The following is a 72,089-nucleotide window of genomic DNA, read 5'->3' as shown; positions in this document are numbered from 1 at the left end:
AATACGTAATGCATCAGCCTGTAAAAGAAATAATCAAAAACTAATTTGGAATGGATATGTTACGTATACATCCATTGTCAGTTATTAAAAAACATATAGTTCAAAGGATACCTGATCATAATAGTTTTTGAGAAAAGATAATCTTCTTAAATTTTCTAACATTTGATTTGAGAAATTATTCATAGTAGAAAAGTCTCCTTTATCATCAAATGATTTTCATGAAAAAGAATTACTTAAATATCCCGCAAATTTGACATGTAGCTCGACCAAAAAATATGCTTAGATGTAATATCATTATTGAACTTCAAACAGTTTAAAAAACTGAAAAATGGTCAACCCCACCCCTCCAATTTGACATGTTCATTATATTTATTTGTTTTGACCTAAACCCCTTATGACCCATTTTCCCACATTCAATTGGACAACATTTGGATAAAGACAACCACAAAAACAAATAGCTATATTACCCGACTATACCTAGTAACAGGAAGTGAATTCAACAAATATATGAACATTGGAATAATCACTATTATAAAAGGTGAACTATACTTACTGACTAACGAAATATAGGCACCACTATAAATTTTCATCTAACAATACTGAATCCCAAACCTTTCACGATATATATGAGGTTGTTAACTATTTTTAAATATATTCCGCTGAAAACTAATAACTCCTTGTATCTATAATCTGTACCAAAAAGATAAAAAAACCTATATTAAGTCGAAGCTTTATTTAAACAAAGATAATATACTCCTTGTGTCCGAATAACCGTGGAAGAGACCCCTAATCAATACATATATAAACAGAGGCAATACAAAACAGATGAGGCAAAACACCTCTCCATATCAATTAATTAAATTTGTTTAGAAAAAAAATGAGACTTACATCTGTAAAATAATTGGAACAACATGTTAAAACCGTAATGGCTGCAATAAGCATGCAGTCTTCTATTTTTCCTTGTTACTTGACAAGACACTGAGCCAAATGCTAATTGTTTGGGTACCCAAATAACTGAATAGCACCCAAAATTCTACCTTTGTTCCAGCTTAAACATGTATCCCTCATCAACAAGTTCATTTATAAGGAACCACCACTTTAGAGTCTCCAATGTTTTAATAACAGCTCTCGTTATCACACACACACACACACACACACACACACACACACACACACACACACACACACATATATATATATATATATATATATATATATATATATATATATATATATATATATATATATATATATTAGAATGCAGATCACAAACAATTAACGTGTATAGATAAAGAAATTGATCAAATAAAATACGAGTAGCCCATACCAGAGATAGGAACACCTTTTAACAATGGCTCGGTTTTTATGTTCCTCGAAAAAGATTCCCACCCATCTAACATCTTTGCAGTTAGCTATCAAAATAACAGCAGACATCAATGGTTACTTATTACCTAAACTACAATTCTATAAGTGATTATAACTACCATATAAAAAAAAGAAACTGTCAAAATAACAGCAAACCCGTTATTTTTTATTTTGCACAAGACCCAATAGGTTAAAGAAAAAATCATTTGACTCTTTTGACCCAAATTTGAGAGTATGAGTCTCAATTGCTAGGTAAACACACAAATATAATCAACAGCATGACTGCCACAAACAGAATCAACTGCAAACCAAGCAAAAGCACTTGTTGCCAATAATACAGGTGCAGTAAAAGAGAACATGTAAAGAAATATCTTAGTATGGGAAAGACTTACCAACATCCCCTATCTGTTGCATCTTCAGCAATAAAAGCATTTAACCTATAAAGTTAAGATAAACATGAATAGAATTCAATAACGATTTACACAAAACACCCTACAACACAACAACGGGCATCATGTGAAGAAAAGGAATGAAATATGAAAACCTATACGAAAGATAGCAGCGAACGTGAGCAAATCTTTCACTAAAGAGACACATGTTCATACCTAAAAAAATTAGATGATGGCTCGATACTATGAAATTGTGTCAGGTTCCAAACTAAATGAAACATCCTGCAACAAGAGGCCCATTGCAAAAAACTGTGGTTATTATCGCAGATGAGTAGATAACTTGTATGTTTAGGTACATCGCACTATCAAATTGCTTCCAATCGCCCAGAAATATACACCTGAATAAGTACAACAACACATCAAGTAGAGAAACATAATTTATCATTCAGTATAAAAGTTTTTTCCTTGAAATCTTTGTATTGGCGCAAAACTGAAAGAAAAGAAATACGCAAGGCAGCACACACATGATTGGATCAATAACAGTCATAACATAAGTAGCTTCATATCGAACAATTGTTGCCACTGCAAAAGTCAATATGTAATGTTAATTGCTATTATACGAAACTTAAAAGAATCTAGATAATATCCATATACCAGTTGTGAGACGAAATGCGCTTTTATGAACTTAAAGATCCGTGCAAAGCAGCTGGTAGAAAAAGAGAACATAGCAAATAGTACTTAAACATATGACTATTGAACCAACCAGGCCCAACCTGTTTAACCCAAGCTCGTTTGAGTATCGACCCAACCGGATCCATTTGCCAGGCATAATACTAATGTACATCATCATAAAGGAAAATATTTGAAGTATGGTATATAGTATCGGATGTTATGGATACAACATTAGTATGTATTTGAAAAGAACTTTTACAATAGCTGAATAATAACTGAACAATAAGCATGATTCAACCATAAAAGTCAGTTTAATACTAACCATTAAATGAATTCATCCAAAAACTATCTAGTTTGAGACCATGAAGATAATAGCGATTTTGGTTCATGTACGCAAGGCCGTGAAACAAATTGAAGCACATATCTCTAAATTGTGACACGTTGTCAATACCCATATGAAAAATTAGCAAAAATCAAGTAAGCAGATTGAAATACTTGAAGTTGAAACGACTCATCCACTATCAGAATAACCATTACATGAAAGGATGATTAAATAACTATGTATCAATCACAAAAGCTTCGTATATACAGGGCCTGCTTGTATTAAGTAATCAACATTCATTATCAGTTATCCAAAAAAATATGTAAAGAAAAACAGTTACACGACGTATGATTGATGATGTTATCGGTAAATTAATATAATAATTACCTCGTTAAACGAAAGTAATCTAACTAAAAAATAGACCCCGTTAAAAATATGATGGCTCTCATTCAAATGGTAAATAATTTGAGTATGTTAACTTGTGAATCATCTCACTTGGTATGCTACCATAAGTGACAGTTACTTATGGTTTTCAAACTTATCAACGACGGCATGAATAATTCTTTCTACATCTGATTTGTCGGGTGCCAGCTTCAAGACCTAAACCAATATAAAAGATAAAAAAGGAATTGAAAATTTAAATGTTTATGTAATATTGTTTTGTTAGTCATTAAATTGCCACATACACAAACACACCTGCTCGAAGGCATCTTAGCTGAATCACTGCATTTTTCCCTGATTGTCCAAATAAGTTGGTGTCGTTAATGTAGCGACAATCCAAAAGAAACGTAAAAAAATTAAAAAAAATATGTATATAGACTTAATACATAACCGAATTAATCAACAAAGCATAATTTCTGAAATCAAATCACAACATCAAATTTATAAATTTATGATTAAAGAAAATCAAGTACGCCGATACACCTAAAAATAATTTTCATATCAGTGGAATTCTAATTATATAATGAAAGTAATGAAATTTGAGACCAACCCAACGATGAAAATGTAAATACGAAAGATTTTGGCAACACGGTAATGGCTAACTGTCATCAATAGTCGGTGTCTACAAAAGAGTTAAAAAATCGCGATTAAAATCCATGGCACTTGTGTAAATCAATAAATCCAATCAAGAAAATATAGTGACTATAAGCAATTGTGTTTGCAAACTTACAATCTGATTACAGAACATTGTTAGAAAAGATCAACATCCTTATTAATCGGTTGAACGAAGTCGGAGCCTTCCATGATAACTTTGAAAATCAACAGTTTAATCACTCACCAATGATGATGATTACCTTTATTTATGAGTTTTTGTTTCGTATTGGACTGGGATTGAGAAGATTTGGAAAAATCAGAGTTGATTAGAAATTGTGAAAAAATTAATTATATACAAACCGTTTGATTGATTTTATTATTTGGAATAATAATTATCTTTTGACTTAATTAACGTATTTTTTGGATTAAGGATATTGATTGTTTCCTAATTTCTCGCTAATTTTCAATTAGTTACGTGTTTTACAAACTAACAATTAACAAACTAATTTAAAACAAACAGGTATAATTCCGTTAAGTGATGACATGCTTGCTGCACGTGACTACGTGATGGGTAATTTCATATTTTTATTTATCTCATTCATCTCTAACCAAATATATATACCCTAGTTTTGTAAACTTTAAATCTTTAAATAATGTCATAATCAAATATTATATCATGCACCTCAATACACGCATACCATCTAGGCCTTTATCATATCATTTCTTAGTTCTTAAAGTGCAACAAAATGATGTAGTTTTACGACGTTGGCAAATATCAAACTGCTAGCGTTGATATTTTGACAATAGTATAAAAATTTCCTACAATACATAAAGTTCCGACCTCATCAAAATTCCAATGATCACAGGTATTTCCATTTCACTTAATTTTTAATAAATTAACAAACTTTGATAGATTGTATAATTGTGTTATTGTTCACGATTACCTGCAACCTTTATTTATGAAAATAACAAATCAACATGTTGGAACGGTAAATCCTGTTGAGTCCCCTATATAATTAAAAATTTGGGATTGCAGTTGTACCAGAGTGGTAGTGGTCTGCCTCTTACATACTTGAGGTCAGGAGTTCGACTCCACTCCAGAGCAAAAATTAATGCAATTCTATCCTTGCCATGTAAGGATCCACCCATGGCACCGTTCCCACATTGTATTGGGGGGCGGGGGTAAAGGGGAGGGGGTTTTACTTGGCCGTGCCCTTGGATCGGTTCAAGGTTTCCTCTCGGGCAGCGATAGGGGGCGGGTTAATATCACTGCATCGGCATAGTCGAAACAGGAGATGATCATAACGTGTGGTTAAGTTCCCCTCGGTTGATCCCAAATTCGCTGTTCTAAAAAAATAAAAATTTAATTATGACAAAATATGATTATAAACACTAGTTGCAATGTGCAAGTCAATATAAGTTTATTTATGTATAATATCAATGAATGTTGTGTCTGAGTGAGTTGGTGTGTTGCCTTCACTATTAGCACAAGATGGTTCAAGATTTAAGGTTCTTCACAACCAACATAGGATGTATGCTAAAACAGCAAGAAGATGACATGAAAAATTAGAGCAACACACAACACTTAGAAAAATTATGCTCCATATATTACAAGCATAATAGTTTTTATACTTTTCTGGGAGCTTTACCGCTCCAAAGTTTGGAGTTTTTCTTGTGACATGAGTCTTATCTTGGCTTGCTTGTTTCGACCCCGTAACCTCAGGACCCTAAGAACGAGATGACTGATTGCTACCAGACTTTCCAATTGTAACCTTTACACAAGAACAACCACAAAAATAATGGAAGCTTTATAGTTAATCGTTCGTAACATATAAAACTTTTTACGTAATTCTAGTTATGGTCCCACAGACGGCGCCATTTAATCGAACATAAATCTGCTCAAATAGCGTTGAGTGCATGAGGGAGTGTTTAAGAATGTTTATAGCTTTGTTCTCTGATCCAGTTTACCGTGAATTACCCTTATTGAGATGATGATATACAAAAGGGTGATCAAAGCTACATCCACCATTGATGGCAGTTGCCGCAACAATGGCCACTAAAGGTGGTTGCATAGGGTTTATGTTAATAGAACATACCTGTTACTGTAAGAATGTTTTCTGGATGCAATCGTATATTCGAATATTATAGAAAACATTGTTATTGAATGAAGGAGGTTAGGGTCATATTTATAATAAAAACCTAACCCTAGATTGTCTCATAATTAAGTTCAAGATCTTTCCAAATAATAACCATAAATAACGGGTTTATATTTGGAAAAGGATCACGTTTAATTATGGATAAGATTAAATCTGATTGCTTTCGTGTGCGCTAAGAAATACACGCGTGCACACCTCCTAATCAAATGTTCTAGCAATACTCAGGATGTGCACGCCGCACGTGATACGCACGAGCACTATGCACATAGGTACGCGTATCATTACACAGCCGCCAACTCTAAATCATGAGTGGGGTAGCATTTCTCGTGACACTTCAAATGACGAGAGGCATAGACTATGACTTTCCTTCTTTGCATAAGCACACACCACAAACCCTTCTTAGACGCATCACAATATACCGTCATATCACCGTTCCCATCCAGCAAAACTAAAACCCGAGCTTGAACTAGCTTCTTCTTTAAGAGTTGAAAAGCTTGATCTTGCTTGTCCTTCCCATTCCCATACAACTTCCTTTCGCATAAACTTAGTAAGTGGAGTAGCAATCTTGGAAAAATCCTATATGAGTCATCGATAATATCCCGTCAACCCAAGAGAACTCCTACCTTATGTAGGATTCTTAAGTGGTTCCCATTCCATTACGGCTTTCACCTTAATCAGATCAACATGAATTCCTTGGTTATTCACAACATGTCCCAAGAATTGGACTTCTTGAAGCCAAAATTCACAGTTCAAAATTTTAGCATATAACTTTTCTTGTATCAAAGTCTTCAACACGTGTCGAAAATGCATACCATGTTCTGCTTCATTCTTTGAGTAAAATAGTATGTTATCAATAAAAACTGTTGCAAACTTATCGAGCATTGGGCGACACACCAGATTCATTCCATAAATGTGACCAACACATTCGTTAAGCCAGATGGAATAACCATAAGTTCATAGTAACCATACCTCGTGCGAAAAGCCTTCTTCGGGATATCCTCTTCTCTCACCTTCAATTGATGGTATCCCGATCTCATGTCAATCTTTGAAAAGAAACATGTGCCTTGAAATTGATCAAATAAATCATCAATTCTTGGCAATGGGTACCTATTCTTGATTGTGACTTTGGTCAATTCTCGATAATCAATGCATATTCTCAATGTGTCATCCTTTTTCTTCACAAATAGAACCGGAGCTCCCCATGGAGAACTACTAGGGCGAATAAAACCCTTATCTAGTAGCTCTTGCAATTGCATCATCATCTCTTTCATTTCCGATGGAGCCAACCAGTATGGAATCTTTGTAATAGGAGTAGTTCCCAGGATTAGATCAACCCGAAACTCTAGTTCCCTTTCGGGAGGAACACCAGGAAACACATCAGGAAAAACATCAAAAAATTCTTTAACTACCAGAACATTGCATGTTGCAGGGACGGTCTTAGATTTGTCAATCACGTGTGCCAAAAAGGCTCGACACTCATGTGATAAGAATCGCTTAGCCTTAGCATACGTGCATATCAGGATTGCACGCCTAGACCGTTCCCCATGAACTTGAATGATCCTCCCATCATGAATTTGCACTTGGATTATCTTCTTTCGGCACACGATTACCCCTTCATTGTCTCCTAGAAAATCCATACCTACAATCACATGAAACTCCCCCATTTTCATGGGGATTAAATCTATAGAAAACGTCTCATCATCATGTACAATACTACATCCTTTAATTACATTAGTGACCAACACAGTCTTATCATTAGCTATCTCAACATTTAGAGGGTGTTCCAACTTGCTCACATATACATCAAAGTTCATACAAAAATTCAACGAGACAAATGACCTTGACGCACCAGAATAAAAAAAATAGCAGGTATAGACTTAACATTAAAGGTACCTTACACAATATCATGTGATTCCTTTGGTTCTTCTGTGGTGACTAGATAAATACGGGTCCCTTTAGTTTATAATCACCCGTACCCGATTCCTTCTTGATTACCTTCCTTTCAACACCCTCTGTTTCATCTTTCTTGTACTCAGGACATTCGGCCATCACGTGCCCTTCCTTTGAGCAATAGAAACACTTTACTTTTCCTCAACACTCGGCCGCCTTGTATCCCATTCTCCGACATTTATAACATGCTTTCAATCTCACCCTACACTCTCCGGGACGGTGCTTGCCACATTTAACACACGTCTTCCTCTCCTTGGCACCACCCTTACCCAACTTTAAAGGTTGTTTCATTTGTTTGTGGTGATCTGGAATCATACTTGGCCTTTTTCGGCCTAAGATTTTGTGACCCCATCTATTGGTCAAGTTGCCTTTTCAATGCCGCCTTTTTATTTATATCGGTTTGACGTTTCTAGGCTTTATCCATCGTAGCCGCAAGGTCTACACAAGTTTTCAAATCGATGAACTCACTTATTTCTGGATTTAACTTTTCACGATTATATTCCTTTAATAATTTGAGGTTTGCCAAATATTCAGGGTAAAACCGAGACATATCACAAAACACACCATTAAATTCCATCACAGACATATCTCCTTGCGAGATGTTAAGAAGTTCTTGTTTCAACTTTGCCACCTTTTTTGGTGGGGAAAATTGTTCTATGAACCTCTTTCGGAAGTCGACCCATAAAATCTTAGATGCTTCTTCCCTTCCATGAGACTTTGATAGGGCATCCCACCACTCATGTCCCCGACCTTTCATTTTATGAGCCGTGTAAATCACCCTTAATGCTCGGGACACAAGCACAACATATACGTCTCTTCAATCTAGTCTATCCACCTTTAACTAATCAATTGGTCTGATTCTTTTTCTCTTTGGGAATTTCAGTTCCTCCACACGTGTGCTACTAGCACCATCTCTTCTGAGGACCGGATACTTCTAGACAAATGCCTCAAGCTTATAGTCTAACATTTTCTCCATTTTTTTCTCCATTTGATCTAGGAGAACCAACCCGTATTGAAGAAAGGCATCCTTTATTTACTTAACTAGACCGCCATTACCAATAGTATTATCATTTCCCTCATCATATTCATCTCCTGATGTCATATAAACATGCTCATCTTCACTTTCTTCGATGTAGTTGGGTGCTTGGGTTCACATTACTTCTTGCTGAAAATCTAGAATCAAAAATTTAAATCTCATAAATTCTAATTCTCAAAACATGAATAGAAATCACCTATATGCTGAAAATCTAGAATCAAAAATTTAAATCTCATAAATTCTAATTATCAAAACATGAATAGCAATCACCTACATTCTACCCTAGTGTATCATCCCATCGTTCGTGTTCATAGTGTACTTTTATGTGTCTCATGATGGCATAAATACATTGGCCAAGTATCTTCATACTACCATAATTCACATTAGGTTCACCGACAACACACTCACTTTCGGAAGGAGACTTAATCGTTCACACATACATAACAATCATACAAGCATCACATTGTTATCCTATGGAGCATGACATTCAAAACAATGTAATCACATGCAAGTCCTAACTGCTTGTTCATTTTAAGGTTTAGTTTAAGCCTAGATATCCCTATAGTGGATTATCTAAGTCTCTTAAACCACAGCTCGAATACTAACTTGTGATGCCCTCAAACCCGTAAGCAGAAAAAGACGTACTTTTCAAGGGTTCAGATGCGGCGCACCATATTTTAGGTGTGAATCACCTCAGCGCTGGTGCGGCGCACCAAGGGTAAATTGCGGTGCACCTTAAGACTTGTTTTCGACACCTCAAAGGTCAGTAGCAAAACCAGCTATATGGTGCGGTGCATTCTGTAGCGACCCGACAAAATCGTCATTGACGACGCCGTCTACTTAGGTCCCGTTACGTGGTCATAAGTCTTTAAAACAACGTTTGACCAAAAGATATGTCGCATTCATTTCAAATGTAAAGATTGTTCAAAGTTTACTAGAATAGTTCCACCACAAGTTACGTTACAAAGTTATAAGTACAAATGAAACTTATGCGACACAATTTAAAAGTAGCCAAAAGACGCTCCATGTATGCATATATACTCGACATCCAATGCAAGTATCAAAATAAAGAGCGGAAGCACGTATCATGTATCGTTCAAGGACCTGAGAAAAACATAGAAATCTGTCAACGAAAACGTTGGTGAAATCATAGGTTTAAGTAAGTAAGTACAAGTGAACCACAAGATTTGCAACAATGATATAATAGTAATACATTCCAAAAGTTTGTTTCACGAGCACCCAATTATCAATGCTTAACATTCCTTCCATAGAACCCCATCACAATAGTGTTAGAACATACACTGTTTCTCGAAAATACATTTCATTCGTAAACGGTAGCGAACCGTTTGAATGAGGGTTTGTCAAACCCATATGGCCATATAACATAAGTTCTCGCTTACACCCGGCAAGTGTAACTAATGATAATCGAATTGGGGATTTTTGTTCAAACTCGTATGTAGAATGTTTGTTTTCCTGTACTTGTGTTCACTTAGTAAAAAGAAACGTTTATGTTTTTCTCATCCCAAATGTAAGTGCAAAAGAGTAAAAGTGGGACTATGATCTCACCTTGAGTGTACGAGTAGTAAAGTACTTCAACAAGTAAACGTGTGCAAAGAACAATGCTAGTCTTGACCTAAACAAATAGGTTGTATCAATAACGATAGTCACTATTGGTCAAAGATGTTCAATTAGTCCTATGGCTCGTTAAGACTCGATCATAATAGCATGTGAATCAAATTGTCATGTTTCATGCAAGGTACAAGTATAAAAGCATGTTAGAACGATTGCACAAACATTTGGTTAAGTTTGATTAAAAGTCAACTTGGTCGGGTCAAAGTCAACGAAAAAGTCAACACGTTCGGGTCGGGTTCCGAACTATTTTTCTGAGGTTTTTAATCATATATGAGCATGTTAGAACAAGTTACATGTGAATCAGAGGTTCATAGCATAGCAAACATTTTTCGTAAAACGACCAACGAAGACAGAAGCTGCCAGTGTATCTGGACGGCGTCCAGATTTTCTGGACGGCGTCCAGCTTTGAAGGATGGGACGGCGTCCAAAGATCTGGACGGCGTCCAGCTTTGTAATCTGGGACGGCATCCAGGGATCTGGATGGCGTCCAGATTGGTATTCCAGTCTGATGCAGTAAGTTTCTAAGTACACGAACCAAAAACCAAATAAACACAATTTATGATCCGCAAACAATCAAGTCAAGTATTTTATACCGTTGGGAAGGTAATTTGACGAAGAAAACGACTAGACACATTTCAACAAGTAATTTAACACCTACAACAACCCAAAACCGCATTAAACTTTCATAATCAAAGGTTCAAGTTCTAAAAACGCATTTCATGATTCAGATAACCAATTTACATGTATGATATGCCGTTTCGAAGGTAATCAAACACACGTTGCAACAAAACACTTATCAACAATATTTCATAGCATTTGATACATCAAAAGTTCATATAAAGCTTATCAAACCCTAACCAAAATCTCAAAACCAATAATCATGTTAATGTAAGGTTTTCATGTCAATCAACACACCAAAACGAAGTTAATGAAGTAACTAACACTTTGAACACACAACCATTAACATCTAAACACATTTTATCATTCAAAATCAAAGGTTAAACTAACCCATTTCAAGTGTTCATGTTAGTTACACCAAATAACAAGATCGAGCCTACAAATTACATACACGACATCACAATGAGCCATAGACACTAACTAACACCATTTCAAGTCAAAAACACGAATTTAGAGAAATCTAGAGTTTTAGAAATGTTACCCAAACGAGATAAAGTTGGTACCAAAATGAAGAGGATGAAGAGAGGATTACGAATATGTAATTTATTTTGTTGTAAGCCTCCTAGATCGAATTTAGATAATGATTGAATGAATTTGGAAATTGTGTGTGTGTTCTTGCTAGAGAGAAAGAGAGAGAGATGGAGATGGTTGAATGGTGGTGATTGGGGTGGACTAGGTGACCTAGTCAACTAGTTTGCCCCGTGTCAATTTTAGTCCCTCGAGTTTGTAGTCGGGTGCGAAAATTACCTAAACGGAATATTTTAAAACGCGTATTAACGGGAGATGTTATAAACATATAACGGAGTTTAAATTAGTATAACAGAAAAGTAAATGGAAAAAGGCGGGATGTTACATTACCTACTCCTTAAAAGAAATTTCGTCCCGAAATTTAAGTAGGCGTAGTAGTCGTTGTTTCTTCCTCGAGATCTTGCGTTTCCGAATTCACGAATAGATGAGGATACTTCCTTTGCATTTGATCTTGTCTTTCCCAAGTAAACTCGGGTCCCCTTTTGGCATTCCAATGGACTTTAACAATCGGAATTCGGCTTTGTTTCAATGTCTTGACGGAGGTGTCCACAATTTCAACCGGTTCCTCCACAAAATGAAGTTTGTCATCAATAGTAAGTTCCTCGAGAGGGATGAAGATATCGGGTTCGGCAAGACACTTTTTCAAGTTAGATACATGGAAGGTAGGATGAACGGAGCTCAATTGAGGTGGAAGATCTAAACGATAAGCAACGGTCCCAATACGCTCCAAGATTTCGAAAGGACCAATATACCTTGGATTCAACTTCCCGTGTTTCCCAAAACGGATTACACCTTTCCAAGGCGCGACTTTTAACATTACTCGGTCACCGACTTGAAATTCAAGATCTTTGCGTCGTTTGTCGGTATAGCTCTTTTGACGACTTCGGGCCGTCCTAAGCCTATCTCGGATTTGAACGATTTTCTCGGTGGTTTCGTGAATGAGTTCGGGTCCGGTGATTTGCACGTCGCCTACCTCGGCCCAACAAAGAGGTGAACGACATTTTCGGCCATATAGCGCTTCAAAAGGTGCGGCTTTAATACTCGCGTGATAACTATTGTTGTAAGAGAACTCGGCGAGAGGTAAGTGCTTGTCCCAAGCTTTTCCGAAATCAACCACGCAAGCTCGTAACATGTCCTCTAAGGTTTGAATTGTACGTTCGCTTTGTCCATCGGTTTGAGGATGATATGCGGTGCTCATGTCTAAACGCGTTCCCAACGCTTCTTGTAAAGTACGCCAAAATCTAGAAACGAAACGGCCATCTCGGTCGGAGATAATCGATAAAGGTACACCGTGTCGGGCTACGATCTCCTTAATGTAAAGTTGTGCAAGTTTCTCCATTTTGTCCGTTTCTTTCATGGCAAGGAAGTGTGCGGATTTGGTGAGACGGTCAACAATAACCCAAATGGTATCATAACCGCCCGTCGTTTTTGGTAGTTTGGTGATAAAATCCATCGTTATTCTTTCCCACTTCCATTGCGGGATCTCGGGTTATTGAAGTAGTCCGAAAGGTCTTTGGTGTTCGGCTTTGACTTTGGAACATGTCAAACACTTGGAAACATAAGTAGCTATGTCCCTTTTGATGTTCGGCCACCAATATTGTTGTTTAAGGTCGTGGTACATCTTATTGGCACCGGGGTGAATCGAGTATCGTGACTTATGGGCTTCATCTAAAATAAGGCTTCGTAGGTCCCCATAACTAGGCACCCAAATCCTCTCGGCGTAATATCGGAGTCCGGTCTCCCTAATTTCGAATCGAGAGACGAGAATGTTCAAGAGCTCGTGTGAAAGGTTTTCATCCTTGAGAGCCTCATCTTGGGCTACCCGAATTTGGCTATTAAGGTTTGTGTAGATGGTGATGTTTAAGGCTCGGACACGAAGAGGCACCGTTCTTTCTTTTCGACTTAAGGCATCGGCTACTACATTTGCCTTCCCGGGATGGTAACGAAGCTCGCAATCGTAATCGTTCAAAGTTTCAATCCACCGTCGTTGTCTCATGTTTAGTTGCTTTTGATCGAAGATGTGTTGAAGGCTTTTGTGATCGGTGAAGATAGTACTCTTGGTTCCATAAAGATAGTGTCTCCACATTTAAAGTGCAAAGACAACGGCTCCGAGTTCGAGATCATGAGTCGTGTAAATCCGTTCATGAATTTTTAGTTGTCGAGAGGCATAAGCAATGACTTTCTTCCGTTGCATCAATACACACCCAAAACCATGTTTCGAGGCATCGCAATATACAACAAAATCATCATTGCCTTCGGGAAGTGAAAAGATAGGAGCGGTGGTTAGCTTTGTCTTCAAGATTTGAAACGCGGATTCTTGCTCGATCGCCCAAATGAATTTCTTTCCCTTGTGAGTTAATGCGGTTAGAGGACGTGCAACCAAAGAGAAGTTTTCGATGAATCTACGATAGTACCCGGCGAGACCCAAGAATTGACGAATGTGAGTAGGAGTAGTAGGAGTCTCCCATTTACTAATGGCTTCGATTTTCGTTGGATCGACTTTAATACCTTGGTCACTTACAACATGACCAAGAAATTGAACTTCCTTCAACCAAAATTCACACTTGGAGAATTTGGCATAAAGTCATTCTTGTCTCAAGAGTTCAAGCACAAGTCGGAGATGTTGTTCGTGCTCTTCTTCATTTTTAGAATAGATCAATATGTCATCGATGAACACAATAACGAATTTATCGAGATACGGTTTGCACACGCGGTTCATAAGATCCATGAACACCGCCGGTGTGTTAGTGAGACCAAATGGCATGACAAGGAATTCATAACTACCATAACGAGTCCGGAAAGCGGTTTTGGAGACATCTTCCCCCTTAACCCTTAATTGATGATAACCCGAGCGGAGATCGATTTTTGAATATACACAAGACCCTTGTAATTGATCAAAGAGGTCATAGATGCGAGGAAGAGGATATCGGTTCTTAACCGTCAATTTGTTTAGTTCACGATAGTCAATGCACATTCGTAGGGATCCGTCTTTCTTTTTAACAAACAAAATCGGAGCGCCCCAAGGTGAATGGCTAGGTTGGATAAAACCACGATCAAGTAGTTCTTGGATTTGACTTTGCAATTCTTACATTTCGGATGGAGCGAGTCTATATGGTGCACGTGCTACGGGTGCGGCTCCCGGAATAAGATCGATTTGGAATTCTACCGGTCGATGAGGTGGAAGACCAAATTCGTCGGGAAATACATCGGAAAAGTCACTAACAATTTGCACATCATCGATATGTTTCTCATCGGACTCGACTTTCTTAACGTGGGCAAGGATCGCAAAACAACCCTTACGGAGTAGTTTTCTAACTTTAAGGCACGAAATGAGGTTGAGTCTGGTGCAACTCTTATCGCCATAAACAATCAAAGGTTCACCATTCTCGATAGGAATTCGGATTGCGTTAAGATCACAAAGGATGTGAGATTTCGTTTTGGCTAGCCAATTCATACCGATTATTACATCGAAGCTACCTAGTTCCATAGGTATCAAGTTGATTTCAAACTCATTACCCAAAATGTTTAACGTACACCCCCGGTAATATGTGTCGGCACTCAATAGTTTTCCGTTGGCCACTTCAATGGTATAAGTGGTATCTAGGGGACGTGGTGGAGTATTAAAAGAATGAGTCAAAGTCTTGGATACAAAACTCTTATCGGCACCCGAATCGAATAAACAAGAGACATAAGAATTGTTGAGAAGAAACGTACCCGTGACTAGTTCAGTGTCATCCCGGGCTTCCTCGGTGTTGATGTTGAAAGCTCGGCCGCGCGTGTTGGGGTTATCTTTCCTCTTCGGGCATGCATTTCTATAATGGCCCGTTTGGCCACATTCATAACAAGTGCCCATTTTTGGTGCATTGGGCCACTTTCGAGCGACGGGAGTGGCACTTTTACAATCGTTGGCCTTATGACCAATTCCTTGGCACCGATGGCAAATTAGCTTACTACATTCGCCAAAATGATGTTTGTTGCATTTGTTGCAAAGAGGTAGATTTCTGGCATAACCCTTCTTGCCGTCGGAGGTGAAAGATTTCTTGGCAAAGTGGTTGTTGCTTGATTGGGGAGCTTCCCATTTTCTTTTGTTGTTACCCGACTTGTCCTCGGCTTCAGGTGCCGGTACTACGATTTCGTGCACCGTCTCTATCAATTTGCGGGCCATGTTCAAAGCTTCTTGATGATTAGGGGGTTTGGAGGACATTACTCCGTGTTTGATGCTCTTTGGAAGACCATCCATGTAAAGTTCAACCCTTAAAGACTCGGGGTTCACAAGGCTTGGGCACATCAAGGCTCGTTCAGAAAATCGTTGATTATAGGCCTTGAGATCGTTTCCGACCGCTTTTAGAGTTCTTAGCTCTTGTTCGAGCTTTCGGGTTTCCTCGCGCGAAAAGTATTCGGTGATCATCTTTCCTTTCAAATCGGACCAAGAGAGAGCGTGGGCTTCATCGGTACCCACCGATTGTACATAGGTGTTCCACCAAGTGAGAGTGACGCCGGAGAAAGTGTGAGTGGAGTACTTGACCTTATCTTGGTCCCGACAATTGCTTATGCTAAAAACGGCTTCCGTTTGCTCAAACCATCGGGTGAGTACGACCGGTCCCCCGGTTCCATCAAAAGTGTGAGGTTTGCACCCCATGAAAGCTTTATAGGAGCATCCCTCGTTTGAGTTTCCGGCTCCATTGTTGTTGTTGTTGTTGTTGTTGTGGTTGTTATTATTATTGTTGTTGGATGAGTGACCGGCCATGGCCGCATCTACGGCGGTGGCTATCATCCGTTCGAGAGCTTGTTCGGGAGTTTCATTGCGGCGTACACGACGAGGAGCCATTGTTCCTTCAAAACAAAAGGATACCGTTGGTTAGTATTCTAAATAATACTAACCGTGATATGGAATAAAGATAGAGAGAAAATTTTCCTTGACTCGCCTTAAATTCTTTATGCCACAATGTCGGAACGTTCATATGAGTCACCGTAATATAATCCCGGAAATTATATTACCCTGATTCATATGTGCATTCGACATCATTCTATAAAGTCAAGGTGGCGTGTCAATCAATTTAAACAACGTGAGATTAAGATGAACTAAGAGTAGATATGAGTAGAAGCGTTCGAGTATAAATGCACAAGTAGTCAAGTAATTCCTACTTCAAATCTATATGCCGGTTGTAGTCTAGACTCACCAATGTACCCTATGACTCGAGGTTGACACCAATGAACTCTAAATCCCTACAACCAAAGCTCTGATACCATCTGTAGCGACCCAACAAAATCGTCATTGACGGCGCCGTCTACTTAGGTCCCGTTACGTGGTCATAAGTCTTTAAAACAACGTTTGACCAAAAGATATGTCGCATTCATTTCAAATGTAAAGATTGTTCAAAGTTTACTAGAATAGTTCCACCACAAGTTACGTTACAAAGTTATAAGTACAAATGAAACTTATGCGACACAATTTAAAAGTAGCCAAAAGACGCTCCATGTATGCATATATACTCGACATCCAATGCAAGTATCAAAATAAAGAGAAGAAGCACGTATCATGTATCGTTCAAGGACCTGAGAAAAACATAGAAATCTGTCAACGAAAACGTTGGTGAAATCATAGGTTTAAGTAAGTAAGTACAAGTGAACCACAAGATTTGCAACAATGATATAATAGTAATACATTCCAAAAGTTTGTTTCACGAGCACCCAATTATCAATGCTTAACATTCCTTCCATAGAACCCCATCACAATAGTGTTAGAACATACACTGTTTCTCGAAAATACATTTCATTCGTAAACGGTAGCGAACCGTTTGAATGAGGGTTTGTCAAACCCATATGGCCATATAACATAAGTTCTCGCTTACACCCGGCAAGTGTAACTAATGATAATCGAATTGAGGATTTTTGTTCAAACTCGTATGTAGAATGTTTGTTTTCCTGTACTTATGTTCACTTAGTAAAAAGAAACGTTTATGTTTTTCTCATCCCAAATGTAAGTGCAAAAGAGTAAAAGTGGGACTATGATCTCACCTTGAGTGCACGAGTAGTAAAGTACTTCAACAAGTAAACGTGTGCAAAGAACAATGCTAGTCTTGACCTAAACAAATAGGTTGTATCAATAACGATAGTCACTATTGGTCAAAGATGTTCAATTAGTCCTATGGCTCGTTAAGACTCGATCATAATAGCATGTGAATCAAATTGTCATGTTTCATGCAAGGTACAAGTATAAAAGCATGTTAGAACGATTGCACAAACATTTGGTTAAGTTTGATTAAAAGTCAACTTGGTCGGGTCAAAGTCAACGAAAAAGTCAACACGTTCGGGTCGGGTCCCGAACTATTTTTCTGAGGTTTTTAATCATATATGAGCATGTTAGAACAAGTTACATGTGAATCGGAGGTCCATAGCATAGCAAACATTTTTCGTAAAACGACCAACGAAGACAGAAGCTGCCAGTGTATCTGGACGGCGTCCAGATTTGAAGGATGGGACGGCGTCCAAAGATCTGGACGGCGTCCAGCTTTGTAATCTGGGACGGCGTCCAGGGATCTGGACGGCGTCCAGATTGGTATTCCAGTCTGATGCAGTAAGTTTCTAAGTACACGAACCAAAAACCAAATAAACACAATTTATGATCCGCAAACAATCAAGTCAAGTATTTTATACCGTTGGGAAGGTAATTTGATGAAGAAAACGACTAGACACATTTCAACAAGTAATTTAACACCTACAACAACCCAAAACCGCATTAAACTTTCATAATCAAAGGTTCAAGTTCTAAAAACGCATTTCATGATTCGGGTAACCAATTTACATGTATGATATGCCGGTTCGAAGGTAATCAAACACACGTTGCAACAAAAAACTTATCAACAATATTTCATAGCATTTGATACATCAAAAGTTCATATAAAGCTTATCAAACCCTAACCAAAATCTCAAAACCAATAATCATGTTAATGTAAGGTTTTCATGTCAATCAACACACCAAAACGAAGTTAATGAAGTAACTAACACTTTGAACACACAACCATTAACATCTAAACACATTTTATCATTCAAAATCAAAGGTTAAACTAACCCATTTCAAGTGTTCATGTTAGTTACACCAAATAACAAGATCGAGCCTACAAATTACATACACGACATCACAATGAGCCATAGACACTAACTAACACCATTTCAAGTCAAAAACACGAATTTAGAGAAATCTAGAGTTTTAGAAATGTTACCCAAACGAGATGAAGTTGGTACCAAAATGAAGAGGATGAAGAGAGGATTACGAATATGTAATTTATTTTGTTGTAAGCCTCCTAGATCGAATTTAGATGATGATTGAATGAATTTGGAAATTGTGTGTGTGTTATTGCTAGAGAGAAAGAGAGAGAGATGGAGATGGTTGAATGGTGGTGATTGGGGTGGACTAGGTGACCTAGTCAACTAGTTTGCCCCGTGTCAATTTTAGTCCCTCGAGTTTGTAGTCGGGTGCGAAGATTACCTAAACGGAATATTTTAAAACGCGTATTAACGGGAGATGTTATAAACATATAACGGAGTTTAAATTAGTATAACGGAAAAGTAAATGGAAAAAGGCGGGATGTTACATTGCATTCCCCCTTTAGTGTGGCACACCTCAACACATAAAGTCTAGTTCAGCCCTTTTTATGCATTTTGATCCATTCTCGAAACTCATTTTGACACCTACTTAAATACCAAACACAACAATCATACAAACATGTATCTTGACATTATAGCTGAGCGTTGCCACATCATAAACACAATTTTTAACTTGTAACAACCTTCATGAACATAGTTAAAACACGAAATTATCAAAAATAAGTTAATCAATAAGAATTTCATTACAAGGATTCATACAATATGACATTTATTCAAAATATTCATAACGCTAATGGACCTTATATGACACACATGCGGTTCTAAGAGTCATGTACAATAGGGACTTGCATATACATATTTTCTATACCAATGCTCCACAAATTTCTTGTCGGTGCCTTACCCTCGCGATGCTTGCTTGGGCCAATAAAACATACATCAATTATGTAAGCTACATGTTTGGTGAGTTATGTGGCAAATAAATAGGAAACATAGATATAACTTTCAATACAAAGGTCTCTTTTGTACACGGGCCTCATCATAATGTCATAGGTACTCCAAAATGCCTACCATTGATCCCGTGAACTTGATCGACACCCTCTTGCACGGATGAAATCCAGAGGCCCCAATCCATTTTGAAAAGGTTCTAGCGCTTCATGCATGTCAGATGGACGACTCCCAATCCGTTTCATCTTATGTCCTTAAGATGAAAAGCCAAATTGAGCGAGCAAACTGACTAAACTGCAACGTGTCTAATGAATTAGCCACGGACCTTATCCTTAATTCCTTGTCAAAGAGATTTGACACATTTGTAATGAATTACAATATGAATGGTTGGGATAAAAGCATTGGCGAATTACATGCCATGCTTAAGACGGCAGAAGCAAGCATGTCTAAAAGGGCTTCACCCATGTTTATGATCAATGAAGGCGGGTCCAAAGCCAATAACACTTCTAAGCCAAAGGTGGCTAAGAGGAAAGGACCCGCCCATAAAGGCAAGGGAAAGGGAAAAGGGAAGATGGTTACCCCAACCAACAATAACAAGAAGCAAAAGGTTGCAGGTAAAGCTAACCCCATGGAAAATCTGTGCTTTGGTTGCGGTGAAATGGGTCACTGGAAACGCAACTGCCCGGTCTACTTAAAGGATTTGAAAGAAAAGAGGGATGCAGGGCAAACCTCAGGTAATGTATACATGGTATACGTTGAGCTTAGTATTACTTCTTTAATACATGGGTATTAGACACAGGATGTGGAACTCATATTTGCAATTCTTTGCAGGGGTTCAAAAGAAGTAATCAAGATGCGGGAACAACAAGTCTCTTCATTGGAAATGGAGCAAGGGTGCAAGTGAAAGCTCAAGGAGACTTTGTTTTAAAGCTTCCAAGTGGTTTGGAGCTTATTTTGAAAAATGTTTTGTATGCACCCGATTTATCTCGAAACATTATTTATGTATTCCGTTTGAAACAATATGGGTTTAATCTTAATTTCATTAATGATGATATCCATGTTTCTTTAGATAATGTGTTCTATTTTAAGGCTTCGCCTTCGAATGGTATTTATGAATTGGTTCATGATGACACATCATACAATAGCTCAATATACCATGCAAACACCAAGAAACTCAAAAGGGATTTGAGTGATTCCTACTTATGGCATCGTCGCCTTGGTCACATAAACAAGAATCGAATGCATACACTTCAAAAGAATGGACTTTTGAAATCAAATGAACTAGACTCATTTGATGTATGTGAATCTTGTTTACAAGGCAAAATGACTAAAGCTCCTTTCAAAGGGACCCATGAAAGGGCTAAAGACTTATTAGGATTAATACATTCGAATGTATGTGGACCTTTTAAGCCCATGACTAGGAAAGGTGAAAGATACTTCGTCACTTTCATTGATGACTTCAGTCATTTCGGATATGTCTATTTATTAAGGCACAATGACGAAACTTTTGAAGCATTCAAAGAATATCAAAACGAAGTACAAAATCAACTCAACAAGACAATCAAAGTACTTCGTACTGATAGAGGAGGTGAATACCTAAGCGATGCTTTCCAAGATCATCTTAGAAGTTGTGGGATTATCTCATAACTTACTCCACCCGGGACACCACAGCTTAATGGTGTATCCGAAAGGAAGAACCGAACCCTAATGGATATGGTTCGATCTATGATGGCTAGAAGCTCGTTACCTCTATCATTTTGGGGTTATTGTCTATGCTCCGCGGCTCGTATTCTAAATATGGCCCCAACCAAGAAAGTGGAACGAATTCCTCATGAGATGTGGTTTGGAAAACCTCCATCGCTGTCATACTTAAAGGTATGGGGATGTGAAGCTTATCATAAGCATTACGTCCCTAATAAGTTGAATGCTCGATCCATGAAGTGTATCTTCATAGGATATCCCAAGGATGATATGGGATATTATTTCTATGATCCATCCGAGCAGAATGTATTTGTTGCTCGAAAGGCTGAATTCCTTGAAACTAAGTTCCTAATGGAAGGAAATAGTGAAAGGAAGATAGAACTTGAAGAGGTTCAAGATCAAGTAGATGATACACAATTGGTTGACACTAGCACTCAACATGAAAATGTTGAGAGTGATCAAATGGATGATCAAAATACACAAGACGTTCGCAGATCTGGTAGGATTAGTAATCCTCCTGAGAGATATGGGTTTCTCATGGATGGTTGCTATGTGGTTGATTTGGATAAACCAACAAACTACCAAGATGCTTTATCAAGGAATGATAAGGATAAATGGCAGGAAGCCATGAACGCTGAGATGCAATCCATGTATGACAACCAAGTTTGGAAACTTGTTGCATAACCTACTGGCTCAAGGCTAGTTGATTCTAAATGGCTTTTCAAAATGAAAACCGACATACATGAAAACTTGGATACATATAAAGCTAGACTTGTAGCAAAAGGTTTCACTCAAACTCAATAGGTTGACTATGATGAAACTTTTTCGCCTGTGGCAATGCTAAAGTCTATTAAGATATTACTTGCCATTGCTGCTCATTATGATTATGAAATATGGCAAATGGATGTCAAGACCGCTTTCCTAAATGGACATCTTGAGGAAGATGTCTATATGGTTCAGCCTGAAGGTTTTGTTGATCCTAAATATCCTAAAAGGGTATGCAAGTTAAAGAAGTCAATCTACGGATTGAAACAAGCATCTAGAATGTGGAATCATCGTTTCAATGAGGCCAAGAAATTTGGCTTCATTAAAAATGGTGATGAAGCTTGTGTACACAAGAAAGCCAGTGGGAGCACTATCATGTTCCTTGTATTATATGTGGATGATATATTATTATTTGGGAACGATATTCTGGCAATGCAAGGAGTTAAAACTTAGCTAAGTAAATGCTTCTCCATTAAGGATCTTGGAGAAGCACAATACGTTTTGGGGATTGGGATCTGAAGGGATAGATCCAAGAAACTGATAGGTTTGAATCAAAGTGCATACATTGAAAAGATCTTGAAAAGGTTCAAGATGGAGAACTCTAAGAAAGGTTTGGTACCTATTCAAAAGGGAACGCTTCTCAGTTCATCTCAGTGTCCTACCACGAAAGATGAACAAGAGATAATGAAGAAAGTCCCGTACGCATCTGCTATTGGGTCAATCATGTATGCAATGATATGCACTAGACCGGATGTGAAAAGTAGATACCAGAATAACCCAGGAAACAGTCATTGGATTGCTGTTAAAAGTATATTGAAAAACCTTAGGAGGAATAAGGATATGTTTCTAATATATGGGTCTGGTGAGGAGGAACTCGCAGTAAAGGGTTACATGGACGCGAGTTTCCAAACTGATCGAGATGATTCTCGATCACAATTCGGTTATGTTTTCACGTTAAATGGAGGTGCGGTCTCTTGGAAGAGTTCAAAACAGGATGTTGTTGCATTATCCACTACAGAGTCGGAGTACATTGCCGCCTCATTGGCAGCTCAGGAAGCTGCATGGATGAAGAAATTGATGTGCTGCGAGGTGTATATGAAATAGCTTTATTTTTACTAGGAAATACTATTAAATACGATACAATTTTACACAAGATATTTATTTATTTATAGAATGGATATACCAAAACCTTGCTACAACACTTATAGGCAGTGTACCTAATCATACAGTAGTGTAGTTTTTAGTAAGTCCGGTTCGTTCCACAGGGAATCTTTGAAACAAAGCTTAATGCTATATTTGTTTTAATTTATAAAAATACAAATATATATAAGTAATATTATTATTATAATGGGGGGTTTTTACAGTTTAATGACCGGTTTGTCGATTTTTAAAACTTTAGTCGCAGTTAAAACCTAATGTAAAATATTAAATAAATAAAAGAATTAATTTAAAGCGTAAAGTAAATAACGATAATGAAATTGCAATAAATAAAAGTGCGATAAAATAAAATTACGATAATTAAAGAGTGCGATAATTAAAAGTGCAATTAAATACAATGACAATAAATAAAAGTGCGATAATTAGAAGTGCAATTAAATATGAAAATAAAGGAATTATGCTTATTTAAACTTCCATAATCATGATGTTTGACGTGTTGATTTTAGTTTATTCCCATGGGTTAATTGTCCTTTGTCCTGGATTATTTAATATGTTCGTCTGGTTTTTGTCCATAACAGTCCATCAGTCATAAATATAAAGTGCGAGTGTCTTCGTCAAATTATCCTTATACCTGAAGTCAAATATTCCAACTAATTGGGGATTTAAACTGTAACAAAGTCTTAATACTTTGTTTAATAATTACACCAGGTTATCGACTGCGTGTAACCCAAGGTTTTAATACTTTGTTATCAATTATGCCAAGTGTCCTTGTACATAATTTCACCCCTGTTTTAATAATTCTAGTGACTATTAATCTATTCCCATGTCCGGTTAAATGAACAATTATTCGTACATATAAATATCCCGCACATCGTGTCCGATCGAGTGTATATGGTTATTTATAGGTATGTCCAATTGTAAATCTTTATATTAAAATTAACAAACTATCATTTAGTTAAACAAATATAAAGCTCATTAATAGCCCATAGTCTAATTTCCACAAGTGTCGTTCTTTTTGTCCAAACTCCAATTATGGTACAAAGCCCAATTACCCAATTTTAGTATTTTTAGCCCAACATCATGATTACTTCGGCTTAAATAAGCATAATAATAACTTAGCTAAGAGACATTAAATTAAAAAGGTTGAACAAAACTTACAATGATTAAAAATAGCGTAGCGTTACACGGATAGAATTTCGACTTACACCCTTACAACATTCGCTAACATACCCTTATTATTAGAATTTAAAATTAAAATTAAAATTAAAATATAAATAAATAAATATATATATATATATATATATATATATATATATATATATATATATATATATATATATATATATACGTTGAGAGTTGGATGGATGGATATATATTTTTGATGCACCAAACTGCGACTTTTATAGGCATGTGGGCTGGAAAAGGGCCTCATGCGATCGCATGGGCTTTACCCTTCAAGGCCATGCGATCGCATGGCCAGCTGGGGAGGCTCAAAAGTCTTTAATAACGTGGGCTGCTTATTTATTTATTATATAATATAATATATATAATTAAATTTAATTATATATATATATTATATTATATTCTTGTACTCCGTTGACTTGTAATTTTTAGTCCGTTGCGTCGAGCGTTGAGAGTTGACTCTGGTCCAAGTTCAGGATTTTCGAACGTCCTTGCGTACAATTTAATATCTTGTACTTTGCGTTTTGAATCTTGTACCCTTGTAATTCTGAGACGTTTCTTATCAATAATTAGAACCTCTTTGATTGTACTTTGTACTTTTGAGCTTTTTGGTCGTTTGCGTCTTCAATTCGTCGAATCTATCTTTTGTCTTCACCTTTTATTATTTAAACGAATATCAATTGTAAATAGAACAATTGCAACTAAAAGCTTGTCTTTCTTGAGGGATAATGCTATGAAATATATGTTCGTTTTTAGCATTATCAAATATTCCCACACTTGAGCGTTGCTTGTCCTCAAGCAATATAGTCTTGAAATACACTAGAATCACTTCTTTATTCTTCACACTTTGTACATCAGTGATTTCTATACGGCGGTATGAACAATGGTAGTAACGTTTTGGTTTACAGTCCGACATGACTATAAAAATTTAGATCCTTTAAGGAAATTGGATCTTTATGAAAACATTTGATCTTTTGAAAATTAAATCTAGCTTTTACCCTAGATAAGTTTTCTTGAATAACCCTTCACCGGTGTTTGTAAATTCTTTTTGTGGGTTTGGTGGGTTTCAGATTTGAAAATTTTAGCTCAAAACTTGTGGTTTTGTGTCACCCACTTGCTAACCTTGTATTGGGAAAGCAACACGTCCAGTATACTTGCTCCAAATATTACCTTTCGGTAAACTACCGTCCGGTTGTAAAGGAAAGCGTTGAACAAGCAACTATTAAGGCAATGTCCCCTGACATACTTTTAATTATGGTCTATAACGTGTCGGACACAATTACTATCCTTTGTAGGAGCAATAGTAAAGCTCACCCTTATAATTTTCTGGTCTGGCACAAGGTCCTGTCTTTGACCATGTTATACAACCACCGTTCTTATGGTTGACACCCGATTTGGTTCAGGTGACCTAATGAATTCTAGGTGAATTCCTAGGATTTTACGTTCAATGGTAATGAACGCATTGAAAATGGGTTTTCAGAAAACAAATCGGTTTTTAATTTTGATCAAAATATTTTCTCTTTCAAGCTCGAGTTTAGATATCATCGAATTCCATGAGTTTATAATTCTCAATCTTTAAGGTCAATCTCAAGGATTGAGTAATATTAGTCTTAAAAGCTGATTTTTTATCTTTAAAGGAGATTATCCTTTCTGGAGATTTGATTCATTAGTCTTATCCAGCTAATTTTTCACGGCGTTCTCCCGATTTTACAAGACAGATCCTCTCATGGTTAAGATAAATCTGACCACTTGGCGACCCTGTTTAATGCTGAGGTCTGTGGATTTCCTGCTGATTTTAGAGATGACTTTTCTAGATTTTTCGTCAACCTACAGCTGGTCTGGACGACAACTTCATGACCTAAATCAAGAAGCGCGTTTCTTTTTCGGAAGACTTTACTTCCTTTTAATGATGGAATTGATTCATCGTGTAGATCCATCTTTCTTACAGTAAATCGGGTAAAACTTTTTAGAAATTGTCCAAAACAAAAGTATCTTCAGTTATTTGTTACAGAAATATGTGACATATGTTTTAAAATAACTTGGTAAATTTTCCCACACTTGGCTTTTATTTTCTTTTATTTGCCTTTTTATTGTCCTCTATTCCATTTTAAATGAATTCTAACATTTTGGTTTGTTTCTCAATTTATGTCCTTTCCGAGGTAACAATAATTTCGGTGTTAACACCTAGTTTTATCGTTCATAAATATGTATAAACATGATTTGGAATTCATTTAATTGAAAATTTTGAAAAATTTTACTAGAATTGGGTAGTTATTATATAAGACTAGGGCTGTTCTTTATTATCAGAGAGCACTAGATTCTAATACAACTACTGCGTTACTAGTATTTTTAATGGTAACCAAGTGTTTTAAGTTAAAAATTTTTTAAAATTCCGAAAGAATTTAACCCCTTCCCACACTTAAGATCTTTCAATGCCCTCATTTGGAAGAAATCAGTAATAATTTAAATTATTGAGGGTGATTAGCGTAGAAAAATGATTAAATTTTACCAAAGTTTTCAAACATATTGGCGTTTGTTTGCTGAATGATAAATGGTGCACATCATTTGTTCATTCCGTCTGTTGTTACATCACATTTATTTTTCATCTTGTCGTCAAAATTACTAGCTTTTGCTGAACTTAATGCCAGTCTTTGAAAATGCGCTGTTTTACCCTGTTTTGTACAATCGATAATATACATACAATACAAATATAAACATGCATGGCAATTTGAAATGGGACTTAATATCCCACTTTCAAATCCTAAATGTGAAATATTAATACACAATAATAATAAAAATGATAAAAATTACATAAATATATCCAATAACATAAGTTTAAATATGAAAAAGTAAAAAGATAAAAACATAAAAATCATAAAAATAACCAATGGAACCAAATCAGTCTGGATAGGGGTTCCAGTTCATCTCGTCAGGTGGGTTCCATTGTTGGTTATAGGTGTCCTGATAGGCTTGGTTATAGTCATACCGGTTAAAGGGTGGTCGAATGTCGGGGTTGTGTGGCGGAAAATGAGCAGGTCGAGTAGGTACGTAGTTATTTGGTACCTGATATGATAACTAGCTCATGATTTGGTGCTGATGAACTAACCAGCTATCATGTTGGCATCGCCTATAATCCTCGTATACTCGCTCGAAGTTCCACTGCTCATACATACTATGTCTTGCCGCGTTCGTCATTGATTCCTCATCTATACGAACGTGGACGTCAAGAATAGCATCTCGAAAGACATCCCTAATGTCTTCCGCTTCCTCCATTTCCTCGTTTGAGCCCCTTTCTACCTGTGGATGAGGGCCCTCATAGGGTACTGCCTGGTTGCATCTACTTTTCAATACCTTAGCACCCACATAAACTTTCAATCCTAAAGGCTCAACCTGTTCTCTACAAAGCTGTAATGGACCCCCTTGGTTCCTATCAACACCTAAATACTCTCCAATGAGAGTAACAAAAATACCTCCTCCTATTATACTCCCGTCCTGCATTCCTTCTACCATTTTAGATAAATAAAAACCAACACAGTAAGGGATATTGACAAAGCTTCTAGGATCCCAAATACACTTTAGGTAGAATAAATCATGTAAGGTTATTTTTTCTTTATTGTTACCTCTTTGTGGAATCGAGTTAGCCAAAAATCTATGAATGATACGAAGCTCGGCTCTGTCAATATGTGTATAGGAGTGTCCTCCCACTCGTGTAAAAACATTAAAATGTGACATACGCCTCCAAATGGTGTCAGCGTCAAAGTTGCTATCTACCCTTTCACCATAATGAATCAAATTTGTACAATCGGGTAGTAGCAACTCACCAGGAGTATATATCTGTAAGGCCCTGGCCATGTCCAGCATGGACATTCTGTACATCCTACCGCCAAGGATAAACCTAAGAAATCTTCTATCATCTATTCTAACTATATTTGTATCAAGTGATACAGTACTCATGAGCTCAACACACCATTCCTTATATACAGGTCTATGAATGGTGAAAAGACGTTCCCAATCTGTAAAAGAAGAGTTCCCGTACCTCTGAATCAGTTGCAGTCTGACTGTATTAGCTAGCTGAAATCTTTCCAAAGGATCCCAATCGATTACCCTTGGCACCTCTACATTTTTAGTTACCAATCTGAATTTGTTCCTTTGATATGTCTCGTAATCTCTCCATCTTCTATCAAATCTCAGATTAGGATGCAAAGTGTGCTCAAGAATCGTTGGGTATTCTACTGGAGGCCTCATCGGGAATACTATGAATTCATTAACAAACTGTACCGGATCATATTAAGGTACGTGTTGATCAGGCTGTTGTTGTGGTTCCTGTTATGGTTCTTGTTTGGGTTCTGGCTCGTGTTGCATTTCTGGTTCTGGTTCTGGTGCTGGAGCAGGTCGTCTAGATGATGATGATCCTGAACCTCCAGTATCGGCTTTCTGCAAAACACATTAAACACAAAATTTGTGCATCCAAATATGCATTAGTGTTAGCAAAATAACAACTTAAAACAATCACAATAACATGTTAAATCAAAATTAAACTTATACACATTTTCACAATTTTTTCACAATTCTACACTTTTTTAAATAAGCACATATGGAAATGTAGACAAAGTTCATAAGCATTTAACTCAAATAACATGTCAAAATAGTCATTACTAACAATTAAACAAGTCTCAAATGGCAAATATATCAAATTAATCAAGTTCATGAATTTTGGACTTAAAAACTCCACTTTAATCTTCAAAAATCATGTTTAGGATCAATGTATGGATCATTTAACTACCTAAACATGTTACACTACTCAATTTAGCAATAATTCATGACAAAAATCGGCCATAACCTGTTTATATCAAAAAGCCCCAAATTGCTCAAGAACACAAACCCTAGATTTCTAAATATTTTGAAGTTTTTGGCTTCAAATCATGTTAAATAGCATCAATCTAGGTTATTCATGCATAAAATACTAACAATTTAACACTAATTACACTAGAAATTAACAGAATTGCATTAGGTAAAATATTGGTAATTATCACAAAAACTAAAAAATTTATGAGTTTAGGGGTGTAATTTTTACCTTTTTGCTGAAGAATGAGAATCTAGGCATAATTAGAGCAAAAAATTTGACGAATTACGGTGAAAAATTGCGAATTTTAGAGGTGATTTTGGGGTTGGTTCGAATATGTGTGTGTGTTTTGTGTTGAGACAGAACAGGCGACTGCCTTATGTTGCTGATCTAATTTTACTCCCCATGCGATCGCATGGAACCAAAGGCCAAACTCCATGCGATCGCATTGAGTCCCGGGTACAGTGATTTGGTTTTTTTTTTTTTTTTTTTTTTTTTTTTTAAAACCTTATTCTTTATAGAACATAAAATTAATTAAAATTTTAAAAATTTATTTTCCTTTAGAAGTGAGGGTGTTTCGGATCGTTGTCCTAATCCGTCCCACGACAAAATTTTAAAATTCGTCAATTCAAAGCGCGGTTTTAAAAGCAAAGATTTTTGGGTTTTTTAAATGTTTTTGGCATACTTTAATTCAATAAGATTAAAAATAATGATAATAAAAGTTCTCGTCCCTCCCTCGGGTAAAGCAATTTCGGTTCAACGACCTAGTCTTCAACTCACGACGAATTTTACAAATCATATTTTTAACTTAGTGAAATAAAGTAAATTTTTGTTTTTAAATTCACACCAAACTTAAATTTAAAATGCATAAAATTAAAAATTCATATTAAAAATTCACACCAAATTTAAATTTAATTTTTGTTTTTATACATACAAACTTATATTAAAAATACTGATTTTTCAAATATTTAAAATTTTAAATATATATTAATTTTAACAAGTTTATAATATTATTTTAATATTAATTATAAAAACAAAGTAAAAATAAAATTAAAAATCTTTTTGGCTTTTATCCCACTTTAATCAATCAAATATTATCAAAAACATACGCCCCTCTTTTCGGTAAAGTTATTTCGGTTTCATAACCTAATTTAACTCATGACGAATTTTTGAAATATTTTTGGTTGATTGATTAAAGATATTTATACCTTAAGAATAAACGGTAAATTTCGCAGTGATGTAATAAATTTTTGTATGATATCAATAATTTCGGTCGCAAGACCTAATTTTATCGAATACCAATTTAATACTTTATAGCGAACAAATTAGCGTTTATTATCAAAAGGTTAAAAATAAAAATAAAAATAAAAATGAAAACTGTACATACTTACCTGTGAGAAAGATTTCTTAATGATATGCTCTAGCCCACTCATAAGATAGTCGGACTAATTGGTTTTCCATAGCTACATAGGCGTAACCTCGAGCATTCAACGTTTTTTCTTCTAAACATATGAACGGTCCATCTCTGCATAAAGTAACGAACTCGGTGTTTGAATAGGTTTGATTATTTGAACATTTACCTTCGTGTGACCATTTTCCGCATTTGTGACATTTTTCAAGGTGCCGTGCTCTTCTTTTCACTGCGGATTTTGATTTTTCTTTAACAAATTATAACTTATTATCTTCGCATCTGGATTCTTTTCTTACTCCCTCCAATTTTTCTCTGATTACTGATACAAGTTCACTCGGAAGGGTGTCATTATTACGTTTAGTAATCAAAGCGTGTAGCATTAGACCATGATTTAATTCACAGGAAGTCTTCATTTCGAAAAACCTAAAAAAAAATAAAAATTCAGAATGGGGGGAGAAGACTAGTTCTTTAGGGTCTGCTAGGGAAAGACCATTCGGGTTCCATTTTCGAGAACTACACGAAAACAGAAAATCTAACTCTAACAGAAATACATATTATTCTTTAAAGACTTGATTCTCTCCATACTTAATTAGCTGTGGTATCGAATTTGTGATTAACTTCGTTGTCAACTTCCATTGGACTATCTATGTAATGTTTAACTCTGTGACCATTAACCTTAAATTCAATCCCATTTGAATTTATTAATTCTACAGTTCCGTATGGGAAAACTCTTTTGACTATAAATGGTCCAGACCATCTTGATTTCAATTTTCCAGGAAATAGCTTGAATCGTGAATTGAAAAGAAGAACTATGTCTCCTTCTTTAAATTCTTTTGAACTTCTGATTCTTTTATCATGCCATTTCTTCGTTCTTTCTTTATAGATTAACGAATTTTCGTATGCTTCATGTCTTAATTCTTCTAATTCGTTTAGTTGACTTAATCGTAGACGTCCGGCTTCATGTAAATCAAGATTACATGTCTTCAAAGCCCAAAATGCTTTGTGTTCAATTTCTACTGGAAGATGACATGCTTTTCCATAAACGAGTTTGAAAGGTGTGGTTCTATTTGGAGTTTTTTAAGCTGTTCTAAAAGCCCAGAGTGCATCCTCCAATTTAATGGACCATTCCTTCGGATTTGATCTTACGGTTTTCTCTAGAATACGTTTTAAAGCTCGGTTGGTATTTTCAACTTGTCCACTTGTCTGTGGATGATAAGCAGTGGAGATTTTATGAGTTACTCCATATCTTTTAAGAACTTTCTCAAGTTGATTATTACAAAAATGAGTACCCCGATCACTTATTAAAGCTTTCGGTGTTCCAAACCTTGCAAAAAGACGTTTTAAAAAGTTGACTACAACTCGTGCATCGTTAGTTGGGAGAGCTTGTGCTTCAGCCCATTTAGATACATAATCAATGGCAACGAGAATGTATAGATTATTATGAGATTTTGAAAATGGACCCATAAAGTCAATACCCCAAATGTCAAATACTTCACATACTTGAATGACATTTTGTGGCATTTCATCACGTTGACTTATTTTTCTGGCCCGTTGACATGCATAACATGATTTGCAAAGAAGGTGTGCATCTTTGTAAATTGTAGGCCAATAGAATCCAGCATCATAAACTTTTCTTGCTGTGAGTTGAGGTCCATAATGCCCTCCTGTTGGTCCGGTGTGACAATGGTTTAATATTTTACTAGCTTCATTTCTGAATACACATCGGCGTATTATTCCATCTGGACAACTTTTAAACAAATGTGGATCTTCCCAGAAATAGTGTTTTATATCACTAAAGAATTTCTTTCGTTTTTGGTATGACAATCCTTTTTCAAGGAATCCACATACAAAGTAGTTTGCATAGTCTGAAAACCATAGAATTTCATTATAATCTATCTTCAATAGATATTCATCAGGAAAGTTGTCTTGTATGGCCGATTCATTTAGAACTTCTAATTCGGGATTTTCAAGACGAGAAAGATGATCAGCGGCGAGATTTTCTACTCCCTTTTTGTCTCGGATTTCAATATCGAACTCTTGTAAGAGTAAGATCCAACGGATTAATCTTGGTTTAGCATCTTGTTTCGAAAATAGGTATCTAAGAGTAGAATGGTCGGTATAGACCACCGTTTTTGCTAGAACGAGATATGATTGAAATTTGTCAAAAGTAAAGACAATAGCAAGGAGTTCTTTTTCGGTAGTTGTGTAATTCGTTTGTGCTCCTTGTAACATCTTACTAGCATAATAAATAGGTTGAAATCGTTTTTCAATCCTTTGTCCTAAAACGGCTCCCATTGCAAAATCACTTGCATCGCACATAAGTTCAAACGGTAGATTCCAATTTGGAGTTATCATGATCGGCTCATTAGTGAGTTTTTCTTTAAGAATATTAAAAGATTTGATGCAGTCATCTGAAAAGATGAATGGGGCATCCTTTTCTAGGAGTTTATTCATAGGAGTGGCAATTTTAGAAAAATCTTTTATAAAACGTCGGTAAAAACCGGCATGCCCTAGAAAACTCCTAACTCCTCTAACATTGGTGGGATGTGGAAGTTTAGCAATTACATCTACTTTAGCTCTATCCACTTCAATTCCTTCCTTTGAAATTTTATGTCCAAGAACGATGCCTTTTTAACCATGAAATGGCATTTCTCCCAATTAAGAACTAGATTTGATTGTTCGCATCTAATAAGCATTCGTTCAAGATTAACTAAGTATAATTCAAAAGTATCACCGAAGACTAAAAAGTCATCCATGAAAACTTTCATGCATTCTTCTATCATGTCGTGAAAAATTGCCATCATGCACCTTTGAAAGGTTGCAGGGGTGTTGCAAAGTCCAAATGGCATGCGTTTGTAAGCAAAAGTACCATAAGGGCAAGTGAATGTGGTTTTCTCTTGATCCTCGGGTGCTATTGGAATTTGAAAATATTCGGAAAAACCATCAAGAAAACAATAGTAACTATTTCCGGTCAATTTTCCAACATTTGATCAATGAAAGGTAAGGGAAAGTGATCTTTTCTGGTGGCGTCATTTAATTTTCTATAATCAATACAAACACGCCATCCTGTTACAGTCCTAGTCGAAATAAGCTCATTTTTCTCATTTGTGATGACAGTCATGCCACCCTTCTTGGGCACGCATTGAACTGGGCTTACCCATGGACTATCAGAGATTGGATAAATTAAACCTGCATCTAGCAGTTTAATAATTTCTTTCTTAACAACATCTTGCATATTAGGATTTAGTCTTCGTTGGCGTTGCACATACATTTTATGACCTTCTTCCATAAGGATTTTATGTGTGCAATACGAAGGACTTATTCCTTTAATATCATGAATCTTCCATGCAATAGCTAGTTTATGAGCTTTCAACACAGAAATGAGTTGAGATTTTTCATTTTCAGTAAGAGAAGACGATATTATTACAGGTAATTCAGATTCACCATGTAAATAAGCGTATTCCAAATGGTTTGGAAGTGGCTTTAACTCAAATTTCGGTGGTTATTCTATCGATGATTTGTATCGATATCTGTCTTCTTCTTTTAGCATTTGAATTTCTTCTGTTGTTGGTTCATATCCATTAGCCATAAGTGTAGCTAACATTTCAGTTTCATTAATTGGTTCAGTACCGTCTCCTAAAGAACATTCTCCTGTTCCTTGTAATTCTGGAAATTCTTCTAACAATTCTGCATGTGATTCTATAGTTTTAATATAATAACATGTATCATCTGCAGATTGCGGTTGTTGCATTGCTCTATCAACTGAAAAGGTAACACTCTCGTCCTCTATACTTAGGGTCAATTTCTTACCAAACACGTCGATCATTGCTTTAGCCGTGTTTAAGAATGGTCTTCCTAATATGAGAGGAACTTGAGAATCTTCTTCCATATCCAGAATAACAAAATCTACTGGAAATACTAAAGTACCAACTTTAACTAGCATGTTCTCCATTATCCCTCTAGGATATTTTACTGATCTATCGGCTAGTTGTATGCTTATTCTTGTTGGTTTCAATTCTCCAAGGTCTAGTTTAGCGTATAGTGAATACGGCATTAGATTTATACTAGCACCTAAGTCTGCCAATGCTTCTATTGAACTAAGACTACCCAGAAAACATGGAATTGTGAAACTTCCTGGATCTGATAATTTTTCTGGTATCTTATTCAACAGCACTGCTGAACAATTAGCATTCATAGTAACAGCCGAGAGTTCTTCCATTTTCTTTCTATTCGAGATTAGATCTTTCAGAAATTTAACATATCTAGGCATTCCTGAAATTACATCAATGAAAGGAAGATTTACATTTATCTGTTTAAACATATCCAAGAATTTGGATTGCTCGGTTTCAAGTCTCTCTTTTCTCATTTTACTCGGGTAAGGAAGTGGTGGTTGGTATGGTTTAACATAAGGTTTAGCCTTAACTGTGTTATCTTCATTAACCTTTTCAACTACCGGTTCTTTTTCCTTATCTTTCTCAGGTTGTGGTTCTTGTGGTGTAGGAATAACTTCTTCAGAAATTACAGGTATTTCAGGTGGTTTAAGTGTAATACCACTTCTTGTGGTAATGGCTTTAGCTGTTTCATTCCGGGGGTTAGCATTTGTATCACTAGGTAGACTTCCCGATTTTCTTTCACCTATCAACCTTGCTAGGTTACTTACTTCTTGTTTCAGATTTTGAATAGAAGCTTGTTGATTTCTAAATGCTTGAGCATTTTGTTCATTCGTTTGTTTCTGAGATGTGAAAAACTGTGTTTGAGATTCAACTAGCTTCGTCATCATATCTTCTAAATTCGGCTTTTTATCATCGGTTTGTGGTGGTTTGTTTTGAAAATTAGGTCTTTGCTGATTGTAAGTATTATTGGATACTTGTTGATTACTAGGACCTTGTTGATTGTTGTATGGAACATTTCGATTATAATTCTGGTTTTGATTGTAAATCGATCTTGGCGGTTGATAATTATTCTGATAATTATTTCCCGGCCTTTGGTTTAGATATGAAACATTCTCTCTTTGTTCCATTGTTAGTTCAATACTAAGACAATCTTTTGTTAAATGTGGTCCTCCACACTGCTCACAACTAATTCATATTGAGTGAATATCCTTAGTCATCCTTTCCATTCGTCTCTCGACAGCATCTATCTTTGCGGAAATGGAATCTAAATCATGGCTAGAATCGGCTCTAGCTGCTTTAGATGATCTAACAATATCTTTTTTTTGGTGCCACTCATGTGAGTGGGAAGCAGTGTTTTCAATAATTTTGTAAGCATCAGTTTCTGTTTTCTTCATAATAGAACCACCAGCTGCTATGTCTATGTCTTTCCTTGTAGTGATGTCGCATCCTTGGTAGAATATTTGTATTATTTGACAGGTGTCTAAACCATATTGCGAACATCCTCTCAATAACTTTCCAAATCTTGTCTATGCTCATATAGAGTTTCATTTGGCTTCTGTGTGAACGTAACAATTTCTCCTTGAAGTCTTACGGCTTTGGATGCCGGAAAGAATTGTTTAAGAAATTTTTCAACTAAAATGTCCCATGTATCAATCGCCCCTTCAGGTAACGATTCCAACCAATCTTTGGCTTCTCCCTTTAAAGTCCAGGGAAATAACATGAGATATATCTGTTTATCCTCCACTTCTCTTATTTTAAATAAAGTGCAGATTCTATTAAATGTACGAAGATGTTCATTTGGATCTTCCTTCGGCACACCACTAAATTGGCATTGATTAGTCACCATGTGTAGAATTTGTCCTTTGATTTCATAATCTGGCGCATTAATGTCTGGTTGAGTAATTGCGTGACCTTGGCCAGTGCGTTTAGCTCTCATTCGGTCTTCCATACTTAGAGGTTCCAGATTCTCCATAATTGAATTTGTTGAATCTGAATCACTAGAGGATTCTGATTTAATGGTTCGTTCCTCAACAATCTCTGTTTGAATGATTGGTGGTTCCGGAGGAAAAATTAGTGGTTCAGGATCTATGAATCGTCCCTGAATATTCTCCGGATTCTCAATTGTGAGGTCGGGTTCAAAAAATGGATTATCGGAATTTTGAATTGGAGTACTTGGTCGACTGGATGACAATTCTAAAGAAAAATCAACGGTGACAATATTTGCTAGATGTCTTGATCGAGTTACCGGTGGTGAACGTACAAAAGGTGGTGAACGTTTTGCTCGGTGCATTCACTGAATATCCTATTAGTTTTTAAAAAGAAAGAAAAATTATATAAGTTATCCAATTAATAGACTTTTCTGATTTTGCCCACGTTTCGAATAGCCAAAAGATGCAGCAGAGGGGCAGGATTTGTTTGGTCTCAATATAATTGAGTACTGTTTGGCTCCAATAACCCGGTCCACATACAAATCCAACTATTACTACGAACCAGAAACTTTTGATGTCTATCAATTTAACCGCTTAAAATAATTTTTCGTAATTTAAAGAAATTTAGAGAAGAAGTAGAAAATTCTATATCCTAAAAACTAGAATGGCGAGAAATAAGAAAGAAAAAGAGCGCGTCGGTATTAAAATTGGAGAAATAAGAAAGAAAAAGAGTGACTTATAAAACTTTAAAACACTCGACTAACCCAACCTTATTATTATCACTAACTTAAAATTAAAATTGCAAATTGAGATTACTAATTGGAGTGATAATTGATACATAGGTAAAAGGCGTCGAAAAATAAATAAGAAAGTAGCGCGTTGAAACTTAAAAAGGAACTAAAAACTAAGAATTAAAAGTTGCGTCTAAAAATATTAAAGCTTACAAGTAAAACTATATCCCAAATGGCAATAACTTAAAAAGGTACTAAAATTAAAAAAAATGGCGTCGCAAAATTCTAAAGCATCTAAATCTTAGTCTAAAGAAAAAAAAAGCACTTAAGGAATTTTACGGCAAAGCCTAAAAATCTAGAAATAAAAATAACTACGGCAAAAACTATATCTTAAAACTAAATATGAGCGAAAAATACCAAAATTACTCTAAAACAAATAAAAGGGACAAAATATAAAAATATACTAAAAGTTGTAAAAAGTACAATTTTTATAAAAATATTATTTTTATATTATTTATTTTATAAAACTATTAATTTTATAATTTATTAAAACTAATTAAACTAAATAATACAAATTAAAGAATTAAAACTAAACTAATTAATAAAATATTAAAACCTAATTAGGGTTTAAATATAAAAAATAATAATACACCGTAATGATTACATTTTTTAGGGTTGCTTGTGGCGTGTCAGGTGCCTTCATGTGATCGTATGAGTCCTAAGTTACCCAGCCATGCGATCGCATGGGCTAGGGTTTCGGGCCAGTGACTAGGCTGCTACAGTACTGGACTCGAGTGTTTTTTTTTTCTGTTTTGCTGTGTTGAAATAAATATATATAATATATTTTTATAATTTAAATAAAACTTATATTTTTATAAAATAAAGATAAAGAAACTTTTATAGAACTTAAATATTTAACAAACTCTTAAAAATATTTATATTTTTGTTTTTCTTTTTATATTTTAGAATATTTAAAACGTATTTTTACAAAAGCGTATTTTTTTTATAAAAGTAAACTAAAAATTAAAATTTTTTTTTTTATATATAGCGTTGCGCTTCCGGCTTTTAAGCTAGATTTGTTCCCCGGCAGCCGCGCCAAAAATACTTGATGTGCTGCGAGGTGTATATGAAATAGCTTTATTTTTTTACTAGGAAATACTATTAAATACGATACAATTTTACACAAGATATTTATTTATTTATAGAATGGATATACCAAAACCTTGCTACAACACTTATAGGCAGTGTACCTAATCATACGGTAGTGTAGTTTTTAGTAAGTCCGGTTCGTTCCACAGGGAATCTTTGAAACAAAGCTTAACGCTATATTAGTTTTAATTTGTAAAAATACAAATATATATAAGTAATATTATTATTATAAACGGGGTTTTTACAGTTTAATGACCGGTTTATCGATTTTTAAAACTTTAGTCGCAGTTAAAACCTAATGTAAAATATTAAATAAATAAAAGACTTAATTTAAAGCGTAAAGTAAATAACGATAATGAAATTGCAATAAATAAAAGTGCGATAAAATAAAATTAGGATAATTAAAGAGTGCGATAATTAAAAGTGCAATTAAATACAATGACAATAAATAAAAGTGCGATAATTAGAAGTGCAATTAAATATGAAAATAAAGGAATTATGCTTATTTAAACTTCCGTAATCATGATGTTTGACTTGTTGATTTTAGTTTATTTCCATGGGTTAATTGTCCTTTGTCCTGGATTATTTAATATGTCCGTCTGGTTTTTGTCCATAACAGTCCATCAGACATAAATATAAAGTGCGAGTGTCTTCGTCAAATTATCCTTATACCCGAAGTCAAATATTCCAACTAATTAGGGACTTAAACTGTAACAAGGTCTTAATACTTTGTTTAATAATTACACCAGGTTATCGACTGCGTGTAACCGAAGGTTTTAATACTTTGTTATCAATTATGCCAAGTGTCCTTGTACAAAATTTCACCCCTGTTTTAATAATTCTAGTGACTATTAATCCATTCCCGTGTCCGGTTAAATGAACGATTATTCGTACATATAAATATCCCGCCCATCGTGTGCGATCGAGTGTATATGGTTATTTATAGGTATGTCCAATTGTAAATCTTTATATTATAATTAACAAACTATCATTTAGTTAAACAAATATAAAGCCCATTAATAGCCCATAGTCTAATTTCCACAAGTGTCGTTCTTTTTGTCCAAACCCCAATTATGGTACAAAGCCCAATTACCCAATTTTAGTATTTTTAGCCCAACATCATGATTACTTCAGCTTAAATAAGCATAATAATAACTTAGCTACGAGACATTAAATTAAAAAGGTTGAACATAACTTACAATGATTAAAAATAGCGTAGCGCTACACGGACAGAATTTCGACTTACACCCTTACAACATTCGCTAACATACCCTTATTATTAGAATTTAAAATTAAAATTAAAATTAAAATATAAATATATAATATATATATATATATATATATATATATATATATATATATATATATATATATATATATATATATATATACGTTGAGAGTTGGATGGATGGATATATATTTTTGATGCACCAAACTGCGACTTTTATAGGCATGTGGGCTGGAAAAGGGCCTCATGCGATCGCATGGGCTTTGCCCTTCAAGGCCATGTGATCGCATGGCCAGCAGGGGAGGCTCAAAAGTCTTTAAAAACGTGGGCTGCTTATTTATTTATTATATAATATAATATATATAATTAAATTTAATTATATATATATTATATTATATTCTTGTACTCCGTTGACTTGTAATTTTTAGTCCGTTGAGCGTTGAGAGTTGACTCTGGTCCCGGTTCCGGATTTTTGAACGTCCTTGCGTATAATTTAATATCTTGTACTTTGCGTTTTGAATCTTGTACTCTTGTAATTCTGAGACGTTTCTTATCAATAATTGGAACCTCTTTGATTGTACTTTGTACTTTTGAGCTTTTTGGTCGTTTGCGTCTTCAATTCATCGAATCTGTCTTTTGTCTTCACCTTTTATTATTTAAATGAATATCACTTGTAAATAGAACAATTGCAACTAAAAGCTTGTCTTTCTTGAGGGATAATGCTATGAAATATATGTTCGTTTTTAGCATTATCAGAAATTCATTGACGACTTAGGAGTAGTCCCTTCCATTCAGGACCCTCTTGAGATCTTTTATGACAATGAGGGTGCGATTGCTCAAATCAAGAAACCTCGTGCTCACCAAAAGACCCGTCACATTGAGCGAAGATTCAACTACATAAGGGATGAAGTTGAAAATGGAAAGATATGTATTCGCAAAGTTCACACAGATCTTAATATAGCGGATCCACTCACGAAGCTCTTACATGGTGCAAAACATCAAGGGCATGTTAGTGCATTAGGGCTTCGATATTCTAGTGATTGGTTGTGATATGTTTTAAGTATTGTAATGGAACGAAATTGTTCAAACTCATTAATATAATTATGGTATTAATTTATTTTGAGTCATGTTCCTATTTTGCATATTTTATCCATGAATAATTAATTATTCTAAATTCCATAGTCGATCACATTTGTGGGAACAAGTGTGAGGTTTAGACTAGTATGAACTTGGATTGGTATACATTCACGGGATGAATGTGGGGCAAGGTTGCAACCAAGGTTCATAGATATTTGTGGGACACAAATATTGGAAGACCCGCTCTCAAGACTTACTAAATGGAGCCTTTGTGGTTGATCACATGTAATCTTGAGTAAAGGCGAATATCATTGTATCCTTTGACCTGAGATACATATTGGGTTCGGATATTTACCAAGTATTGTACCTTGATTCTTTCCTTCATTATTCTGAAATATGGTAGTTCATAAGGAAGAGCTCATGTATAATACAAGGTATATATTTAGGACGTATGTAGTCAAGATGGAATTTGTCCCTCTTATTCGTTGAGAGTCAGATGTCTAAGGCCTGATAAAGTTAAATCTAAAAGAGAGTGATCACTCTGTATCTCTTGGATTTAACATGACATCTAGGACGAAAGGATGTGATGAAAGATTCACCTATTCATATTTGAGATGGAAACTTGAAAGGGATAATGTTATTAAATGGCAGATAGTCATAACATATTGGGGGTGATGAACGGTCGTTAGGTGGTATCCGTCACTTCCATTAATTTCTTATGTTTCTTGTACAAGTGGGAGATTGAAAGTTTTTCGTATGCCCGAGAGACATATTTAATTAATGTGGCTAATATGTTATGATACAAGTCGGGTCATACCCAATAACAAGCTTATCGACACTTTACAAGTGTTTAATCTTAAATGTTGGATCGTTAAATAAACACGCGACACTTGAAATTTAGAAAATCGGTTTTCTAAAATATTATCACTTGAGATAAATTATTTGGATAATTTATATATATAATTGTTTAAAGGTTTAAATGATTAAGTTGTGTTATATTTTATAAAATGTTATAAAATATATAAGTAACAAAAAATATGTATATATATATATATATATATATATATATATATATATATATATATATATATATATATATGGGTTTATATATATTGTTTTATAAAACAATTTATATATTATATGCCCATCAAGTATGGCAGAATTTTAGACTCCAAGAGTGACCACACATGCTAGTTTTGCTACTTCCCATATACACAACTTCATAGGTGCATGTCTTATACTTGTACCAAGGCTTGACCATTCTCTCTCAAGTGGAAAATAGATGTTCAAAGCTTAAAAAAAACTGCACAAAATTCTGTTTTCTGTTTGCTGCTGGCCGTGGCATATTTGGGCTCAAAAGGGAGTTTAAAATTTGTTTTTACAAGCTCACATCAAGTGTCATTCTAATCCTAACTAAAGGAAAAGGTGTTGGGGTTATTGCTTGGGGTATTACACACTTGAGACTTCAAGTTAGAAGCTTACATTCCATCATCTTCATCATCATCTTGCACACTTGAAAACAACCCTCAACTAGCTTGAGGAGGTATATATCTTACTTCCTTATTCTTATATGTAAGCATATGTTTCAAGACTTGATATTAACATGGAATTTAACTAATTGGTTAAACATATAAACATGAACTTATTATCATGCTTTCGCTTTCTATAACTATCATAAAATGGTTTTATGAATAAGTAAACTTAAAGAACATGTTGTTTATAAAGTTGTTAAATTTCATCACGTAGTCCTCTCCGAACTAGCCCCTTGTACTATCAAGATTCAAAAAAAGCTTGGTCATAGCCTTCTAGCCCACTGACCCACCCAAATAACTCACCTTGTTCTTGAACTAGACCTTGAGCGCGTTCAATTCCTTTCCTTTGATTAGCACCTAAAATTTTGCTAATCTCATTAACACCTTTGAACTACTTAATTTAAACAAGACACTACTCTAAAACAATTAACTCACTTAACATAACCCTTTCATTAATATCATTTGACTAGTTCATTAGCCTTTCACATACAAACTTGATTCAAAATCATATTCATGCTCTCATTATGACATGTTTACAAACACCTTGTATGCATTAACTTAGTTTGAACATAAACATCACTAATACATCATCTTCTTCATTTTATAACATCACCAGCCAATATCATAAACTACATAACCCTAAAATCATTTGAACTTGTTTTGAACTAGTCAAGCACTTGACATTACTAATTAGACATCAAGGGCACTTAATACCATTAAAATCTTAACAAAACATGCTTAATCATAACAATAGAATTTAGGGTTTCCTGACAATGAATGAAGATGGAGACAAGGTAGGTAATGGTTGCAAGACCTTGGTTCCTTTAAGCTAAAGAACACATGTTTCGTCTTTCACACAACTTTCATAACAATGAACCAAAACCCTAGCTTCAATAGCTCTCTCCCTCGTTCTTTTTCTTTTAGTTCTAGAATGTGATATAACTCAAATGAATCTGGAACATAATAGATTCTACCTTATAAATGCGTATCTACAACATTGGTCACTTATTTTTGAAAAATAACAAAACGGCCCCAGAATCCGTATTCAGACACAGGTGCAGCACACTTCCAAGGTGGTGAGGCGCACCTGGCTGCTAAATATCTAGGAATGTGACACGTCTTCATCTTGTACCTAAAATATATAACAAAAGATGCATGATAAAAATTGGTTACTTAACTGGTTTACCCTAACCCAGAAGAAATCGAAAGAGAAATTACTTCGGGAGTCTGTATGGAGCACATGAGACAACGATTACAGTTTATGGGTGTCTCCGGCGATGATTTTTCCTTCATCCAGCTATCGATTTATTCTCCGTCCAAATTGCTTAAGTTGTGTTTCTCTGTCTACAATTTCGATTACAAAACGAGAAAATAAAAAGAAGAAGAAGAAGTGAAGATGTTAACTTTACACACGCAAAGACAAAGAAAACTGAGTGCACAGGAGATGGAGGACATGCATTGATGTCCGATGATTATTATTTTTTGTTTACACTCGAACGATGATAATGGCTTTTGTTTACCTACGGACGCCTTCTCTTTCTCTGGAAAAAAATAATAAACATAAAATTTTTTAAATAATAATAACAATAATAATAATAATGACAATAAACATTAAAAATTTGTGTAAAACATTAATTACGAGAAATAATTCGGACTGTGCATTGTTGCAGTTATATTTGGATAAACGTTAGTTGGTACCTAATATACCTAATAGTCTGCTCATTTTTAACGTCTTTTATTAAACTAATGTTGAGCGAGAGCTGAGGAAAAACAATTGCAAACATAAAAAAGGCCGCTGAAGGACTCGAGTTAAGGTCTTTACGTTTACAAACTAATGACCTGACTACTTGCTTTGGGCATCCAGTTGATGTAATTAGTTTGGTTTTGTGTATCTATATATATGTATATACATTAATCCAAAATGTTTAGCTAAAAATAACGTCCGTTTCAAGTATAGTTAATTGTGTTATGTTCGTTAAATTATTTCGAGTTGAATGGTGATGAAGGAGAAATCTAACTCGCGGTGAGAAGAAAGATAAGTTTCGTTAAACATTTTGGTGAATTTTTGGGTTAGTTTTATATTAAATAAAGGAATTTATGTTTTTTACCCCTGAAATTATATTTTGTACCCATGGAACGTTACACTTTGTACCCTATCGAGAGGGTAAAGTTGTTTGGTGACTGAAATTGAAGGGGGGGGGGGGGGGGGGGTAATGTGTAACTGTTTGGGGAAGTTGTCATTTTTGAATTTTTTTTAAGCAGCTTACGACACAATAGTTTGTGTCTATTAGTGTGTGTGTGGGTGTATATATATATATATATATATATATATATATATATATATATATATATATATTTATATAACAATTCAATAATCATTATTAATAATATTAAAAACAATAATAATAATAATAAACATTACTAATAATAATAATAATAATAATTAATATTTTTCATAAATAATAATAATAATATTAATATAAATATTAATAATAACGATAAATAAAAAATTAATATTTAAATATTAATAATAATAACAATATTATTAAAAAAACATTAAAATAATAATAATAAGCATTAAAAACTAATAATAATAATAATAATAATAATAACAATAACTATAATAATAAGCATAAAAATATTTGTAATATATATATATATATATATATAATAATAATAATAATAATAATAATAATAATAATAATAATAATAATAATAATAATAATAATAATAATAACAATAATAATAATAATAAACATTAGAATTTTTTGACCAATGGGTGTAAATAGTTGAAATTGACTAATAGAAAGCAAGAAAAAACTTTTATAAATAGAATATAAGGTAATATAAGGTAATTTTGATGGTGTAAAATATGTAACAATTTATAGAGAAAATTATAAATATATTCATACTACAAATTTTTAAAGATTGGTAGGCGGTAGCTAAACAATCATAAACCAGTTAAGCTTGTTAGAATGCAAATTGCGTAAATCAAATTGGTCCTATTTTATTGTTGGATTTATGACCTTTTTTATTTGCTTTAAGTACTTTTTAAACCTATATTTGTATCTATTTACCATTATTATACATACCTAAACAAAAGTGACTAACCAACTAGTAGTTCATAACACTAGTCTCATATAGTTAGGGATGCAACTAAGATTTGAAATTAAGGGTAGTTCATTTATACTTTATTATTATTATATTATTATTATTATTATTAATATTATTATTATTATTACTATTACTATTATTATTACTACTATTATTATTATTATTATTATTATTATTATTATTATTATTATTATTATTATTATTATTATTATTATAATAATAATAATTATTATTATTATTACAACTAGTTAAAGACCTACGAATTCGCGGGTTTTAATTAAAAAATCATTAATATATAACAACAAACAAAAAAACTGTTTGTAGATTCAAATGTTGCATATGAAATAAAGTGAAAGGATGTTGACATAAAACAAAATGTTGTTGAGATTACGTATAAGTAACGATAATAAAAATAAATACTCTAAAGAAAAATATACATTATTTATATAGGTATGGATTACCATTGGTGATTAAAGGAACTTAATCCCTTTTAGTTGTTGTGAAGTGTAAGCAATGTCAAAGATATTTGCCTTATACTTAGTATAGATATGGATTCCCATTGGTGATGAAAGGAACTTAATCACTTTTGGTAGTTGTGACGTGTAAGCAATACCAAAGATCTTTGCCTTATATTTAGTATATCCACTATCTTCTTGAAGATATTAATACGTAATGCATCAGCCTATAAAAGAAATAATCAAAAACTAATTTGGAATGGATATGTTACGTATACATCCATTGTTAGTTATTAAAAAACATATAGTTCAAAGGATACATGATCATAATAGTTTTTGAGAACAGATAATCTTCCTAAATTTTCAGACATTTGATTTGAGAAATTATTCATAGTAGAAAAGTCTCCTTTATCATCAAATGATTTTCATGAAAAAGAATTACTTAAAGTATCCCGCAAATTTGACATGTAAATCGACCAAAAAATATGCTTAGATGTAATATCATTATTGAACTTCAAACAGTTTAAAAAACTGAAATATGCTCAACCCCACCCCTCCAATTTGACATGTTCATTATATTTATTTGTTTTAACCTAAACCCATTATGACCCGTTTTCCCACATTCAATTGGACAACATTTGGATAAAGACAACAACAACAACAACAACAACAAATAGCTATATTACCCGACTATACCAAGTAACAGGAAGTGAATTTAACAAATATATGAACATTGGAATAATCATTATTACAAAAGGTGAACTATATTTACTGACTAACGAAATATAGGCACCACTATAAATTTTCATCTAGCAATACTGCATCCCAAGCCTTTCACGATATATATGAGGTTGTTAACTATTTTTAAATATATTTCGCTGAAAACTAATAACTCCTTGTATCTATAATCTGCACCAAAAAGATAAAAAAACCTATATTAAGTCGAAACATTATTTAAACAAAGATAATATACTCCTTGTATCTGAATAACCGTGGAAGAGACCCCTAACCAATACATATCTAAACAGAGGCAATACAAAACAGTTGAGGCAAAACACCTCTCCATATCAATTAATTAAATTTGTTTTGAAAAAAAATGAGACTTACATCTGTAAAATAATTGGAACAACATGTTAAAACCGTCATGGCTGCAATAAGCATGCAGTCTTCTATTTTTCCTTGTTACTTGACAAGACACTGAGCCAAATGATAATTGTTTGGGTACCCAAATAACTGAATAGTACCCAAAATTCTACCTTTGTTCCAGCTTAAACATGTATCCTTCATCAATAAGTTCATTTATAAGGAACCACCAGTTTAGAGTCTCCAATGTTTTAACAACAGCTCTCGTTATCGCACACACACACACACACACATACACACACACACACACACACACACACACACACATATATATATATATATATATATATATATATATATATATATATATATATATATATATATATATATATATATATATATATATATATATATATATATATATATATATATATATATATATTAGAATGCAGATCACAAATAATTAACGTGTATAGATAAAGAAATTGATCAAATAAAATACTAGTAGCCCATACCAGAGATAGGATCACCTTTTAACAATGGCTCTGTTTTTATGTTCCTCGAAAAAGATTCCCACCCATCTAACATATTTGCAGTTAGCTATCAAAATAACAGCAGACATCAATGGTTACTTATTACCTAAACTTCAACTCTATAAGTGATTATAACTACCATATAAAAAAAAGAAACTGTCAAAATAACAGCAAACCCGTTATTTTTTATTTTGTACAAGACCCAATAGGTTAAAAAAAAATCATTTTACTCTTTTGACCCAAATTTGAGAGTATGAGTCTCAATTGCTAGGTAAACACACAAATATAATCAACAGCATGACTGCCACAAACAGAATCAACTTCAAACCAAGCAAAAGCACTTGTTGCCAATAATACAGGTGCAGTAAAAGAGAACATGTAAAGAAATATCTTAGTATGAGAAAGACTTACCAACATCCCCTATCTGTTGCGTCTTCAGCAATAAAAGCATTTAACCTATAAAGTTTAGATAAACGTGAATAGAAATCGATAACGATTTACACAAAACACCCTACAACACAACAACGGGCATCATGTGAAGAAAAGGAATGAACTACGAAAACCTATACGAAAGATAGAAGCGGACGTGAGCAAATCTTTTGCTAAAGAGGCACATGTTCATACCTAACAAAATTAGATGATGGCTCGATACTATGAAATTGTGTCAGGTTCCAAACTAAATGAAACATCCTGCAACAAGAGGCCCATTGCAAAAAACTGTGGTTATTATCGCAGATGAGTAGATAACTTGTATGTTTAGGTACATCGCACTATCAAATTGCTTCCAATCGCCCAGAAATATACACCTGAATAAGTACAACAACACATCACGTAGAGAAACATAATTTATCATTCAGTATAAAAGTTTTTTCCTTGAAATCTTTGTATTGGCGCAAAACTGAAAGAAAAGAAATACGCAAGGCAGCACACACATGATTGGATCAATAACAGTCATAACAGAAGCTGCTTCATATTGAACAATTGTTGCCACTGCAAAAGTCAATATGTAATGTTAATTGCTATTATACGAAACTTAAAAGAATCTAGACAATATCCATATACCAGTTGTGAGACGAAATGTGCTTTTATGAACTTAAAGATCCGTGTGAAGCAGCTGGTAGAAAAAGAGAAAGTAGCAAATAGTACTTAAACATATGACTATTGAACCAACCAGGCCCAACCTGTTCGACCCATGACCCGTTTTGACCCAAGCTCGTTTGAGTATTGACCCAACCAGATCCATTTGCCAGGCATAATACTGATGTACATCATCATAAAGGAAAATATTTGAAGTATGGTATACAGTATCGGATGTTATGGATACAACATCAGTATGTATTTGAAAAGAACTTTTACAATAGCTGAACAATAACTGAACAATAAGCATGATTCAACCATAAAAGTCAGTTTAATACTAACCATTAAATGAATTCATAAAAACCTATCTGGTTTGAGACCATGAAGATAAAGCGATTTTGGTTCATGTACGCAAGGCCGTGAAACAAACTGAAGCACATATCTCTAAATTGTGACACGCTGTCAATACCCATATGAAAAATTAGCAAAAATCAAGTAAGCAGATTGAAATACTTGAAGTTGAAATGACTCATCCACTATCAGAATAACCATTACATGAAAGGATGATTAAATAACTATGTATCAATCACAAAAGCTTCGTATATACAGGGCCTGCTTGTATTAAGTAATCAACATTCATTATCAGTTATCCAAAACAATATGTAAAGAAAAACAGTTACACGACGTATGATTGATGATGTTATCAGTAAATTAATATAATAATTACCTCGTTAAACGAAAGTAATCTAACTAAAAAATAGACCCCGTTAAAAATAAGATGGCTCTCATTCAAATGGTAATCAATTTGAGTACGTTAACTTGTGAATCATCTCACTTGGTATGCTACCATAAGTGACAGTTACCTATGGTTTGCAAACTTATCAACGACGGCAAGAATAATGCATTCTACATCTGATTTGTCGGGTACCAGCTTCAAGACCTAAACCAATATAAAAGATAAAAAAGGAATTGAAAATTTAAGTGTTTATGTAATATTGTTTTGTTAGTCATTAAATTGCCACATACACAAACACACTTGCTCGAAGGCATCTTAGCTGAATCACTGCATTTTTCCCTGATTGTCTAAATAAGTTGGTGTCGTTAATGTAGCGACAATCCAAAAGAAACCTAAAAAAAATTAAAAAAATATGTATATAGACTTAATACATAACCGAATTAATCAACAAAGCATAATTTCTGAAATCAAATCACAACAACAAATTTATAAATTTATTATTAAAGAAACTTAAGTACGCCGACAAACCTAACAATAATTTTCATATCAGTGGAATTCTAATTATATAATGAAAGTAATGAAATTTGAGACCAACCCAACGATGAAAATGTAAATACGAAAGATTTTGGCAGCACGGCAACGACTAACCGTCATCAATAGTCGGTGTCTACAAAAGAGTTAAAAAAATCGCGATTAAAATCCATGGCACTTGTGTAAATCAATAAATCTAATCAAGAAAATATAGTGACTATAAGCAATTGTGTTTGCAAACTTACAATCTGATTACATAACATTGTTAGAAAAGATCAACATCCTTATTAATCGGTTGAACGAAGTCGGAGCCTTCCATGATAACTTTGAAAATCAACAGTTTAATCACTCACCAATGATGATGATTACCTTTATTTATGAGTTTTTGTTTCATATTTGACTGGGATTGAGAAGATTTGGAAAAATCAGAGTTGATTAAAAATTGTGAAAAAATTAATTATATACAAACCGTTTGATTGATTTTATTATTTGGAATAATAATTATCTTTTGACTTAATTAACGTAATTTTCGGATTACGGATATTGATTGTTTCCTAATTTCTTGCTAATTTTCAATTAATTACGTGTTTTACAAACTAACAATTAACAAACGAATTTAAAACAAACAGGGATAATTCCGTTAAGTGATGACATGCTTGCTGCACGTGACTACGTGATGGGTAATTTCATATTTTTATTTATCTCATTCATCTCTAACCAAATATATATACCCTAGTTTTGTAAACTTTAAATCTTTAAATAATGTCATAATCAAATATTATATCATGCACCTCAATACACGCATACCATATAGGCCTCTATCATATCATTTCTTAGTTCTTAAAGTGCAACAAAATGATGTAGTTTTACGACGTTGGCAAATATCAAACTGCTAGCGTTGATATTTCGACAATAGTATAAAAATTTCCTACAATACATAAAGTTCTGACCTCATCAAAATTCCAATTATCATAGGTATTTCCATTTCACTTAATTTTTAATAAATTAACAAACTTTGATAGATTGTATAATTGTGTTATTGTTCACGATTACCTGCAACCTTTATTTATGAAAATAACAAATCAACTTGTTGGAACGGTAAATCCTGTTGAGTCCCCTATATAACTAAAAATTTAGGATTGCAGTTGTACCTGAGTGGTAGTGGCCTGCCTCTAATACACTTGAGATCAGGAGTTCGACTCCACTCCAGGGCAACAATTAATGTAATTCTATCCCTGCCATGTAAGGATCCACCCATAGAACCTTTTCCACATTGTATTGGGGGGTAATGGGGAGGGGGTTTTACTTGGCCGTGCCCTTGGATCGGTTCAAGGTTTCCTCCCGGGCAGCGATAGGGGGCGGGTTAATATCACTGCATCGGCATAGTCGAAATAGGAGATGATCGCAACGGGTGGTTAAGTCCCCCTCGGATGATCCCAAATTTGCTGTTCTAAAAAAAATAAAAATTTAATTATGACAAAATATGATTATAAACACTAGTTGCAATGTGCAAGCTAGTATAAGTTTATTTATGTATAATATCAATGAATGTTATGTCTGAGTGAGTTGGTGTGTTGCCTTCACTATTAGCACAAGATGGTTCAAGATTTAAGGTCTTCACAACCAACATAGGATGTATGCTAAAATAGCAAGAAGATCACATGAAAAATTAGAGCAACACACAACACTTAGAAAAATTATGCTCCATATATTACAAGCATAATCATTTCATGTGTTGTCTACATCAAAGGGTACTCTTCAACTGACATCGAAGACAAAGTTGAACAGAAAAGGACACACATTAGCGAACAAGTGACCTTACAAGAAAATAATGGAATCTAGAAGTTTAATCTATGCTCAGCTCATGGTTAATAATGTGTCAACGCCTAGGGAACTCAATATTCCATTTGTTTATTCAAATAGGATGTCCAATGGGGTGTTCCTGCAATTAGCTACCGAAGAGGAAAGGGAGTCACATTCTTCCTGCCATAATTGTTGGCTGAGTACAAAAATCCTTTGTACCAGTAGACAATAGATGTATTACATGATGATTAGGGCACATATAAATAGTTGAATCCACTATTGTGTAAATTAGTGGTGTGGGTATTAAATAGATAGAGTACAAACCTTGTATAAGTTTCATTAGTTCAAAAGCTATCTAAGTGTAATCTGTATCAACCAGTTATTTATTCCGCTAAAGGATAATCATGATTCTTTGAGATTATTTCAATAAAACAATAATATTGAAAATTACTTATGAATCTGATTTAATTGATTGTTAATTATATACGTAAACTCTTAAATCAACTCAGCCTATTTAAAAAAATGGTTCTGCATGTAGACCACCCAATCAATTAACCCACTCATGCCTGACATTGCAAATAATGGCTCATATGTTCCCATGTCCACACTGATGCTAGACCTGCAACCGAAGACTCTTTAGCTATTGGAGCAAGAGAAGACATTCTTCCTCAATCTAGATGGCAAGATGAAGACAAATGTTGTGTTGGACTTGACCCTAAAATCAAAACTATGATAGTTATAACCATGCCTAATCACATGATTAAAATGATTAAGAGAAAACCAACTGCAAAAGCTATTTTAGACTATCTTGACATCACTTATGATGGGAAATATGATGTTCGGCAAAACAAGATTATTTCCTTAAAAAGAGAATATGAGCTCTTCTTTTCTTACAAGAATGAGACTTTGAAAGAAAACTTTATCATATTTAATTCTCTTGTACCTGACCTGGACTGCATTAAAGTTACTTATACTGACTTTAACATGTCAACAAATTCATTGAATCATTACCTGTCAAGTGCAAACATGTCAATGACCCTCTTAGGACAACCCATGCCTTAAAGAATTATGACATGTCCTCTCTCTATGGCCCTCTTTGGAACCATGAAAGGGCAGAAGCAAAACTTGAGTTGAACCTAAAAGAAAATTTTAAGTCTGCCCCAATCACCTCAAGATCTTATTAGTCAGATGATGCTGCTCTTATTGCTGCTTCCAAAAGAAAGGCACATAAAGCCTTACTAGTTCATCAGCTGTTGGCAGAAGAAGAGGCAATAGAGGATGATGAAGTGAGTGTGACTGAGTCAGAGGAAATAATGATAATGGTTATGTGAACGAGTTTTCCTGAGGGTATGGAAATACTGGCTAGGCGTTTCAAGAAAATCAACCGTAGTATGACCAGCAAGCCATAAAGACTCAGCAAGAAGCCTAGTTATAGGTTGTAACGACCCAAATTTTTAGCTTATATTTTTACGTATATATATATATATATATATATATATATATATATATATATATATATATATATATATATATATATATATATATATATTTCAGTCACTAGCGACTTTCTGAAGTTACGACTTATTTAGATAAAATCCGTTATATTGTAGAAAAGCTTTATCGCATGGTTAGCCTACTTTGATTTATTTATGAATAAATTTGACCGTTAGCGTCACTAGCCGGAAAGACCTAGATATTAAGTAGACTTACCTTTTTAATAATCAAGATATTATTATTTTTATTTATTATTAATAAATATTTAATAAATTATTACTTATGTGAATTACTAGATTTAATTTAATATTTATGTACACTACCTCACTAGTTGGACTTAGTATTTTATTTGGACTAGAAGTATCATTTATTTTATGGCCCAACTTAATTAAATTAATGGAGTAGACGGAACATGGCTAACCTACTTAAATTAAGCCTTTTTAGCATAAAGAAATCCACCAACCAAAAAGCAAAAGTTGTCACTATATTAGTACTTGATTCCCAACATTCTTGTCCATTCACCAATACAAAATCCACCCTTATCCCGATAACCCATGGCCATAAAACACACCCTCATCATCTCCATCATTTTTCAAGTTTTAATCTTTTCTTTATGGAAGTTCTATCTCTAATTTCAATTTTTTTCAATTGCTTGCAAAGCTTGTGAGTTGTCTTACTTTTTCATGCTTATCTTCACTTTATTTCATGATTTTTGATTTCATATTCATCATCATCAAAGATTTAAGCTTTGTAGCTTATGGTCTCTTAAAAAGATGTTAGATCTAAGCTCTTTAGCTTATGGTCTCTTTAAACATGAATATCTAAGCTTCTAGCTTAAAGATCCATGAAAAACTTGTTATTGTTTTGTAAATGGAAGAAAGATGCAATATTTAGCACTTTGGCTGCAAAAGGTTGTAGCTTTCATATACATGTAACCTTTTTATGATTTTTATGGTGATAAAAATCAAGTCTTTAACACTTACATGTGCTAAAGATGCATAAATATGATATATCAAGTTAGAGATTGAGACTTTATCAACTCTATGTGATAAAGTAGCAAACTTGAACATAAAGTTTGAGTCTTTATCATTTAAAATGTGACAAAGGACATAAAACTTTAGTCTTTATTATCTAAATGTGATAAAGGAGCAAACTTGTACATAAAGCTTGAGTCTTTATCATCTAAATGTGATAAATGATCAAACTTGAACATAAAGATTAAGTCTCTCTCATCTAAATATGATAAAGGTGCAACCTTTGCAAACTTAGAAGCTTGAAACAATAAAAAGGTTGAAGCTTTCCTACTCCTATGTAGTAAAGATGCAATATTTGTGAACGTAGAAGCTTTGATTACTAAAAAGGTTGTAGCTTGAATACTTCCACGTAATAAAGATGCAACCTTTATCAACATGAGAGCTTTAGACTCCTAAAAGGGTGAAGCTATATTGATTACATTCAATAAAAGTGCACCTTACTTGAGCCGGAAAGTGTCTAAACTACCATAGCAATTCGATTAGCCCATTTCTGATCTGTGCATCACACCTGGTGGTCTAAGAGGTTAAGATTTGGATTCCTCAGGTTGTGTAGCTGATTTTTCATATAGGCCTCATCGTAATCCGTTGTATGGTTTGTGATATACGCCTCCGACAAATCACTATGTTTTCTTTACGACGTGCTAAAAATTCTAACGCTCACGGTTTGATCGATGCCATGATGAAACGACATTGAGTTGAGGTCTGATTTCCGAACAGCGACAAGAAAACTCACAAGTAGAGCCTTGGCCACTGACCACGCATCAATTGGTTATGTATAGAGGACACAACAACTATCCGTTGTCAGGTATTAAAAACCGACCTCTTTTTAAAATATAAAACTTAGTTTTCTTTAGAATATGATGATGATGATGTATATATGACTTGAACGACGTAGAAACTCGTTAGATAAGACTTATAACTAAATGCATATGACTTAGGTTGAGGATACATTGGACCGGACACCTTACTGTCACGACCCCATTTCGATCTCGAAATGTGACGTGATAGGTATCCCAATTATAGTTAGCGATTTCTAATGATGGCAGCGGAAACATTTTTATTACGATATACAAGTTCAAGTTTTGAGTTACATGTCGGGACTTAAAAGTAAATACAACAAATACAACCAAATTATGACAAAGTACAACACTTAAACATAGTGCATGAAGATTTATTTTTAAAACAACGTCCAGACATCCTGACGACATCCCAAAAGCCAACCTGAAAGTATGCAGACTCCTGCTTATGGACATGAGAAAACACATGCTTAAAACGTCAACAATAATGTTGGCGAGATAATAGGTTTAGTATATATAAATGTATGAACCATAAGATTTTCAAGTATAAACAGTTATAAATATATTCTATATAAACATGAGTTCCCGATATCGAACTTAACAATCAAGAACCCGAAATCATGTAGTCTCACTTAGCTAGACCTACAAAGTTGAAGGTTATGCATCCACTAGCCTGAAGACTATGTCGGATGTGAGGAGTCACCCTCAAATAGATCTATACATATTATTCACATTTACCATAAACAATTAATTAACGATATCAGAATCGGGGTTTAAGCTAAGTCATAAACTCAACACAATAGAATATAGTTTAAGTACTTATGCTCATAATGTAAAACATAAAAGTAGCATGTTTCTCATCCCAAAATAATAAGTTTACTAAAATCTAGTAAAAAATGGGACTATCATACCCACAATGATGCGTAACGGCTAAATGTCGTAAGTGCGGTTAAGTGATTCGACAACTCCGAGATCAAGAACCTAGATAAATGATTTAGGTCAGAGGTCATACTATGTAAAATATAGTATTTAGTTAAGTTTATTATATGAGTTACTAAGTTTTACATGTTCGTTTCGATTTTCGGTTTCGTTTAGTACTTAGTTTCCTAACTTAGTGTTTTTCAGATTTTACTGTTTTGAACCATCATTTTGACCCTAATGTTTCTCCCAAAATACACATCCATTTAGGATGAGATTACCACCTATGGAAAGGTCTTGAGTCCTCTTTTCAAATATGTGAGGCTCTGTTTGAGACTCAAAATAGAATTTGGTCAAAAGTGCATGTTTCCACAGGTATGCAAAACTGTACAATTTTACACTATTAACTCCCATGCAAGCTTAAAATTAGTAAAACACATTTTTTTTACTTGATCTATTTAAAGAGGGTTTATAATATATAAAATAACATATGTTTAAAAAAATTTAACTCCAGGTCTCTATTTACTTAGTTTTTACAAGTGATGTTCTAGACCTTTATTAGACAACAACAATTTCATAGGTCAAATAGAAAAGGTCATTTCTCCATGAATACTACATGGTTTTAAGTGTCTCAATTTGGGATTAACTCCTCCATGTGTCCTCTTTAGAGATCAAAAGATTATATTTCCAGAACCTTTTTAATTTTTGATTTATAACCCATCCTTTAGACCTTGGTCAGATATGTCTAAAATCTGACATGTAGTGAGAAAATAAAAATCAAAAATACCTTTTCTTTGAGAAAAATCATGAAAACTTTACAGAGAGTCAAAAACATATATATGAACATGGATTAAATTTATAAAGTCCAGATCTAAAGTGTATTTTGGTTTTTAGATGATGAACTTACAAAGGCTGATTTGGACAGTTTGATAGTTTTAAAGTTTCTAAGTGTTTTAGTTACCTTTTCTCGTGTTTAAGTGTTCAAATCTTCAAAATAACTTTTATTAGTGATATATAACCTATATGTAAGTACATAAATATAGCCATAAATTGACAAGATCATGGCTAGGTAAATGAACATCCTTGTGTTTAAAACACTAGTCCAAGTATTTCTACCAAGTTTGATCTTATTAGAGGGCTTTTAAAAGATTGATGAAGAAATTAGTTAGATTTTTATACCTAGATGAAGATGAATTATGTATGAAAATGAAGAAGACTTGAATATAGTTGAAGATGGTGATGAAGGTAGATGAAGATGGATGAAGGTCTAGAGAGAAAAGTGTAAGTATCAAGATTAGAGAAATGAAGGGAGAGTGGGGTAGTGGTGACGTGAAATGGGGATGGAAAGGGAGACAAGTTGGTCAAAAGTTCATGCAACATTTAATGTAGTGATGTGATCTAGTTTGCATGCAATTAAGTTGGCTAATGACATGCATGGAATATTAATCTTGATTAAGTTTAATTAAGTGTAACTAGTCACATAATCGTATGTTTAGGAGTTAATGGTTACTAGTTTGTTTAAATGATGCAAGTATCATTTTAATGCACATGTTCATGTATCATTTTGATCTTAAAAGATGTATTTTACATGTTACTTGACAATAAGGTATTTTATCTACTATAGTAAGTACTTAGGAAATTTATTTACATACACTTATAAAATGGGCATATGTAAAAATGTTAGTCTTTTATTTGTTAACACCTTGTGAATTAAAGTTAAGATGAAGGTAGTAGTTCCCTAAATGTTTACAAAATAGCTATAAATCTTACAAAAGACTAAAAAGACTCAAGACATCAAATTTCTTATCGTGTCGAAACTTAAATCATTCAAGTTAGGTTAAGAAAACCTAGTCAGAAAAAATGCGGGTTTTCACAGTACCCACCCGTTAAAGAATTTCGTCCCGAAATTTTAGATAGTACCTGACGTTTGTTTGATATCATTGAAAAGATGTGGATACTTTGGCTTGATGTGGTCCTACCGCTCCCAAGTAAACTCATGTCCTCTACGAGCGTTCCAACGAACTTTGACAATCGGAATACTACTATGCTTCAAGCGCTTAACTTTGCGATCCATGATCTCAGCTGGTTCCTCGATAAAATGAAGTTTGTTGTCAATACGAATCTCTTCCAATGGAATGATGAGACTCTCATCGGACAAACATTTCTTTAAGTTTTACACGTGAAAAGCATCATGGATACCACTTAGTTCTTGCGGTAGTTTCAAACGATACGCAACAGGACCAATCCTTTCAATTATCTCGAAAGGTCCGACATATCTCGGGTTTAGTTTCCCTCGCTTCTCAAATCGAATCACACCCTTCCATGGAGACACTTTAAGCATCACTTTGTCTCCTACCTAAAATTCTAAGGATTTTCTGCGAACATCAGCATACCTCTTTTGTCGACTCATGGTAGTCTTCAATCTCTCTTAAATCTGAAAGATTTTCTCGGTTGTCTCATGTATGATTTCTAGACCGGTGAGTTGTCTATCACCCACTTGATTCCAACATAGAGGCGATCTACATTTTCTACCATAGAGAACTTCAAATGATGCGGCCTTAATACTCGCGTGATAACTGTTGTTATATGAAAATTTATCCCATCCACTACCAAAATCAATAACACATGCCCGTAGCATATCTTCTAGGGTTTGGATGGTTCTTTCACTTTGTCTGTCTGTTTACGGATGGTAGGCGGTACTCATATCCATGCGAGCTCCTAAAGCTTTTTGTACAGATTGCCAAAATCTTGACGCGAATCGACTATGGCGGTCAGATATAATAGAGACAGGCACTACGTGTCTTGAAATAACTTCTTTCAAATATAATTGTGCCAAATTCTCCATCATATCCGTCTCCTTCATAGCTACAAAATGTGCAGACTTAGTGAGACGTTCTACAATCACCCAAATAGTGTCGTAACCGCTCGCAGTTCTTGGTAACTTCGTTATAAAATCCATTGTTATTTTTTTCCCATTTCCATTGTGGGATTTCCGGCTGTTGCAACAACCCTGACGGTTTTTGATTCTCCACTTTGACTTTCACACAAGTCAAACATTTGCTCACATAAGTAGCAACGTCTGCCTTCATGTTAGGCGACCAATAAAATTCCTTGAGATCATGATACAGCTTCCCGGTTACAGAGTGAATTGATTATCTCGTCTTGTGTGCTTCATCTAGCACAAGTTTTCTTAATTCACCATACTTTGGTACCCATACACATCCTGCAAAGTATCGGGTCCCATCACCCTTCACTTCAAATTGCTTAACCAATTCTTTAATCGCCTCATCCTTCTAATGCTCCTCCTTCACATCCTCTAACTGAGCATCTCGGATTTGCGAAACAAGAATCGCACGAATAGTCATATTCAGTGCTCTAACTTGCAAAGGTTTAATCCTTTCCTTCTGGCTCAACACATTGGCAACCACGTTAGCCTTCCCAGGATGATAACGGATTTTGCAGTCATAATCATTCAATAATTCAACCCCAACGCCGTTGTCACATATTTAATTGATTCTGATCAAAAATATACTGAAGACTCTTGTGATCCGAAAACACAGTGCATTTAGTTCCATATAAATAATGTCTCCACATTTTGAATGCAAAGACAACAACTCCCAACTCTAATTCATGAGTTGTTTAGTTCTGTTCGTGCACTTTTAGCTGTCTTAATGCATAGGCAATGACCTTCTGTCACTGCATCGAAACACATCCAAGACCTTGACTCGAGGTGTCACAATAAACCACAAAATCTTCATTTCCCTCAGGTAAAGATAATATAGGTACAGTACTTAGTTTATGCTTCAATTGTTGGAATGCAAACTCTTATTCTTTCAACCATTCAAACTTCTTTCCTTTGTGAATCAATGCTGTTAAAGGTCGCGCAATCTTCGAAAAATCTTGGATAAACCTTCGGTAATATCCAGCAAGACCTAAAAAAAACCTCACATGAGTTGGGGTCTTAGGAACTTCCCAGTTGCCAATAGCCTTGATCTTGGCAGGATTAACATGAATACCTTGGTACTAACCACGTGACCAAAAAATTGTATCGACTGCAACCAAAAATCACACTTTGAAAACTTGGCGTATAGTTTCTCTTTCTCTAGCAATATAAGAATTATCCTCAAGTGTTCTTCATTTTCTTCTTTCCTTTTGGAGTAGATCAAAATATCATCAATGAATATGATAACAAACTTGTCCAAATACGGCTTGCACACACGGTTCATGAGATCCATGAATACCGCAAGTGCGTTAGTCAAACCAAATGGCATGACTAAGAACTCATAATGACCATATTGCGTCCTAAAAGCTGTCTTAGGGATATCATCCTCCTTGACTCTTAACTGATGATAACTAGATCTCAAATCGATCTCCGAATATACACTAGATCCTTGTAGTTGATCAACCATATCATCGATCCTCGGTAGTGGGTACCGATTCTTAATCGTTAATTAGTTCAATTCTCGATAATCTATGCACATCCTCATAGATCCATCTTTCTTATTTACAAACATAATAGGAGCACCCAGGGCGATGAACTAGGTCGAATAAATCCTATCCAACAGTTCTTGTAATTGGTTCGACAACTCTTGCAATTTCGAAAGTGCTAATCGATATGGTGTTCGAGCAACAGATGTAGCACCCGGAATTAAGTCGATTTGAAATTCAACTTGTCTATACGGAGGAAGATCAGGTAAATCTTCCGGAAAAACTCCAGGAAAATCCTTTACTAGCGGTACATCCTCAAGTTGCTTCTTCTCAGACTCTATCTCCTTTACGTGCGCGAAGATGGCTTGACATCCTTTTCTTAAATATTTTCGAGCCTACATGCAAGAAATGATGTTGAGTTTCGGGCCACGCTTGTCTCCTTGAACTACTAAAGTTTCACCATTTGCGAGAGGTATACGAATGGCTTTCTCCGCACAAGCAATATCCGCATGGTTCTTAGATAACCAATCCATACCAATAATAACATCAAAACTACCTAACTCAATAGGCATAAGATCAACTTCAAATCGTTTATCAGCTAACGTTAGAGGACAACCGCGAAAAATCTTATCTACTTTAAAATTTTTGTCATTAGCCAATTCTATGGTATACTTAGAGTCTAAGGCAGTTGAAGGTACGTTACTCTCGGTACCAAAGTCCATAGAAATAAAACTTCTATCAGCACCACTATCAAATAGTACATAAGCAATACAGTTGTTAAGAAGAAATGTACCCGTGACCAAATCAGGATCTTCACGAGCTCTTTTTGCCAAGATATTATTTAACACCCCGCCAAATTCCCATCTGACGGCGTCTTAATCCAGGTCCCACAGTTAACAGTTATGCCCTCTATATGAGACGTTTAAAGCAATCGCATTTAATTTTATTAAAAGTTGTCTTTCAAAACATAAGTCAATAATCGCAAAAATAGAAACACTATTGTGATCGTAACCAAAAGCCAACAATATTTAAACAGTTATAAAAGTTTTAAATGCAAAAGTAAATAATGTTCTTTAAATCAAATGCTGACTCCATGGCCAGACATGCAGCAAACACATCGATTTTAAGTTGCTTGACCACGAGATTTTACAAGTACAACACCAAGTTGCAAAAACGTTTGCATAAACTGAGCACCTGAATACTAGCAATGAACCGCGTATAGAAACCACTATACCCGCCCTTACCTCGTAAAATGTTATACAATTGTTCGAGTGTATCTAATGTTCAAAGTAAATGCACCACAGTTAATTATGTAGGGTGAGTTTGTCAACCTAACGGATCCGTCCATCTAAATTGTGCTTACACCGATGGTATTAAAAATATTCAAGCTAGAGGCTTTGTGAACAAACTCAGTACGCATATATAGTACTCATGTCAATACAAAAGTATTTGATAATGAAAGTATAATAGCATGTATTCTCATCCCTGAAAACATGTAAAAAGCGGGACTGTAGACTCACCTTTGAATAAAGCTCGGATGACAGACAAAAACTTGTACGGTTTACAGCTGAGTAATGCAACCTAAGTATATGTATTTAGGTTGGTCAATATATGTATTTTAAATAAGTGTGGTTTCATAGTATAAGTTGTCTCATTGCTCGACTCGACGCGTTTCAAAGTAAAAGTCAACTATATCATGCAAGTCAAATAAAGTCAACCGAAAGTCAAACTTGGTCAATGTGGTCAACTAAAGTCAAAATCTGTAGGTTCATGTCAAATGTTGGTCAAAAGTTCAAACGTAAGTCAAACAACACGTTTTAGATCATACATGGTCAAATTCACAATTTCAGTTTATCGTTGTGCACAAAGTTCATGAACACGTAGCATACTTAGCACATTATCTCATAGTACAAAATTCATGCAAACATGGAATACTCCAGATCATAATTGTACTCAAAATCAATTCCAAAAAGTCCGGCCAGGGTCTCGTACGATAATTAAAAGTCAGGAATCAGAAGGGGTACATTCGGGGTTTGCCATGTCAGTTTCTGACCGCGCACTGATTTCGTTTTGGCTATAACCGGAGCTAGGAACATGCAATTGATACAAGACCAGTGATAGTTCGAGGACAAGTAAAAATAACACATATCAAAAGTTGAGAATTTTTGTTTAGCCAATATGTACAGTTTATTCATGCAAGTTGAATGTTCAGTTTTTCAGCTCAATTCAGAAGTCACACAAAGTATGACACTAGTGTGCCCAATGCATAAAGTTATGGAGTTTGCAATAGACTAACCATAAGTCACATATCATGTCAAAATTCATATTACATAAGCTTACATGCTCATTCAATAAACACAATCCACAGAGTATAAAACAGAGAGCAATTTATAGATTCGCTTCTAGTTTAGCTAGTCACATTCGCACGCGATTATCCGAAGATCTAGATATAATTAGCCTACGATATCTACATGAAAGGTGAATTACTTTTTGTATACTTTTCAAATATGCAAAGCTTTAATCACAGAAGTTAACAAATTTTATCATACAAGGTTGTTTTCATGCAAGTGCTGTATAAATCCACTTTTACACTTAATCAAGTGTATCTCGGGTTATACATAAGCAAATGATGTTAAAGCGAATGGGTACATAATACTATTAATTTTTACTACAAAATACTATTAAATACGATACAATTTTACACAAGTTATTTATTTATTTATTGAATGGGATATACTTAAACCTTGCTACAACACTTATAGGCAGTGTATCTAATCGTAGAGTAGTGTAGTTTTAGTAAGTACGGTTCGTTCCACAGGGAGCTAGCTGAGTCTAATGCTATAATTATTTTAAACTATATTTGTATAAAAATATATATAAGTAATATTATTATTGTTATAAAAGGGGGGTTTTACCGTTTAGTGACCGGTTTGTCGATTTTGAGTCTTAAGTCACAATTAAAACCTAATGTAAAATATTAAATATAAATACAACTTAATTTAAAGTGTAAAGTAAATGACGATAATTAAAAGTGAGAATAAATAAAAGTGCGATAAATAAAATGACGGTAAATAAAAGTGCGATGAGATATAAAATAAAGAGAATTATGCTTATTTAAACTTCCGTAATCATGATGTTCGACGTGTTGATTTTATTTTATTACCAAGGGTTAATTGTCCTTTGTCCTGGATCATTTGATACGTCCATCTGGTTTTTGTCCATAATGGTCCATCAGTCATAAATATAAAGTGCGAGTGTCCTCGTCAAATTAACTTTATACCCGAAGTCAAATATTCCAACTAATTGGGGACTTAAACTGTAACAAGGTTTTAATACTTTGTTAATGATTACACCAGGTTATCGACTGCATGTAACCCAAGGTTTTAATACGTAGTTAACAATTACACCAAGTGTCCTTGTATGTAATCCACCCCTGTTTTAATGAGTCCATTGACTATTAATCCATTCCCGTGTCCGGTTAAATGAACGATTATTAGTATTTATAAATATCCCGCCCATCATGTCCGATCGAGTGTATGTGGTTATTTATAATTACCTCAAATTGTAAATCTCTATATTAAATTAACGAACTATCATTTAGTTAAACAAATATAAAGCCCATTAATAGCCCATAGTCTAATTTCCACAAGAGTCGGTCTTTTGTCCAAACCCCAATTATGGTCCAAAGCCCAATAACCCAGTCTTAATATTTAGTCCAACATCACAATTACTTTTGAATAAATGTGGATCTTCCCAAAAATAGTGTTTTATATCACTAAAGAATTTCTTTCGTTTTTGATACGACAACCCTTTTTCAAGAAATCCACATACTAAGTAGTTTGCATAGTCTGCAAACCATGGAATTTCATTATAATCGATTTTCAATAGATATTCATCAGGAAAGTTGTCTTGTGTGGCCGATTCATTTAGAACTTCTAATTCAGGATTTTCAAGGCGAGAAAGATGATCAGCTGCGAGATTTTCTGCTCCCTTTTTGTCTCGGATTTCAATATCGAACTCTTGTAAGAGTAAGATCCAACGAATTAATCGTGGTTTGGCATCTTGTTTTGAAAATAGGTATCTATGAGCAGAATGGTCAGTATAGACCACCGTTTTAGCTAGAACGAGATACGAACGAAATTTGTCATAAGCAAAGACGATAGCAAGGAGTTCTTTTTCAGTAGTTGTGTAATTCGTTTGTGCTCCTTGTAACGTCTTACTAGCATAATAGATAGGTTGAAATCATTTTTCAATCCTTTGTCCAAAAACGGCTCCCATTGCAAAATCACTTGCATCGCACATGAGTTCAAATGGTAGATTCCAATTTGGAGTTATCATGATTGGTGCATTAGTGAGTTTTTCTTTAAGAATATTAAAAGATTTGATGCATTCATCCGAAAAGATGAATGGAGCATCCTTTTCTAGGAGTTTATTCATAGGAGTGGCAATTTTAGAAAAGTCTTTTTAGAAACGTCGGTAAAAACCGGCATGCCCTAGAAAACTCCTAACTCCTCTAACATTGGTGGGATGTGGAAGTTTAGCAATTACATCTACTTTAGCTCTATCCACTCCAATTCCTTCCTTTGAAATTTTATGACCAAGAACGATGTCTTCTTTAACCATGAAATGGCATTTCTCCCAATTAAGAACTAGATTTGATTGCTCGCATCTAATAAACATTCGTTCAAGATTAACTAGACATGTTTCAAAAGTATCACCGAAGACTGAAAAGTCATCCATGAAAATTTCCATGCATTCTTCTATCATGTCATGAAAAATCGCCATCATGCACATTTGAAAGGTTGCAGGGGCATTGCAAAGTCCAAATGGCATGCGTTTGTAAGCAAAAGTACCATAAGGGCACGTGAAGGTGGTTTTCTCTTGATCCTCGCGTGCGATTAGAATTTGAAAGTATCTGGAGAAACCGTCAAAAAAATAATAGTAACTGTTTCCGGCTAACCTTTCCAATATTTGATCAATGAAAGGTAAGGGAAAGTGATCTTTTCTGGTGGCGTCATTTAATTTTCTATAATCAATACAGACACGCCATCCTGTTACAGTCCTAGTAGGAATAAGCTCATCTTTTTCATTTGTGATGACAGTCATGCCACCCTTCTTAGGTACGCATTGAACTGGGCTTACCCATGGACTATCAGAGATTGGATAAATTAAACCTGCATCGAGCAGTTTAATAATTTCATTCTTAATAACATCTTGCATATTAGAATTTAGTCTTCGTTGGTATTGCACATATGTTTTATGACCTTCTTCCATAAGGATTTTATGTGTGCAATACGAATGACTTATGCCTTTAATGTCATGAATCTTCCATGCAATAGCTGGTTTATGAGCTTTTAGCACAGAAATGAGTTGAGATTTTTCATTTTCTGTAAGAGAAGATGATATTATTACAGGTAATTCAGATTCACCATGTAAATAAGCATATTCCAAATGGTTTGGAAGTGACTTTAACTCTAATGTCGGTGGTTCTTCTATCGATGATTTGTATCGATATCTGTCTTCCTCTTTTAGCATTTGAAGTTCTTCTATTGTTGGTTCATAATCATTATCCATAAGTGCAGCTAACATTTCAGCTTCATCAATTGGTTCAGTTCCTTCTCCTAAAGAACATTCTCCTGTTCCTTGTAATTCTGGAAATTCTTCTAACAATTCTGCACGTGAATCTATAGTTTGAATATAATAACATATATCATCTGCAGATTGCGGTTGTTGTATGGCTCTATCAACAGAAAAGGTAACACTCTCGTCCTCTATACTTAGGGTCAGTTTCTTACCAAACACGTCTATTATTACTTTAGCTGTGTTTAAGAATGGTCTTCCTAATATAAGAGGAACTCGAGAATCTTCTTCAATGTCCAGAATAACAAAATCTACTGGAAATACTAAAGTACCAACTTTAACTAGCATGTTCTCCATTATCCCTCTAATATATTTTACTGATCTATCGGCTAGTTGTATGCTTATTCGTGTTGGTTTCAATTCTCCGAGGTCTAGTTTAGCGTATAATAAGTATGGCATTAGATTTATACTAGCACCTAAGTCTGCCAATGCTTCTATTGAATTAAGACTACCCAGAAAACATGGAATTGTGAAACTTCCTGGATCAGAGAGTTATTGTGGTAGTTTATTCAACAGCACTGTAGAATAATTATCATTCATAGTAACAGTCGAAAGTTCTTCCATTTTCTTTCTATTTGTGATTAGATCTTTCAGGAATTTAGCATTTCTTGGCATTCCTGAAATCACATCAATGAAAGGAAGATTGACATTTATTTGTTTAAACATATCCAAAAATTTGGATTGCTCGGCTTCAAATCTTTCTTTTCTCATTTTAATCGGGTAAGGAAGTGGTGGTTGGTATGGTTTAACATAAGGCTTTGCCTTAACTCTGTTATTTTCATTAAACTTTTCAACTACCGGTTCTGTTAACTTATCTTGCTCAGGCTGTGGTGCCTGTGGAGTAGGAATAGAGTCCTCAGAAATTACAGGTATTTCAGGTGGTTTAAGTGTAATACCACTTCTTGTGGTAATGGCTTTAGCTGTTTTATTTCGGAGGTTAGCATTTGTATCGCTTGGTAGACTCCCCGGTTTTCTTTCACCTATCAACCTTGCTAGGTTGCTCACTTCTTGTCCAGATTTTGGATTGAAGCTTGTTGATTTCTAAATGCTTGAGCATTTTGTTCATTGGTTTGTTTCTGAGATGTGAAAAACTGAGTTTGAGATTCAACTAGCTTCGACATCATGTCTTCTAAATTTGACTTTTTATCATTGGTTTGTGGTGGTTTAATTGGAAAAATAGGTCTTCGCTGGTTGTAAGTATTATTAGATACTTGTTGATTGCTAGGACCTTGTTGGTTGTTGTATGGAACATTTCGGTTATAATTCTGATTTTGATTGTAGTTTGGTCTTGGGGGTTGATAATTATTTTGATAATTATTTCCAGGCCTTTGGTTCATGTATGAAACATTCTCTCTTTATTCCATTGTTTGTTCAATACTGAGACAATCTTTTGTCAGATGTGGTCCTCCACACTGCTCACAACTAATTCTAATTGCGTGAATATCTTTAGTCATCTTTTCCATTCGTCTCTCGAAAGCATCTATCTTTGCAAAAATGGAATCAAAGTCATGGCTAGAATCGTCTCTAACCGCTTTAGATGATCTAACGATGTCTTTTTCTTGGTGCCACTCATGTGAGTGGGAGGCTGTGTTATCAATAATTTTGTAAGCTTCAGTTGCGGTTTTCTTTATAATGGAACCACCAGCTGCTATGTCGATGTCTTTCCGTGTAGTAATATCGCATCCTTGGTAGAATATTTGTACTATTTGATAAGTGTCTTGTGATGCCCCGTACAAAACCATCGTGTACGAATCATCAACAACGGGATCATTACAAGGTCAAATACTATATGCTGTTTCAAAATAAGTTAGCATTCTTGAATAAAGGTGACGTTTTAACCAACGTCAAATGTTTAACAACTAAAAGTAAGCTTCTACAAATAGCAAGCAATAATAGTACGTGACCCATAGGTCATTAAAAGTACATCGTTTCAAAAGTAATATAGTTTGAATGCAAAATAAACGTTTCATGCGGTGACATCTCTAATAAGCGCAGCGGGTGTCTACAAAGCATGACTAGTACAGCGGAAGCAAGCAAACCTTAAGCACCTGAGAAAAACATGCTTAAAAACATCAACACAAAGGTTGGTGAGCTATAGTTTAAGTATAAAAGTAATGTAAGGTAGGCCACGAGATTTCAGCGCTTCAACAGTGTTTCAAAACAGTATGAAAAGTATATGTTTAACCGTGGGCACTTGGTAACTAACTTAACGTAAATAACACCCCTAAAAGTACACTTGACGAGTGCGTAAGTTTATGAAGTATTAAACACCCGTTAAATGGTAGCGCTACTATCCCGAGTGGGGATGTCAAACCCTATGGATCCATATCTAAGATTCGCATTCACCGGTTCAAAGACCAATGACTAAACGTTACCGAGCTAAGGGGAAAGTTTATGCCATTGTATAACCCACAGATATATAAAGTTTAAGTACTCGTGCCTAGTTTGTAAAACATAAAATGCGCATGTATTCTCAGTTCCCAAAATAGTTAAAGTAAAAAGGGATGCTATAACTCACAGTGGAAAGTAGTAAAAGTCGATACGCGGGAATAGTAAGCAAGTGGTTGGTCCGAATGGTCCTCAACCTAAGTCAAAAGTTACTAAGTAAGTAAATTGTTTCCAAAGGTTTAAAAGTATGTAAATTAGGTCTTAAGTACCATCATCATTCATCATTAAACAAAAAGTGTAAAGTAAGTTTTAAGTCAAGACTAGGGTTTAAAACAAAGGCTGAATTCGTTCAGTCACCACGGCCTCTATACAAACTGAAATGAGGTGAGACCAGTGGTCATGGCTCCATATATGAGTCCCCTAGGTACTGACCAATTTACAGAACCAAACTCATCTTTTTTTGACCGTGGTGACGGTTTAAGTGCGAGTAGGTCAGAAATTTCAGCACAACATTAATAGGGTGTAGTGACTTTCGGGAGGCCATAGATCCTAAACCATAACTCGGATTAAGACGAGGTCATAACGGAAAATTATCTACTCAAACCAAAATAACTTAAAATCAACTTTCCAGTAGCCCAGGTAGTGTGATCAGTTCCATAAACAGTAAGTAAAGGTGTTCCGGTGGGTTCTTGGTGCTTGATGCTCATTACGGTTCTCATCCTTGATGCGTATAGCTTCAAGTGTACAACTCGTTGACCATCATAACACTAGTGTAAGTCTAAGATATGTAGCACAACTCACTTAAGAGTTGTATGTAGTTTGATGAACCAAAGTTACATCAAGATCTTAGATCCGACACATACATGAGTTCTAATAGTAATATTAAGCTACAAACTTGAAAGTAAACTAAATAAATAAGATATTAAGTTGTAGAACTTAGATCTTAGCTAGATCTTAAAGATCCTAGACTAGAAAGTCTAGATCTAGTGTTCTTAAGTTAGATCCTAAGTTATAGAACTTGGATCTTCACTTTAATGAAACCATAAGTTATGAAACTTAGATTTTCAACTTGTAACATGTATGTAAGCTTGTAAGCTCTTATTTATAACAAAATTAGAAGACCATAAGTTATATAAACTTAGATCCAACATAAGTATATGAAGTTATAACTAGAAAGTTATACTTCCATGTTCTTGAACTTACAAAGTTAACTTTTTGTTCCAAGAAATATGAGATCAAGATTAACTAGTAATACTTGACCAAAATAACAATATTACAACTTTAATGTACTTACAAAAGAAAGAAATAAACTAAAGTACAAGTATTATGTTCATGTTTGTTTCATACTTAGGAAGATTCAAATCAAAGTTTGGATCTTAGGATTTAAGTCTACAAAACATGAACACAAGTATGATTATGAAACTTATGAACTTTAAATCTTGAAAACACTTAAATATAGAACCTTAAACTAGTAAGTTTAGATTCTTGTTCTTGGTTCTTCATCAAACAAAAGATGGAAGTAACCAAGATTACATGAAGATACAAGTTAGAAAACTTGATCTTTAATCATAAACAAGAAACAACAAGTAACAACAAACTACAACTAGTAAATGATGATGATGGATGGTGGTTTTAATGGATGAAAAAGAAAGAAAGTAAAGCTTGTTACTTACAATATTTGAGAGAAAAAAGAGAGAAAAATGTAAGTAAGTTGTGTGTGTGTAAAAGTGAAATGGAGACTAGTGTATAAGTAACAAAATAAAAAAAAATTGAACTCCTCCCTCCTACACACTCTTGGCCGACGGTTTAGAGGACCAAAGGGGCAAGGTCCAAATCTACTTTCTAGCTTGGGGAGGTGGTGAGAGCTTAAAGAAGTAATAAAGTTAAATGGTGTGGGAATGGGGTGTTAGTATGCATGTAACTAGATTCCTTATGACTAATTAATCCATGCTCTTAATCTTAATAATTCATTAGCTTAATGATGGGCTAACTAGTCCATTAAGTGTGTAGGGTGGGCTCCCAAGTCCCTGTTCAAATAATAAAATCCCAAGTCCAAGTATGTAACAAATTAAATAAATCAAGCCCAAGTAATTAACTAGTAACATTAGTTAATTAAAATGATTAATAATAATTAATCATGAATGTAAATAATATTCGAAAATATTATTCGTGTAAAGTACGTGTGTCACAAAGACAAATCGGGCCATGAAAATTTAAATACGGTAACAAGTAACACGTATAAGAACACGTTTGTTAAAACAAAAGCATTAATAATAAATTATTAAAAATTAAACGTTGGAAAATCCAGGGTCGTTACATTACCCACCTGTTAAAGAAAGTTTCGTCCCGAAATTTTAAGCTGAGGTAGATGGAGGAGTTGGGAAAAGGTGAGGATACTTCTGCATCATTTGATACTCTCTTTCCCAGGTAAACTCGGACAATCGAAACCTTGTTGTGCTTCAAAGTTTTCACCTCACGGTCTATAATTTCAACCGGCTCTTCCACGAAGTGGAGTTTGTCGTCAATCGTAAGTTCCTCCATTGGTATGACATGTTCTGGTTCAGCATGACACTTCTTCAAATTCGATACATGAAAAGTAGGATGAACGGAGCTCAATTGAGTCGGAAGATCCAGACAGTAAGCAACGGGTCCAACACGCTCCAAGATTTCAAAAGGACCAATGTATCGCGGGTTTAACTTCCCACGTTTTCCAAAACAGATCACTCCCTTCCAAGGTGCAACCTTCAACATTACACGGTCACCCATGTTGAATTCAAAGTCTTTATGTTTAAGGTCGACATAACTCTTTTGGCTATCACGGGCAGTCTTGAGTCTTGCTTGAATTTGGACAATCTTCTCAGTTGTTTCATGGACTATCTCGGGTCCGGTGATTTGCGTTTCGCCTACTTCAGCCTAACAAATAGGAGATCGGCACTTGCGGCTATACAACGCTTCAAAAGGTGCGGCATTAATACTCGAGTGATAGCTGTTGTTGTAAGAGAATTCGGCTAGCGGAAAATGCCTTTCCCAAGCCTTTTCGAAATCAATGACACATGCACGCAACATGTCCTCCAAAGTCTGAATTGTGCGTTCACTTTGTCCGTCGGTCTATGGGTGATACGCAGTGCTCATGTCGAGACGTGTTCCCAAGGCTTCTTGCAAAGAACGCCAAAATCTGGAAGCAAAACGGGGATCACGATCTGAGATGATCGATAAGGGCACACCATGACGAGATACAACCTTTTTTATGTATAGTTGAGCGAGTCTCTCCATCGTATCCGTTTTCTTCATGTCTAAGAAGTGTGCAGATTTAGTAAGGCGGTCAGCAATAACCCAGATGGTATCGTATCCGCCCATCGTCTTTGGTAACTTCGTAATGAAGTCCATTGTTATCCTTTCCCACTTCCATTGCGGGATTTCTGGTTGTTGAAGTAACCCAGGAGGCTTCTGATGTTCGGCCTTAACTTTCGAGTAAGTCAAACACTTACCAACATTGCAACGTCTTTCTTAAGATTAGGCCACCAGTACTGTTCCTTAAGATCGTGGTACATTTTACCGGCTCCTGGATGAATCGAATATCTCGACTTGTGGGCTTCATCTAATATAAGATTCCGTAGATCTCCATAACGGAGTACCCAAATTCTT

The sequence above is a fragment of the Rutidosis leptorrhynchoides genome, chromosome 9 (assembly GCF_046630445.1).
Source record: "Rutidosis leptorrhynchoides isolate AG116_Rl617_1_P2 chromosome 9, CSIRO_AGI_Rlap_v1, whole genome shotgun sequence".
Lineage (NCBI taxonomy): Eukaryota > Viridiplantae > Streptophyta > Magnoliopsida > Asterales > Asteraceae > Rutidosis > Rutidosis leptorrhynchoides.
The sequence above is the reverse complement of the archived record's forward strand: the minus strand, read 5'-3'. Positions refer to the sequence as shown.